This window comes from Haliotis rubra, unplaced genomic scaffold (genome assembly GCF_003918875.1).
Source record: "Haliotis rubra isolate DU_JTF1 unplaced genomic scaffold, ASM391887v1 Scf462, whole genome shotgun sequence".
Taxonomy (NCBI): Eukaryota; Metazoa; Mollusca; class Gastropoda; order Lepetellida; family Haliotidae; genus Haliotis; species Haliotis rubra.
Genome location: NW_025767149.1, coordinates 714094 through 773487, shown reverse-complemented (window position 1 = coordinate 773487; position 59394 = coordinate 714094). Strand labels below are relative to the sequence as shown.

The window sequence follows — 59394 nt, the reverse complement described above, 5'->3', positions numbered from 1 at the left end:
ACGATATTGCCTCTCCCTTGATGACAACAATAAATTCATTGCTTTGTGTGAGTGTGTATTCAGTTTCTAACACTTATGTAGAAACGTCGCTTCTGTTCATTTTAGCCCTCAGGACGTCTTCAAACCTTTCGTTTTGAGCCACCGTGAACCACTCCTTCCAGTTGTTGGTTTGTCCTGTAAAACCGACGAATGTCTATGTAGAGGATTAAACCTATCGTTTGAAATATGTATATGATTAAATGCGGTATTTATTAGGAGTGTATAGTGGAGACATCATTTTGGACGTGACTAACCACATCACTCACTCAACTTTCCTGAACATATTTCCCCCTCCCTTCCTTCCAACCGACGCCATCATCCTTGGTCCCTGAGTTGTCTTTCTGGATGTTGGAAAAGCTGCAGGCATCCGCGATCGCCTGTGCTCTCTCCACATTACCTGGTTTATCTAAATATGTACTTTGTTTTTGTATCCACGAAACAGGGTCCTGCAAAAACAATTGACCAAATGAAACCCGTTTAATACGAAGAGATTTTAAAACGTGAGATTTTGATATAAATTATTATTTTGTATGATCGAGTGATTTATCTGCTCAGAAAAACGTAACGTTTTACTAATCATCTTCTCGAATCCAAATCAAACAGTATGATGAAAACTGTATGATGTTGTATATTAGTGAAATTACAATTGCACCAGACAGTTTGAGTGTTCTTCTGTAGCAAATTCCAGTGACTTATTAAGGATCCATGACATTTTAGCTCGCTTTGACGACATATTCTGAACATGTTATTCAGAGGGGCGGTTGGGTAGCCTAGTGGTTAAAGCGTTCAAATAATTCCCCACATGGGTACAATGTGTGAAGTCCATTTCTGGTGTCCCCAGTCGTGATATTACTGAATTGCTAAACGCGGTGTAAAACTAAACTTACTCACTCACTCTGTATGCATACACACTTCTGTATCCATTACGTAACTTTTATGGCGCTTCATGTCATATGTTAAACTTTCTGATATGTAAGTACATGTATATTATGGGCCCGTGGCCCCCTTACTGAATGAACTCTCTCAGTACTCATGGGTGTGTATGGAATATGTTGTTTGATTGTTTTCAGTGAAAATGTTAAACATATTCACATGGAAATAATTATCGCAATACCTATGATTAATAACCGTTTATATACATTTATATGCATAATCATATTCATTTAGGAAATAAAGTTTGCTGTACCCCAATGTGAAAACACATTGGGGTAGAGCGAACTTTACATATTTTCTAAGATGCTAAATTTAATACTTTCTAAGGATAATTACGATTAATTTAAGGCAGAAAACAAACGACGGTGTCGCTGACCTAAATTAAGAATCCTCGCACAGGGCTAACTGGCGCGCTGTTCTATTGATGTGTCTGCCCCCCTACGTTAAGACGAACGTTACCAGAAAAAAACAAATGATAACAGTTTGATGACGGTTTACGTTCGGATTAAATATCTTCTCTGAATTATCTTAATTACATCTGTCATTAACGTAAACCATATGGGGCAATATGAACGTCGCATTTCTACTACCAACGTACGTTTAGATCAGTACATCCCGATGAAGCTGAGTAGTCAAGCGACATTCCACGATTGCATTGTGGGAATGTAAACATTGCGAACGTTACCGTGTCGCTGAAAACTTGTGAGTCGAATTGAGACATTTTAACCGTCGTAAAACATAAACGTAATGTTTCCACCAGTGATGTTAGCTGCGTGAAGCAACTGCAAACCAAGAAACGGGATGCAACGGAGTAGTTTACTGTTTAGTTTAGAGGCCGTACGAGGCGATGACAACTGACATGCATCGTGACGTCGCTTACATTGTGACGTAATGTAAAATGGTTCGATTACGAGGGGGCACACCAGAATGGCGTAGTGACGGGATAACGTCATTCAATTGTTACGTCATCAAAAAACTATACCTTTATTGTCTGATAATGTATTTCTTTTTCGATTGTTCTAACCGCTAGGCATCTTAGAAACCATAATCATGTTTGTATCATTATTTTGACCGCTTCGGGCGTACAATACATTAATTTGAAATATGCACATGCTACGATCAACGACGAGAACTACGTGCAATACCTATGTGAGGATTGTATGCCAGGAAACTGAAACTGACCACATTTGTTAACGTCACACGATCAAAATGAGTAATATATTAACATGTTTGTCATTTAATCATTCCTTGAGGATCAGTTTATCCTGATAGTAAGTGAAATTGAGGTTTGGATAAGTTCACTTGCTACGGTTAATGTTAGCATATCGATGCTATGAAAAATATGAAGCGTTATGACACTTTGTTTTCCACCTGTATATTGTGCACCTCTTTCATGGTACTAGGATTGGGTGCATAATTTGACTTCTAGACTCTGCGTTTGTGTGTGTTAACCCACTGACACTCAGAGCCGCCCAGTACTTGTTGTACTCCCTTAATGCCGAGCGCCAGTGTCACGAACGACCATCACCGAAAGGGATGCGTTAAGAAACGCAGTCATACAGTTACATGCTCCGTCAAACATAACCAATACCTCCTACGAATAACAATAAGAAAGCCAAATCGTGATGACAACCTTTGTATACTTGACGTGGGATTTAACCATTTTCAATCATATACATACAAGCTTCATGGATGAACGACTTCCTTATTATGACAAACCCATGAAGGTCCGGGTTAGAGTTGATCTTCAGTAACCCGTGCTTATCGTAAGAGGCGACTAACGGGATCGGGTGGTCAGGCTTACTGACTGGGTTGACACATGTCATCGTATCCCAATTGCGTAGATCGATATGCATGATGTTTATCCCTGGATTGTCTGGTCCGGACTCGATTATTTACAGACCGCCGTCATACAGCTGGAATATTGCAGAGTGCGGCGTAAAACTAAATTCATTCACTCACTATTATGACAACAGACAAGCTCTATGGATGAACAACTTCTTTGTTATGACAACTGACAAGCTTTATGGATGAACAACTACATTATTCATAATGCGCTTTATCCGTATATTACTCTCCAACTTCTAAACAATGCCACTCAAAGAAGACATTTCCAATCCTGGGCTACGTTTCACAAAGCGATCGTAGCGCTAAGATTATCGTAACTCCCATACTGTAACATGGGCTTACGACTGTCGTAGCGCTACGATCGCTTTGTGGAACGGGCTCCTGGATGATACACATTCAATCAGTTGAAATGTGAAGCAGCTTCTAATTTTATGTCAAAGTTGTTGCTTGATCATCATTACACTGAAGGCCTCAGTAAGCCTAACTGAAAGTGTCTTTCACAAAGTGTATTCTCATATTATCAAAATATAAACAAATCAGCTATGGAAAGGGTTTTGTCGCTTCATTATTTGCAAATGGAAATGTATAAGAAAATCATCTTGGCGTAAGGCATTGGAGTTAGTGTCTAAGCGGACCAATACATATCTGACCCCTTCCGTTACAATGCTGGCGACACATGAGTCTCGGCGCTGAGGCCAGCCCCGGACTAACCCATGTACAAACTTCAGCGCACTAAATCCATGGGTATATGCTAAGGAAGTAATTAAAGTAAATGGCTATACAACAACTACGTGCAACCAAAGTCATGAAAGTAACTGATTGTTTGAGGCCATATAAGTAATCAAAGTGATTGGTTGTTTGAAGCCATACGGCAACTACCTGTATCCAGACGACAGATCGAATCATGGCCAGACAAACACCATGACGCCTCTGGTATTACTGGATAGTGCGTTAACTCCATTCCCTCAAATGCTGAGAGGTGGCCATTTTCCTTGCAAACACCTTGTCAAAGTGAACATTTTGAGCAGTAGTAAACCATTTCTTCCACTCTTGTGTCTCTCCTAAAACAGAAAGTGTCAGTATAAAACGTTACTAACTAAAGATATGAGCAATTATTATTTACATGCTTGTGTTTCAGAGAGTCCGTGTTATGCAACTAGAATGGCCATTTCTGTCACATGATATCTCCGTGGGGAAGTCCACTGCTACTTATACTTACGAGGTCACTTCAGCTTGATTGGAATTATTGCTGATAAGCTTCACTGTATTGTTAAAGAATTACTACCGAGTGAGGCATCAGACAGACAGTATTATTGCATAGTTAAATATTTACAGAAACACTTGAGACTGAAAATGCAACATTCATACTTCGAGATTGATTACAATCACTGAACTTTTAGTTATGGTGTAGCAGGATTACATAACTACCCTTAAATTTCACGACCCGTGAATATCCGGTTTAGAATTGGTCTTCAACAACATTGAACAGTTTATCTGAGAAACAGTATCTAACTCTCTATATAAGGCTTTTTACTTTTATTTTGACAGAACTGCTTTCATGAGCAGGGTTGTATCAATTTCTGTGTAAAGGACTTCATTCGTTTTGTTTTGACAGTACAGCTGCATAAGACAAGAAGCCAGTTGTAGCTTGATAAATGTGTGTATTTCGTCTTTTCTCAATCAATGTCGGATTAGACAGAGTCTACGGGCAGAGTCTACCCTATATGTTTTGGAATGGTTTCTGGACTGGTTTATTTGTCGTTATTGACTGACTGACTGACTGAGTTTAGTTTTACGCCGCTTTTAGCAATATTCCAGCAATATCACGGCGGGGGACACCAGAAATGGGCTTAACACATTGTGCCAATGTGGGGAATCGAGCCCGGGTCTTCGACGTGACGAGCCAACGCTTTAACCACTAGGCTACCCCACCGCCCCTTGTCGTTATTGGGTGAGGAAGGGTGTTATTATTTGTCAAAGTGCCTACACATGCAGAACCTACAGACTGTAATGTGTTGTTTTAAGACTGTTGGCAGAATGGAATGTAGGCACATTGTGAGGACACCGATGCTAATACTAATGCTAATTATTTACAGACCGCCGCCATATAGCGGAATATTGCTGGGTCAGGCGTTAAACAACAAACGAATAAGATTCAATTTCACCTCAGAGTGGTGGGATTGGACAGAATTGATAGAATTACTGTAGATTACAAGCGAGTAACATTTGCTATGTTAGCCCGCTGGGAATGCCGAACTCATTTGGTACTTCGTAGTAGTAATTCTTTATCTCGAATAACATTGAATCACGGCTGATGTAAGGAAATTACCGATGTTTTGCGAATGCAAATCGATGGAAGGGGAGATAACTCTAAATTAGTTTTTCTTGCCGTCTTGTCGTCTGGTACTCCATACTATGATCCGATACCCGTGCTTTAAGCAGTTCAAAATTACCTTTGAGGTGTTCGGTAAGATAAATATACGCTGTTCACTGGTCACTCGGGGCAGATGTCCCCCTCGAGACCAGTGAACAACTTATACTGTGACCGCAACTTCAAAAATTCATATGTGCATACAGTGCATTACATCACGTGCGTGCGTGCGTGTGTATGTGTGTGCGTGCGTGTGTATGTATGTGTGTGCGTGCGCGTGTATGGTATGTATGAATGATTGGTAGGTGGGCTGATAGATGGGATCTGATCCTACTACTCCGGGCCAATTTTCACCAATACCTTTTCTGTACGTTCCATATCCTTCTTTCCATGTCATGTCCATACATCTAGTTTCATCATCAGCGTCACGAGTCTTTAGATGTTGGAAGTTACAGGCGTCTGAAATCGACATGGCCTGCTGTCGTGTCATTTCTTTTCCAAGAAATTTTGCAACTTTCAGTACAGTAGGGACTGGGTTCTGAAATACCAAATGGAATTGTCGAATAATTTGACAACTATACACTATAAAATTCTGTGCAGAAAACACACCATAATATTCTATGCAGAAAACATTTCTTAATAATCTGCAGAAAACACACTACAATATTCCGTGAAAAAACCTTGCTACAATACTTTGTGCAGAAAAAACACAACACTTTTCTGTGCAGAAAACACTCCACACTATTCTGTGCGGAAAATACTGGTAATCGTATCATTGTTCATTTAAATGTTGGACGCTTTGTATCGTAACAACATTCAGCTCATTTCATTAGTGTTTAGTGATTGCCTTCAAACATAACCTGTTTCATCTCTTCAAACGTTAGGTCTAAGACTTGCAACTCCGGGTGCTTTGTCCTCTCAGTCTCCCAGTCCAGCAGGTAGTCAAAGTAGGAGCCATACGGGACTGCAGATGTAATGCATATGTCATCTTGAAAGAGTTGTTCAAGTTACAACGAATCTACATTATGTGGAAAGAACACTCTTAACAACAGCCATTGGATCTGTCAAACAAAGAATCACTATCAGTAAGTAAGTGAGTGGATGAGTGGTGGGCTAGTGAGCGAGTTATTCGGCAGTGTTATACGTTGTACAATGTGTGTTTCACCTGTATGCATTGTACCTGTGGAGTCAGTGAGCAACATTGGTGTGTTATATTTAGACTTGTTCTATCTTTAGACAGTGTGCTGTAATGTACCCGCCTACCCTTGTCTGATGCAGAGAACATAATGGAAATTTCAAAAGTTTTCCTTGTTTATATACGGGGAACTCGGTCCGTTTCTGGGATTGTAAAAATGTCAGCACATCCATAAGCTTTTGAGTATCCATATGGTCTACTTCCGCTTGTTTCAAATACTTTCTGTGAATATCAAGAAAGTCCCCCCTTGATAGTATTAAGTAATTATGGTTAATCTTTGAGACAGTGATTTGGGGGTACATTTACTGGACCCAACAACATATCTCTATTTGTACGGATTTTTATGTAGCTTTGGAATCCAGTACAAAAGAGGAACGGACATGTCTTCAGGTTTGAAAGTCAAGCCAAACATTGATAGCAACGTTGAATGGCTCAGGCAGATCTCTTCCTCAGTTAACATACTGGCCTTATATGTGGCATTGACCGCCTCCGTGGTGTAGTGGTTAGAGCGTCCGCCCGGAGAGCGGAAGGTCGCGGGTTCGATCCCCGGCCGCGTCATACCAAAAGACGTTAAAATAAAGTACTTGTTGGTCCCTGCCAGGCGCTCGGCATTAATGGGTACAACAAGGACTGGTCTGCTCGGAGTCAGTATAATGTGTCTGAGTGGGGTATTCATGCTTCACTGCACGTCGTCATATGAGCGAAATATTCTCCAGCACGACGTTAAACACAATTTCACCTCACCGATATGTGGCATTATGTCACGTATATCAAACTCTAAAATCAAACGATTTATGTAGTGATGTTTACATATAATGGTTATGTTATTTGAAGCCTTAACAGTGGGAATAACTAGAAACTTTTCATGCAGGGCAGACAGACCTTGTGATTGTGTGCCATTGTTGGTATTTGACTTTGTACTTTATGCCTGTGGCCTCTTCAGAACATGCCATTGAGTGAGTGAGTGAGTTAAGATTTTAAGTCCCATCGGCAATATTTCAGCCATATCGTGACTAAAGCAAGTTATAAAGATATCAACAATTTAAGGTAAATTATAAAATTCTGCCCACGAAGGACAGTAAAACAACTAGATCTAAAACATTTGAACTATACAAGACGATACAATATAAAAACAGGCTATTGATCGCCAGAACATGCCATTGAATAAAAGAGATATGAATTAGATGCATGATTCCAGATTCATACCGTCCCCGTCCAGAAACAGTTGAAGATAGTCTTCCCATCTCCCATCATAGTCCTGGACCGTCACTAACCCCCCTTCACAGCCTTCTACGGATCTCATGCCCTTTGTCATGTAGTAGTAGGACACGGCCACTGACTTGGGGTTTCTTCTGAGCAGAATGATTTTGGTTCTGTTTGTACAGACTTGGCGTGGAAGATATCGGAGATGTAGGTGGGAGCTCATCACCCTGGGAGAGGTCAGACTGTCAAGGTAACGGGTGGATCTGAACTCGGGTTGGTTAAGTCTTTCCAGGTGATTCCGGTACACCAAATCTTCATGGGCCACCATGCTGACAACCTCCCACATCCAGTGCGTACCTGCAGGTGTATCAGTCAGTGTTGAGCTAACACAGTGTATAGGTTTACAGCTTTCGTGCATCATAAACTATAACAGTCTCGAAATGACACATTTGACGATTATGGCCCTTTCTCAAGCATTGTTGATTCGAGTATTCCTGTATTCATGCATGCATTAAAATACAATGAGTAGGGTATTTAGGGGTTGAAAATTGAATTGTTACGATCGTATCACTTAAGAAGTCAAAATCCATAAAGCCTCGCCTTCATAACATTGTGTTTTAACAAAGATTGTTAGGCATGTATTACCATATGTTGGACATGGTGATACATGTAGTTGTTATATGTTTGGCACTCAGACTGGCAATTCTTATGACTATTTTAGTCATTTTAGTCAGAGGCAAAAGGTATTATCTTGCCTCACACATAAATGTCGTTTTCTGATTGGCTGAGCGCTCTTCTGTTTGTTTCTATGTACACCGCTTACAAACGAGTAACATTTTCTATTCCCCCACTGGGAATGCCGAACTCATTAGGTACCTCGTAGAAGTAATTTTTTATCTCGAATTACATCGAATAACGTATGATGTACGGAAATTACCGATGTTTTGCGAATGCAAATCGATGGAAAGGAGATAACTCTACATTTGTTTTTCTTGCCGTCTTGTCGTCTGGTACTTCATGCTATGATCCGATACCCGTGCTTCAAACAGTTCAAAATTACCATTGAGGTGTTCGGTAAGATAAATATACGTTGTTCACTGGTCACTCGGGGCCCATGTCCCCCTCGAGACCAGTGAACAACTTATACTGTGACCGCAACTTCAAAATTCATATGTGCATACAGTCACATAGGGACCGTTCATAGTTTATGGCTAGGGGTGGTTGGGGTTTGGTTAGTTGATGCTGATGCTGATGTTAAGGGTGGGTGGGTGGGTGGTGGTGGTTGGTTGTGAGCAAGTGATACATCAATAGCTGCTTCATCCTACCTGACTTAGGGTAGGCACAAACGAAGACGTCATCAGGGCGCACCTGCATGTCTCTGATGCCCTCCAAATGCTGATGGAAAGGTCGTGCTGTCTCACCTCGGTGGAAGTAAAATCCATCTGCACAGTTGACAGACATGCTATGTCCACTTTGGTCTTTTAATTGCACTTTGTAAGACATTGGCAGGTCTGAAAATAGCCGTGAACATGAGTGAAATATGCTTTACACACATCCCATATGAATAAAATTAAAAACAAAATATAGGGTTCAACAACCCCCAATGCGTGAATCATGTTGCGGTCCGATCACAATGCAAATGGTGTCAGGTTATGTATAGGATAAACCACTCCTCGGTTTGGTCGGGATTGTAGAACCGCGATCGAGTAAGTAAAGCGAAAGTTTACAATTATCTCAGTCTGGCTTATAAACCGTCACACATCGTACAGATAATGCAATTTCCATCACGGACAAAAACATTCACCAAACAATGACTGTGTGGTGTGACATCTATACGGCTCTACATAGTATAACGGGCATAACGTGAGCAATCACGCCTCTCGTTTTTCATGTTTAGAAGAGGGACGAAAACATCATCTATGACAACTTGATAGGACCTGTAAATCTCGCTCTACTCCAGGTGCTGAGCTGGTTCCCGGCTCCCTTTGCGCGCGCCGATATGCGAGACGATGCTAAGCTTACTTCCGGGTACCAGATTTCCGGTGACAAGCTATATTCAAGAACCAGTTCTGGTTCCAAATTGCGCGACCGCCTAATAGGACTTTACTAGACCGGACCAAGTGTACGTTGTGTGTCACCTTGAGTACTAAGGTCTCACGAAATGCCTTGAGCAACGTACGGGCCACATTCAAACGTTTCGTCGTTAGAAGTAGTTAAAACTGTAACGCTTTTGTTCCCCATGGTAATTGAATTCAACCCATATCTGTAATAATTTTACAAGGTTAACTTGCCTCAACTAGAAAGAATTAAATGTTTTCTGGTCTCTTTTTGCATCCTCTTTTGTCCTCAGACTGTTAAATCTTAGCAGAGAATATTGGACTTAATTTATCCAAGAAATGAATAAACATATTTACGTGATTACCAGCGTTCGGGCGATGTAAAGAACGATGTACTGTCTGACACGATTCAGCTGAAGGTACCTAAAATGGAAGAAAATGCTAAACTGTTTGAGAATGACATATAGTGACCGAAACTAGTACAACACTTCGTCCCATTGAGACAATTCGTAGGGTAGCGCGAAAGGTCTCCTCGACTATTAATTTCATGTGAGTGAGTGAGTTTAGTTTTACGCCCCACTCAGCAATATTCCAGCCACATGGTGGCGGTATGTAAATAATCGAGTCTGGAACAGACATCCAGTGATCAACAGCATGAGCATCGATCTGCGCAATTGGGAACCGATGACCACCCGATCCCGTTAGTCGCCTCTTACGACAAGCACGGGTTACTGAAGGTACATTCTAACCCGGACCTTCACGGGTATTAATTTCATGTAAAACAATGATAGTGCAATTATGTCTTGTTTTTGGCAAGGCTTAAACAACACTAAGATGGTTTGGTGCAAATGTTTTTCAAATCTTGGTGGCGAGGTTTCATACTTTTCACAACCCATTGTTGTTTGACGTGGCACTAGCAATATTGTAACTATAATTGATACCTGCGGTTGAAGTTCAGTAATCAGTAATCAGTAGTCCCGTTAATGACGGACTGCCTTGTTGGTTGTGCGCATCCGCCAATGTCGAAGCATTAAGAAGGAACATTAGTTGTGACGTGTAATTTATACTGACTGCAGGACGTGAACAATATATTTTGAGCCTTGTATTTCCTACAACATATATATGCCCTTTTTATTGTTTTCAACAAATCATGCTTGAATCATTCATTCCAGTTTTCATCATGGCATTGTACATGATTACATAGTTGTTCTATTAAGAATGCAATATAAATCTGCGTTTATACATATTCCGGGGGCCATCCTTAATATCCTTAATAATCTGCCACCGTTTTGAACACAATAATATTTGTATTTGTGTGTGCATAGATTTCCATTCGTAATATGACGCCGTATTGTATTAAAATTGCAATAATCTTTGTAACATGTATAGTAGTGTCTGGTACCGATATCTGCAAATTGAAAAATTATGCTGTTAATTTCTTGATAATATATCACACATGCATGGAAACTATTCATTGCTTACCATTTAGTTGTGCGCGGCACCTGCTTCCACTCGACAAAACTTGACAATGTGGAAGATACTGCAGTGTAATATTTTTACGGCAATAGACCGATCCAGTCCCGGCCGATAAGCCCCGCCCACTTCGTTTTTGACGTTAGGGGGGACAACTACTGACAACTCACAATGGCGTCACCGCCGGCGAAACGTTACGTGATTGCGAACGTTGTTGATGAATTCTGCTTGTGATACTTTGGTATCCGTCGTTTGTGAATGTTATTTGAAGAGGCAAGTCATACGTATGTGATTTTTAATATATCTTAGCTGGCAGATTGCAACTGGCGAGTGAAAATGAGTTACATGCCCTATGAAAAATCGTCTCTACTAGCTGCTGAGACTGTAGGAAGCGTAATTTCTTTCGAATCAATTAATCTATCTGGCAATTTCAACTCCGTCACAGATATTAGCAGGGGAAGGGTAACTGAAATTTTGTTGTTTGAGTTTATAATTTTATACTCGTGAACACCACCACATGTTCATGTTGCAGATCGTTTCGGTATCTATAAATGGATTATCAACACTGCGCGTGGCGCCTTTACCTATCCGTTGGCGTTGTTCAAATTTAGTTCAATAATCTGAAAACATGGGTTTCTATCTTTTAATGAATTAAGAGAATGGTAAATAAAAAGCAGAAAATATTTCCCGTGTACTACTTCTTGTACCTTATTTGTCAGTATATAATTAATGTAAACAAATCAATCACAGCACAACGTATTTGATCTTATTTGGAAATCTGGAAAAGGTAATGTGGGCTCGCGAACAGTATGTTTCGATGGACGTATCTGGACATACCCAGAAGCAAATATTCAACAGCTGATCTGCAGCAATTCTCAGTAAAGTTTCTCTCTTCAAAATCTGTACACCATGATAAAATGACACTGAATATAAGGAAATCATTTTTTTTATAGGAAACATGTGATGCAGAATCTTGGAACAGAGGATCCACAGTTATCTGAACAATTAACTAGCATTGAAATAGAATGTTACACAAAATACAAATGTAGATCTATTGTTTTTTCATCAGAGATGTTTAACTGCCAACTACTAGTGTAAATAAGGTGCAAAGAATATATCCTATGTTCAAAGCTTATTGTCAATACAATTACATATTGACATTATTGCTTCTTAATTAAACAGTGATAATCTTTTATTTATTTGATCTGAGACCATATCCCTAGAGGACATAACACTGAATTTGATCTATGTCCTTTTCTGAGATACTTACTGGTGTCATAAAAATTATAGTAAAGTTGATTCAAAATTTGGTTAAAGTCATAACAAAGGTTTAGGAAAAACAGACATGAAAACGTCCTGAAGCTTTCACCTCCTACAAACCAGTGTGCAATTTAATATGAAGCTCATTTTCCAAATAACCATCAACAAACCTTGAACAGTTTGTCCAAATCCATCATCTTAATAAACACTAGCTTTAGCTCAGTCTTCAAATATTGATAACCTCCTAACAACTGATGATTTATCAGAAGAATTACATCAAATATGGGTTAAATATATGTTTCAATATTTATTCCGTTACATGAAAAGTCAACTGAGATTTTTGTAAGTTATTCTGTTCCAGGACTGGATAATGCCTGACCAGGGTTTGACCAAAACGTAGCCTTTGCTTTTTCAAATTCTCTGGATGTTGAAATAACTTTAATGAGTTATGATACTAGCAATCACTTTCAGAATTATCTTATTAGTAAATGTAGTATTTAAAAAAACATCTAAAAGCAGGAGCGAAGAAACTAAGTTAATACCAAGTGATTGTCCTGCCATGATATGTATGGTGTTTGTTTGCCAAGTTCTGCCTTAAAATCATAAGAATCTGATATGTCAATCAATTAAATAATTATTTATTATTGATTAGATTATTATTAATTTTATTAGCCCTTCCACGTTTTCTAAAAAAAGCAAGATTCTTAAAACATACCTTGCTATCATTTCCAGTGAATTAATCAAAATTACAGTTGTAATATTACTCCTAAAATGTACCAATATATGTGAATAATTTATGTGGTAACAAAACTTCAAATAATGTTCTCATAATTGAGATATACACTTTATTTCACTCCGTCCAATACTCCAGAAAGTCGATCACTATTCTTCTCACATAGTTTTCGTATTCGATCAACATGGAGGAAGGTAATTCAATTCAAAGTCCCATGCAACTCTATATAAAAAATCTGAAATATTTAAAGCATGGTTTTATAGGCACTCATATGAATTAATTTTGATACTTGGACATTGCATGATTTGCAACTGCTGACACTGACAATATTTCCGTTTGAATAAAAAATATAACTCCTCGAATATTTTGCTCTGTTAACAAGATACTGTAGGCCTTCAGATTGTGCTTATGAAGCTTAAAACATCCTAAAATGTGTGACAAATTGAAGAATATCTAAGAGCGAAGGGGACAATATCCGCCACATTGTTCTTTCATGTAACAAGTTTTGCTATTTCGGTTGATCGTAACCGAAATGGAGATTTGTTTACATTGTGTCACGGCTTTCTCGCCTGTCTCATTTGAGCTTTATGGCGTACCAACTCAATGCCTAGTAGTGAATAAAAACGTTAAGCAAAAACAATTTTGTAGTCGCAAGAATTGTCCGTGTTTATAACACTTGCAAAGTCTTAAACTGCTATTTGTTGTCATCAGTTGGTAATGATTTTGCACTTGTGCAAAAGTGTGCAAATTCGTGCAAATTCTCATCAGCAGGCAAACGTAGGTTTCCTGAACGATGGTGCAGACATTTAACTGATCGTTAGGCCTATCGCGTTTCTTGGTCCGCCTCCATTTTTGTTGTCTTGACCGTAATGGTTTTGTTAAAGGTACACATCAAATTGCAGCAATATGTAATAAATATAGCGAGTGTATATGGCATAATTCGAAGCACATCGCTTCGGAGGCATCGTTTGACCCCGGAAATAAGTCCGACAAATCCACACAGCGAGCCCGGCCTGCTGATTGGCCAAATTTGACGCATGCGCCAGTTTTGATTGACAGACTGGATCGGTCTATATTACACTAGTGTAGTACCGCTAGACGTATGACGTCATAATGGTTACAGTTATGACGTCACAATGCTAATAACCCTTGCTTGACTCGTGGGAATCTGAGAGTCATCACACTTCGTAGGCAGTTTCTGTCAGTTTATGTTGGAGAGTAATAAACAGAATACTAAACTCGCTTCCGTGAAATACCATTTTATTAAACTCGTGAAAGATTTAGCATCAAATCATTAACTCGTTTAATAAAAATGGTATTAAACGGAAGGTCGTTTAGTATCCTCTATATAGTATACGTACTTGGATCGTTCATATACCTGGGATACAAACCCTTGGTTAAGAGGATTCGGGCAGGTTGTGTGCCCGTTCAGGCAAAAAGGCAACCTTCTCATTCATGTAATTGGGGCAGTGTGGTAGCCTAGTCGTTACAGCGTTCGTGAGTAGAATGTGTGAAGCCCATGAGTACATCTGGTGTATCTCGTCGTGATATTGATGAAATATTGCTGAAAGCTGCGTAAAACTAAGCTCACTCACTCATCCATGTAATTGAGAGCGTTATTTCCTCGTTTATTTGAATAGAATTGGCATCTGTAGCCAGCAGTTGTTGTCCAAGTAATAAAGACTGCATAGTATGATGTTTTAATCGTATGGTTGTCAGGACGTTGTTATAATTCTGGTACCAGCTGTTATTTCATACGGACTGAGTGAGTCTGCTCGCACTTCTCAGCATTAATACTGAGTGTGTAGTGCTAACAACCCTAAATAATATGCCGCAGTTTGACATGTATATTCCTCTCAGACACATTGTCCTTGGTTTATTCTCTTAGTGCCAGACGCATTATATCAATAACAGGTTTAGGAGTGAGAAATGATTGAGATTTTATTGTGTGCCTGTTCGGTTCGGTTGACAGCGGGAGACGCCAATAGGACCAATAGTTCTGGAAGACCTTAGTTAGCAGGTGACAAGAGAGAAAGAACTAAATTTACAACACCTTGATTAAACGATGGATCGTTTGAGCGGAAACTTGTCAAGAAAAGAAGAGCGTTAACATGTATAATGACATTGTAAGAATTATATCACCCACATTCAATTTTCGTTTAACGAGTGAGTTTAGTTTTACGCGCTTTTAGCAATATTCCAGCAATATCACAGAGGGGTACACCAGAAATCGGCTTCACACATTGTACCCATGTGAGAAATCGAACCCGGGTCTTCGGCATGACAAGCAAATGCTTTAACCACTAGGCTACCCCACCGCCCCATCTCCCAGGTTGAAACTAAAAGGTTACCTGGGAATCTGTCCGTGTAGGAACTAGTTGTGAAACCAACAAACCGCAAAGAAAGGTGATCTAATTAACAATTGTATAATTAAAATTGACTAAGTTTACAAATCGATACAAAACGTATCAATATGGCAGTACAAAATAGAGAGGCAGTGCAAGTTCAAAGGTAATGTAATATACTACCCATCAAAAGTTTAGACTCACTTAAAACACTCACTTTATGTTATGTACATATATATGGTTACATCGAAGATGAATTTCTCCACTAACTTGGGGGAACCAACTGCAAACTTTATGCAGATGAATTACACGATGATCATACATCAAATTGCTGAAAAGCATGTGCAAATATCGCGCATGTGAACAGCTGCGTTTTGTTGTAAAGTTTTGTTGAGAATTCGCCAATTTTCATCATTTATTGAACTCATGACAACAATCTTTTCAACGTTACGAATGTGTTTTACAATACATTAGTTCATATGTAAACAATACCTTTAAACAGTATGGAATATTTTGGCAAAATCTAGTTTAGAACAGTTGACTGAAGTAAGTCCCTCATTTATACGTAAGTACTGTCAGAAATAGAAAAACACCGTATTTTCACATTTATCTCTACAATTTATGTAGTTGATATGTGAAAGTGAGAAATATCTGTTAAAGAAAGTTCGGCCTAACTACAGCCTCAGTGCTAGGGAGATAGGAAACGCGAAAAAAGGACTTTACTGAGAAGAGATTAGTGCAGAAATGAGCTTTTTTTAAAAGTCCAAAGCGACTTATTTTTATAATAACCTTGACCTTATAGTAACCATTTTAGGGTTATATTTGGTCTAGGATATTTATAATACCTAGAATTTGTTGTCGGGGAATTAGCTTGGGACCGCAACACCTTCAAGTAACCAAGAGAAGCATCGATTAGAGGCCAGTCTTTATTCAGTGCATTTCATGAGTCATATTATATAATTAAACATTAGCAATATTTCAAACTTGGACAAGTAATACATATGAAAATCATGTGAATTGATAATTACATAACCCTTACTGACAATATACCTTACAATAAACAATTGCCAAGATTACACGGAAGTGAGGACGCTTCATATTATATTGGAAAACATAAAACACGTGATGTAGCGCAGCTGAGAAATATGCGTAGAGAATGATCAGGTAACTCGTCAGTAAGACACGTAGTACATGTGCTATCAATTGCTAAAATAATCTTCTATGTTTATGGAGGTCGTAAATGATAGGCGTTACTTTGCTACATCCCAACAGAATGCAACTTAAACAGAATAATAAGAATACACAAATAATATAAATATTCAGTCTGCTAGTTGAATATTATGACCACTTCTTTTATATCTAAATTATCGTAAATTACTCGAGATTGTATGCCGAACGGCATGTTATTGAATGTGTACACACATACATAATTAAAGCTTCACAGTACTGAGAACGTAGCAATATGTGAGCAACAGAATGAAACAACAAGGTTTATGTGCGCTCACGAGTTTTGCACCTACCGTATAGTTATCTCACGTAATATGTACATTGTTTAAACATTGGTTGATGAAAGGTAGCATGGAACATTTGAATTAAACACACATAATAATGATTTAGAAATGGCATACGCTTTGATTGCAAACACGCAATAATATACAACACGTGCACAAGAATTACTTTGCTTCCAATTATATATGTAATTGTGATTTACTGAACCTATATTATGTCTTAACGTTACTATATCATACTGTAAACAATTGTGATGTAAATGAAATTGTTAGATTGGTGCTACATGGTCTGACCCACCTATGATAAAAATATTCCCTGTTGTACTTAATAAATACTGCATAGTTTAAATGATAATATTGGTATAAACTAACAGTGTGGAACGCAATAGAAAACAGAGAACATATGAACATAACTTAAGAACATACAATGAATGAAATGAACATGGCTTACCTTCAAGTAACCAGGAGAAATGAAGCATCGATTAGTGGCCAGTCTTTATTCAGTGCATTTCATGAGTGAAATACCCCGAATAAAGGCCGTTATATATACAACCGATGCTCTCAGAGTTCGTGATATGGTCTCGCGTTCAACGGTCACTTCTTTAAACAATACTTACAAATGCTGCTAATCTACACTGCTGACTATCTATATCTTGAGATTACCTCGAAGCTTTGAAAGACTTGAGAATGCAGAAATGACTAAAATTATCTAACAGTTTTCTCGGATAATGTGTTATCATAGAGTAATGTTTACTTCTCCCTCCGAACATATAGTATTAACGATTAGAGCATAAAGCTTATCAAGTAAACTTCGCAATCAAGACGAGCGTATATCGACACTGACAGATTATAGACTTGGGACGGACGATGCATGTAGTGTTAAAGTTTAACACATAATGCTAATTATCTTACAACTTGGAAAATGAAGATCAACACTAACTGAGACAGCGTTTAAACCTTTAAACGAGTATTCTCGTTATTGAGTAAAGTATACAAAATGTGCTGTTTAGTCCTATTTTATAAAGTCACAATTATTTATATAAGATTGGGGAAAATATGACGTATTTTATAACTATGATATTTGGAACATACCATGGCTTTATGCAAATTAGTGTGCGATGATATTGTATTTCAAAGGACACTTTTTAAATGCCCAATTTGAAATTAGACGTAGCTTCATTATAAACGATAGCTGTCGATCTTCGGGTGGTCATGTCACCTTTATATTTTGAGACATTTAATACGATGCGTTTCTATGGTTATCAGGTATCATACTCTTTTACATATCTCAACATAAACTTTATGAAAGAAAGACACGTAAGATGTTAATAGATGAGACATAGTCAACACACATGAAAAAGCACAAAATATCTTTGAGATGACCCTTTGTGCCTGTAGGCAGCACATGCATTTCGTGCCAGGTGAGTCGTTGGTCCGTCGTCATACCTGGCTGAGCGACCTAATTGCCATATATAGTATGATTTATTGTTTTCAGCAGCAGTTCGTATATTTTCTAAGTTTTCCCCGATTTTACGAGTGAACAGGCTTTTCTGGATATCCCATTACGCATCCCACTGAAGGCTCAGTTAGGCCGATGTGGGTTTTATCGACATATGCTATTTGCATCCGACTAACGGGATCGGGTGGTCAGGCTCGCTGACTTGGTTGACATATGTCATCGGTTCCCAATTGCTCAGATCGGTGCTCATGCTGTTGATCACTGGATTTGCCTGGTCCAGACTCGATTATTTACAGACCGCCGCCATATAGCTGGAATGTTGCTGAGTGCGGCGTAAAACTAAACTCACTCACTCACTAAATATAGCACACCACTGACCCTCACTGAATACCACCTGTACAATGCATTACACTTGGAACATTGTTACACAATGGATAACCCTGCTACATAACAATTGTAAGTAAAATTCCATTATAATGACTCAAATACAGGTAAAATTAAATATGCACTCATGTTCGATGGTGGTTTAAAATGGAAAGAAACTAAAAATGGTCATCTGATCAATAATTACAATAATAATAATAATAAGGTTGCTTGTATAGCGCTTAATTCCATACACATGTATGCTCGGAGCGCTTGTCAGAGTAGCACAGGTGGTACACAAAGTGCTAGTTGAATAAGAACGTCTTGAGCTGACGTTTGAATTGGGTCACTGATGGTGAAGTTTTTAATTCTATTGGAAGAGCGTTCCAGAGGTGTGCCGATACGTTGGAGAATGACCGACATCCAAAGGTTTTCAATTTTGTCCGTGGAATGACAAGATTGTGTCGCGAACATGATCTGAGTATTCTGGCTGGATGGTACTCGCTGATCAATTCACAAAGATAGCTTGGCGCTGTTCCATTGACACATTGGTAGGTATGTGTCAGGACTTTGAACTGGATTCTCTTCTGGATTGGGAGCCAGTGCAGGGACTTAAGAACCGGTTTGTACTTAAGGGACTTAAGATAACGTTTGTACAGTTTTAATGTATGTTTTAAGTGTATACTTTCTTTTAATGGACAGGTATTGCCAACAGAGCTCCATGAATACACAAAGCCATTTAGAAAGTGGTCAAATGTACACATATGTTACATTTAACATATTTAAATGGCTTTGTGCATACATAGTCGTGCCAATTTACACTTGTCAGATTGGTCCCAGATCTAGTCTACCAGTTGTCCAACCTCTATTTCTGTGCAAGCCGCGGTGGCTTGGATGGCTGAATTTGTGTGCTGACGATTAGATGTCTGGCTGTGGGTTTTAATCCCGCATGGGACTCGACCTACCAAATCTGTACTTTACTGAGCAAGTGTAAAGGCAAATATGACATGTCACAGTTGAAGTCCATACTTGAATTCTTCCTTTGCTATTGCGATTACAAGTCCTTGAATGGCGCGTACTATGTGAAATTACAATACTCAGCTGATATACATAGAAACTATTGCGTACCTTTGAATGATTGTTTCTCACAAGGATATCTAATCCAAATCCTCCTAGTACAGTGAGTACCATTTACAACTGTGAGATAAGTACTCTTGGTTGAATATACATACCGTTTCTATATAATGTCACGTAATTGTATCCTGACAAACGTGTACGGCAAGCATATATGTACAGATGTTCAGATGTCAGTGTTTATGATTATTCATATTCATTTACTCAGGCAATTGTGCCGTGGATTTTGTTACATGTGTATTTTTAAACCTTCGTGACAGGTATCAGGGATAGAGTGTGTGCCTTTCAACTAAAAATTCCGGTGTCCCTTGCCGTGATATTATGTAATTATGTAACATAACTAACAAAAGTAGCCAAAAGATATACAGAACAATGCTCTCTCTCTCTCAACGATATTTGAGTTTTTATCACTTGAACTAAAGCATTCCTCAATACAAAACCGAATATGATTTAATATGTCAATACTGAGGGCTCGACCAATGAGTACAATTCAGTGACAGTCCTGCCTCCTTTTTTCTGCGTAAACGTTGTCAAACTGTTCACTCTGTGCTACTGTAAACCAATTCTTCCAGTCTGTTGTTATACCTGAAATGATAAACGCAATATCAGAGGCTAGAACAGCAGTATCAGAGGATGATAGGGTATGACTGTTAAAGAAAAATGCAATGTCAGCTATAGTCCAGCTGTATGACGGCGTTCTGTAAAAGTCGAGTCTGGACCAGACAATCCAGTGATCAACAATATGACCATCAGTCTACGAAACTGACATGTGTCAAAGAAGTCAGCGAGTCTGACCATCCGATCCCATTATTTGCCTCTTATGACAAGCATGGATTGCTGAAGAACAATTCTAGCCCGGTCTTCACAGGTACATGGTACACTGGAGAGTAGTCAGTGCTATTTGCATGGCGTCAATATGGCGTCAGATACTATGAAACAGTAAGACAAGTGTTCATCTGAACAGACACAGAAACACATGGCTCAAGGTAAACATGAACTTGGATCGGACAAGTCACAGAGGCGTCACATATGGACATGAAAACCGAAACATGAGTCTCATTAACCTGTTCAGACAATGACCTACTTTTCAGCCGATCCGAATTTTCTCGTTTGAAAGTGAAAATAGACATCATAAACAACTATGGTTACACTGAATTCAAATTCCTTGTTTCATAAAAAAATGATATTTACAAATGAATTTTAATTTTAAACTTTAATAACATCGTTTTTCTATATTTTATGGCGAGGTGTAGGCAGCATGACCTTAACTAAGACGTCACTGACCGCTCCTGTTTGATGAGGTCGTAAAATGGTTCTAAATGCATCTGGAACACTGGTTACATCTGTTATGTATTTTTGCGCTTATACAGTGTAGTTCTGTAACGCACAACGTGATGGATATGATATCAAGTCCGTACCAGACCGCCAAACATGTCTAGCGGGAGAGCCTCGTTTGGGTATTTCCACGATTTCCAGGTTTCCGTTTGTCAGAGCTCGCTTTACGACAGAGCACGCTGCACGACGTGTTTGCAATGATTAGAAGGAGCGTAGTGTTGCAATATACAAGTGCTTAGATGTATCAAATACTACCGATTAATAATTATGTATCCAGTTAAATGAATTGATCCCATAATTCTGGACTAGTTATTGTACTAAGTTGCGCAATAGGACGAGACCCAGTCAACAGGAAACGAGACTGTTGTGTAATCAATGTTTGGACTTGCCCGTGCATGTCTATCATGAAAGTTTTGGGCATCCTGAGAGAAGTCTTGAATGTTGTAAGTTTGACAGCCTGGGCCATACTCCAACCTGCCAGCTGCTGCACGTGTTTTAATCCGTGGTATTCTATTTACGTACAGTTATGTACAGTCATCGCACTGATGTATGTAATCAATGCACGGAACGGTTTGGTAGTAACAAGTGTACTCAGTAACTGTATATCATATAATGCAAGGTGATATCATGCATATACAGTGTACGAATATAGGATAAATATAATTTTATCTATCAATTGGGAATTATGGTAATATTGGGCTAATTGAAATATTTAAAACATGTGAATCGAGAAATTTGTTTTGCACAACAAAACCACAACGGTTAATGACCATGACAAACACGGACGACAGCTTTGTCATTGTGTTGTGTTGTGTTATCTGTGGACACAGATTGCTCAATAGAAGCATTGCTCTCAACAATGAACACACCCCGTCAGTACACAGAGTGGTCCACTCTACTTAGTTTTGTTGTTTTTTTTCCAGTTGGTCTGCTTGTTGTTTAAAGCCGCACACAGCAATATTCCAGTTACAGGACGGCGATCTGTAAATAACTGAGTCTGGACCAGACAGTCCAAGGACCAACAGCATGACCACCGATCCACGAGATTTGGATACAATGACAAGTATCAACCAAGTCAGAGCGCCTGACCATGCTCTTACGGCAATCATGAGTTGCTGAAGATCAATTCTAACCCGGATCTTCACGGGTATCCACTATGCTTGCATACTACCTCCAGCAGCAGTGATGTAAAATCTATGAATGCCATTTAGAAGGGATTGATTGATGTCAACATCTGTATTATGAGGGGAACTGCGTTTCAACTGATGGAGTAAGAATTTACGTCATTTCCCTCATAATACAGATGTTTGCATGTAGAAAATGTCCACCACATGCGTAATATTGTAATTTCACTGTAACACCAGATGGCACAGCACACCACGGCAATTTTTCAAAATGTGTGAAACTAAATATTACCAGACAGTAATAAAAGCACACAATGTGAACATCCACATTAGGTTGACGACCCCGACAAGGATATCTTGTGTCTACAGCGAAATGCATGAATCGAGTTCTAGTTAGATTTCAGCCAATGACATCCGAGGTTCGAGCAGAGACTACATCAAAATGTCGGATCCTGGACTGGACTCAGCCCAGAGAAGTACTAGAAGCGGTACTTTACTGAGATAGTGTAATTCAACATATAACATGTTAGGAATGACAAGTCTTTATGGGTGATCAGCTTCTTTATTGTACAATAGAAAACAGTATAAGTATCTATACCGAAACGTCGCTATTGTTCAATAAAGAGGTTGATCATCCATAAAACTTGTCATTCTTATTACTTACAACTTCTAGAATGCCGCTGAGTTCATAACATATGTTACTTGTTTTCGAATTGGCATCATGTATTCACTATGTTCAGCATGCAAGTTTACACTTGTCAGATGGGTACACGAAGTATGTGATCAGTTGTCAGATTTCCATATTTGAGTCTTTTGGATCACTGGCTTTATGTTCTGGCCACTAGTTGACTCACTCTGAAGGTGTGTGTTAGAGTGAGTGAGTGACTTTGGTTTAATGCCGCTTTTAGCAATATTTTAGCAATATCACGGCAGGGAACACCGCAAATGGGATGCACACATTGTACCTATGTGGGGAATCGAACCCGGATCTTCGGCGTGACAGGCTAAAGCTTTAACCACAAGGCTAGTCTTAGGCTACCCTACTGCCCCCCTGTGTATGGCGTGGGGCGTGTGGCGTGGGGCGTGTGGCATGGGGCGTGGGACTCAACCCCAAAACAGTACCATAATCTGCACTTGACTGTGAAATCGTATCTCTAATATACACAGAGAACTTAGTTAAGCACCCCCTGACATAACTCACGATTGAATGAGCCCCGATCTTAACCCTTTGGAACATATCTGGACGTCATGAGCAACAAAGGGATCCTCCGTTACAGAACCTGGCCCAATCGGAGCTGCATTACACGAGGAATGCCGTAGACTGCCCCCTTCAGGGGATCAGGAGGCTGAGAGTGGGTATGAAGAGGAGGGTGCTGGCTGTCATACAGTCACATGGAGGTTGACCTTGAATCGTGTAAGACACGCAAAATGACATATTGAATGTTCACATTCACCAATAATTCAACATTAAACATTCCAGGGCCATACTTATACAGACATGGTTTTGTATGAAAATCAATGTTTTTTAACATGAACAATTATCATTTCTGTCATTTCTGTGACCGATGCCTGTTGACAGTCGTGTTGGGTCATACAATCCAGTGATTCATATCATGAACAATGATCCACGGGATACGATAATACTGTATCAACCATGAGACAGAGCCTCATCATTTAGTTGCTTCTTATTACCAGCAAATACCCGTGAAAAAAAGAACCATGTTAGAATTGGTCTTTGTAAGAGTCGACTAACGGGATCGGGTGGTCAGGCTCGCTGGCTTGTTTGACATGTGTCCCAGTTGTGTAGTTCGATGCTCATCGAAGAACAAACAAACACGTTCTTGAGGACTACGTCCATCCCGGAATCTGGCAAGCGGTTACAGCCTGATGTTTTCATACGTGTTTCCTAGTGGCAAAGGCGGGAGAAACTGGGACTGAGGCTCATTCCATGTTCAGGATTATCTGTGTAGAAACGGTGTGACAATGTGAGCGATCAAATGACAGTAACAAACAATCACAATAACGAATCTCACCCTTCCTGAAGACCCCTGTCCCTTCTCTCCATGCAATGTCTTTGGTTTTAGTGTCTTCGTTATGATCACGTTTTTTCAGATTGTGAAATGTACAAGCTTCTGCAATGGATTTTGCCCTTTCAGGAGTCATCTGTTTACCAAGAAACTTTGCAACTCGCCCAATACATGCGACCAGATCCTGGAATATAGAGTATCACAGAGGCCAAAAAGCTCATCACATTAAATATGGAAATTTGCATGATTTTTAACAAGTCTCCATTATTGGATTAGAACAAGATGAATTACATGGTTGTGAAGACATTGTATATGAAGTCTTACCTGTTTCATATCGTGAGTGAGTTAAGATTTTAACGTCACATCGGCAATATTTCAGCCATATCGTGACGAAAACATTTTATAAATCTAATGACAATTTATGTGAAATGATAAAACCTGCCGACGAAGGACAGTAAAATAACTAGATTATCACAGATATACATGTAAAACTAGTAATTGAATCTAAAACATTTTAACTATAGGGGACAACACAATATAAAATGGGCTATAGATCGCTAACAACTGAAGGTAGATCACCATACTAGAGACCATGGGGACTTACAGTACATTTGCTTCCTGCATGGGCCCTAGCTGGATTTACACATCATCCCTTCAGCTGTTAGCAATTGAGATAAATCTAGCCATACGTTAAAATTACACATATTCTACGATTAAAAAATGGAAAGTTGAAATTTACTTTGAATGTTTTGGGACTTACGTACCCTCTCAGGAGGACAATAATTTTACAGTACTTTAACCCCCCTCGAGGATACAGCCACTAACAATCTGTGTTACTAATTCGAACTTCCAATCATAAAATATTTAGCTATTTACAAATCTGTTAACAAATCTAATTCTTTTAAAAAGTCAACAACTAAATGAGAACTAACATTATTAAAAAGATCCTTCAATGTTTTGACATTAAAATACTTATCCCTTGTGATGGAATATTCAATGCAGTCAAGCAAGACATGCTTGACTGTGATCCTTTCATCACAAGGGATAAAAACGGAGGATCTTCGCCTTTCAATAAATATTCATGAGTATATCTGGTATGGCCAATGCGACATCGTCGCATAATGACCTCTTCAAATCTGGACTGACAACCCAAGTAGGTGTAACCAATATAGGGTTTTATTGCATGTAACTTATTAATACCTACTTGGGCGTCCCACTTCTTCTGCATCAGATCACGGATGTAAGTTCTAATGCCAGCTTTATAATCAGAGTATGGAATAAGAAGTGGTGTCACAGATTTGTTGAGTGCTGCCTTGGCAGCAAGATCAGCCATGGTATTCCCAGAAATGCCAACGTGGCTGGGTAACCAACAAAAGACGATGTCGCACTGGCCAGTAGCAAGCTCATTATACAATTCAATAATGTCTAATAAAAGTGGATGTTTACAAGAAATATTTTTAATAGCCTGAAGACATGAAAGGGAATCGGAAAAGATTATGTACTGTTTATGTTTAGGATGTCGTTGAATATATTTAAGAGCCGTTAATATGGCGTTTGCTTCTGCTGTAAATATAGAGCTGTCATTGGGTATTCTAGAAGATATTGTTCTGGATCCAATGACAGTGGCACATGCCACTGCGCCACCATCCTTGGACCCATCTGTAAATAAGGATTTGTATGTATTATATTTATTTCTTAATTGACTAAATTCTTGTTTATACTGTAATTCATTTGTTTCTGATTTTTTAAATGTAGTTAATGTTAGGTCAACTTGTGGCCTAACCAATTGCCAAGGCGGAGAAGAAAGAAGACGGGAAGGAGCTATATTTTCCAGCTCAATGCCGGCAGCAGAAAGAAATGGTTTAATTCTTAAACCAAGAGGCGGAACAAGAGAAGGCTTTTTGTTGTACAACTCCTCATAAGAAGGATTGAAAACACAGTTAAATGCAGGATTAGACTCGTTAGAATAGAGTTTTGTTATATACTGTAAAGAGAGTTTGATACGACGTTGGGTAAGGGATGGCTCATCAGCCTCAACATAGAGACTATCAATAGGAGAAGTTCTAAAAAGACCCAAGACAAAGTCTCAGACCTTGATGGTGGACTGAATCTAAGAGTTTTAAGTTGCTTTTACAGGCTCCACCATATACGATGGAGCCATAATCAAGCTTCGAGCGGACAAGTGATCTGTAAAGGTGTAGGAGCGTAGTTTGATCCCCTCCCCACCTTGAATTAGACACGACTTTCAATAAATCGAGTGCCTTCAGGCATTTAGTTTTTAGGGATTTAATATGCGGAAGAAAGGTTAAATGGGAGTCGAAAATCAGACCCAAGAATTTGGCCTCTTTGACAACCTTGATGGGAGTACCATTTAAAAACAGTTCTGGGTCTTTATGTGGTTTATATTTACGGCAGAAATGTATGCAATTAGTTTTTTTGATTTAGAAAATTTAAAGCCGTTTTCAAGACACCATTTATGTATTTTATTTAAACACAACTGCAGTTGCCGTTCAATAGTATGCATATTCTTACCGCGACAAGAAATATTAAAATCATCCACAAAAAGTGATCCATCAATGGAATCGTTTAAAACCTTGGATAAACTGTTGATCTTAATGCTAAATAAAGTGACAGACAAAATACTCCCTTGTGGGACACCCTGATCCTGATTGTAATGGTCAGACAGGGTTGAACCCACTCGGACTTGAAATTGCCTGTCTTTTAAAAACTGTGATATAAAAAGAGGTAAACGACCCCTCAAACCAAAATCATGTAAATCCTTTAAAATGCCATGCTTCCAGGTGGTATCGTATGCTTTCTCAAGATCAAAGAAAATTGATACAGCATGTTGTTTATTAACTATTGCATTTTTTACAAAGGATTCTAAACGTACCAAATGATCAATGGTACTACGATTTTTCCTGAAACAACATTGAATATTTGTTATGAGATTATTGGTTTCAAGATACCATGTTAAGCGATTATTTACTATTCGTTCCATGGTTTTACAGACGCAACTCGTTAAAGAGATTGGTCTGTAATTAGACGGATCAGTATGATCCCGGCCAGGCTTTGGTATAGGGACTACAATGGCATTACGCCACGAAGGTGGGAAATTCCCTGAAGTCCATATTGTGTCAAAAAAATATTTAGAAGAGTTTCCAAACATGATTCCGGTAAATGCTTCAAGAGCTGATAGTGTATATTATCAGCTCCTGTTGCTGTGTTATGAGCTTGCTCAAGGGCAGTGTGGAGCTCATGTAATGAAAATAATTCATTATAGTCTTCGCCATTGTCTGAGTTAAAATTAAGTCTCTTCTTCTCCTGTTGTTTCTGATATTGTTGAAATTTAGGGACGTAATTTGACGAAGAAGAATGTTTGGCGAGCGTTTCACCAAGCTTATTGGCAATATCAGCCTTATCCGTCAATAAAGTGTCTCCATCCTTCAGATGGTGAACAGTGGATTTAGAACTTTTGCCTTTAATCCTTTGTATCATATTCCACACCTTTGAAATAGGTGTGCGTGAATTTTATCTTGGAAACATAGGTTCTCCAAGACTGACGCTTATTATGTTTAAAGGTGCGTCGAGCCTTGGCATTTAGAATTTTTTACTTTATCTAAATTATGGACAGTAGGGTGTCGGCGAAAATACTTTTCTGCTTTCTTCCTACTCTTTCTAGCCTGTTTACAGTCATTAGTAAACCATGGTTTACGAATATGTGGAATTGCAGAGGACTTGGGTATAGTTTGTTCAGCAATGTCATTGAGTATTTCTGAAAACAACTGTATAGGATCTTCGCTGTTCGTAAAAACATCATGTTTTATATGCTCAGTACATAGAGTTTTATACAATGGCCAATCAGCCTTGGCGAAGTTCCTTCTAGATAAAGGTGGATCATCACCAGGGTTGATTTTTTTAAGAATGGTGGGGAAGTGATCACTCCCACATAGGTCGTCATGGACCTCCCATTCAAATTCATTGTAAAGGTTTGAGTCTGCAAGAGACAGATCAATGGCAGAATAAGTCCCAGTTGCTGGATGTAGATATGTGCTTGAATCATCATTAAAAAACACACAAATTATTATTAGAAATAAAATCTTCAAGTATTTTCCCCTTATTGTTTGTGCTGGCGCTTCCCCCATAGCGGGTTATGCCCATTTAAATCGCCCATGATGATGCAAGGCTTAGGTAGCTGGTCATAGAGATTCTGAAGTTCTGATTGACGAAGGGCATAAGAAGGTGGGATATACAAAGAACACAAAGTTATGGCTATATGAAAGGTAAGACGAATAGCAACGGCTTGAAGATTGGTATTCAGATGTATACGACTATGAATTATGTCCTGTCTAACTAACATAGTAGATCCTCCTGTTGCTTTATCTCCCGGAGGGGAAAAGAAATGATGACAATTATATTGTCTCAATTCAAATATATCTGTATTTTTAAGATAGGTCTCTTGGAGACACATTGCTGATGGTTTGAAATCTTGAATTAGTAATTGCACTTCATTAAAATTCTTCCTTAATCCTCTGCAATTCCACTGGATTAAATTCAAAGATTGAGTCATGGTGGCTCAATCGGGGACCTGGTTCGTGTATGCGAGTATGATCCACTTCTTCCTCTCTCCTGTGATGATGGAGTCACCTCCATATCCAGAGGAGTAAAAGTATTATGGATGGCTATGTCTGAAGAAGAGGAGTTACCAGCTTTTAATTGCTTGTTGTGTTGTTTTCTTTCTTTTCTTGTCTTTGGAGCGTCTTGTTTGACACCTTGGTTAGGTTGATCTGCAGACTGGCTCGTCTGAGTTTCTGAAGTTATTTTAGTTTGATTTACATTAGTGGTGATTCTCAGAGGCTGATCTGAGTTAATCCAAGTTAACTCAGTTTGACACATGATAGATGCAGTAGCGGCAGACGTAGTGACTGCAGCAGAATAAGTTATTGCTGAGGGAGCTTTTGTCTGGTTTGCATACAGTTGCTTTGCTTCTGAAAATGAAATGTTATTTTGGCATTTTAACTTAACTATTTCAAATTCCTGTTGCCACTTGGGACAAGACTTTGAGGAAGCTACATGACCGCCACCACAGTTGATACATTTGATATCATTTTGACAGTCTAAAGCCACATGGTGGTCACCACATCGATGACACACAGCAGTACTGCGACAAGATTTAGAGCCGTGTCCAAATTTCTGACAGTTGTAGCATCGGAGTGGATTTGGGATATAAACCTCCACTCCGATATTGAAATATCCAGCCTTAATAGATCTTGGAAGTGACGAACTGGCAAATGTCACCAGATACGTGTTTGTGCTCTTTATCGTACCGTCAATCTTTTTAGTGAAACGTTTCACGGATTTTACTCCTTGGTCTTCTAGTTCGTCTGTAATCTCCTGTTCGGACATTTCAGACAGGCAACGAGCTCTATCTCGAATAATGCCCCGACATGAGTTTAGTGTTCTATGAGGGGACACAACCACCTCAACATTTGCAAAGCTAGTGACGGATAAAAGATTGACAGATTGCTGTTTTCTGTCACATTCTACTAAGAGTGAGCCAGACCGAAGACGAGAAACATTCTTAACAGTGCCGCAAATTCCAGAAATAGCTTTTGACACAGCAAAAGGGTTTAATTTGAGTGGTTCATGATCAGATGCTTCGATCACAAGGAATCGAGACCAGGAGTCTACACTTTGTAAAATGTTTTCGTTTGAACTATCAAGTTCAAGACGTCTCTTTTTTTCATTTCGAGTGGAACCAGAGTTGTGTTGTGACATGGTGAAAGGTAATTTATTCGCCACCCCTGCTCCTCACCCGCCACCGAGTATCAACGAGGACAGTGTTAAATTGCACCGGACATCCAAGATGCAAACACTAAGGATACAGGGGTGGTATACTCCAGTGAGTATGACGCGAAAAGCTATATTAGTTTACCGAATTTAATGTCAGGCTGGTTCGGCCCACAACAAAAAATCGGAAGCCTACAGATTTCGGAGGTCAATAACACCAGATTGGCCCATGAGCCACCGCCTTCTGGCATAGGACTCTAGGCAAACATATAATATAGAATAGAATTTGAAACTCAAACATTCCATGACAAAAATGCACAATGATGTACAAAACGTGCATAAGAATGTAGTCCATGCACAGGGCATGGCGTGACCAGCCGATTGATAGAACCGGGCCAGTTCTACCACCCGTCTAGGTGAAGTAAGGGGCGAAGTGGTGTGTTGGGCAAAAGGAACACGGTTCCAGGCTCCTAGTGCCCTCAACCACCAGCCTCCCGTCCTCCACCGACACACAGGGCGCAACCCACGGCAAACGGGTTGGTGGACCAAATATCCCCCCACAACGGGTCCACAACAGGGGGTTGAAGGGTGCGCTTAGCGTTACCCAGCACCCACCACGAGGAGGTGGCCCTTCATTTGTGCCTCCTGGAGAATGGAGACAACAAGCAAATATGCATGATGTTGCATAAGTAGTTGGTCCAAACCGAGACACACGGGCAGGAATACAGTTGCGAGAGTATCTGAAGTTATACTTCAACAATGCAGCTGGATCAGTTCCATGGCAGGACCGTATGATTTGAAGTGTTGTGTATAGAACTGAATTGCTATGCGGATGGAATTGTTTGATGATGTTCATATTGCTATCATTACTCTACATTAGTCTTATGAGTTCATTATGGATATCTGGATTTCCAAATAAAGTATCAATGTGTGCATATTGTTTGTCTTCAATTTTGTTCATATCTTACAAAAACATTGCCAGCAGTAACATTTTCCTGTTGACCAATGTTTTCGGTAAGTTTTAGGCACTCTTTTGGGTTGTGGCCTTTCGTCTAGTAGCATACCTTCTTGGAGGCATGGTGAGACGTCTGATCCAAACTCGGCAGTTCTCAAATACCGTGGAAATCGGCAGTGCAAGACCTATTTATATGTAATCTGGAAAGGCAGAGGGGAGGCAGAAAAAGGCAGAGCGAACGCCGTGGTTGTTCAAAGGGATGCGCAAGTCGCTGAAAGAAGGCAGAGTGAATGCTCAACGAACGTCAATGGATGCTCGACGGACGCACAATGAAGGCAGAGAGAAGGCAGGGGCAACGCCGCAGTTTACAAAGTTTTTATGTGGCGTCCTTTCGCCGACTGATGTGCCTTCACTCTGCGACCTCGGTAATGGCCGTTCCCTCTGCGACCTGTTATCAATCCACCATGACGGCGACCGCTCTGCGTTTGTTTTGAGCATGTTCAATACAGTCGCCACTACAGTGGCGTTCTGAGACGGTCCTGGCGTTGGCACTGCCTTCTTTCTGCCTTCATGGCGATGGTTCTGCCTTCTCTCTGCGTTCGTCGTGCATCCTTTGAGCGTTCAGTGGCGTTCTGAAAATGTTTAGAACGCAGAGAGATGGCAGAGCGGTCGCCGTCCTGTGCAAAGGGGGCTTAAGACCGTTCTTGAGGTTGTGAGAAGTATCGATTCACGAACAATTGCTAAATCACCTAATTCTATCTTGCTTTCTTTTGCTTGCTGCTTAACTTTGCACTCAGCATTATCCAGTATATTGCAGCAGTCTGTAAATAATCGAGTCTGGACCAGACAATCCAGTGACCAACAGCATGAACATCATTCTATGCAAATGGGATACGATGGCATATATCATCCAAGTCAGCGAGCCTGACCACCCAATCTCGCTAGTTGCCTCTTACGACCAGCACGTGTTGCTGTAGACCAATTCTAGCCCCAAATCTTCAAAGGTCACATAACCTATAGCTAACTGCAGGGAAAGCATAAACATATCTCAAACAAAACATCTGTACTTTTTACATAAGTTGTATTCGTAAACATAAGCCAATTTCAATACTATGAATTAAAGAAATGCACCGCAGTACCTTTTCCTTCCAGGAACATCTGAAGATAGTCCTCCCAGCTTCCGTCATACTCCTTCACACTCACAAGACCACTATAGCCTTCAACCCCCTTCATCCCAACTGTCATGTTGTAGAACGACACTGCCACAGACTTGGGTTCTCGCTCAAGCAGGATAATCTTTGTTTTGGTAGTACTGAGCTGACAAGGGAGGAACCGGAAGCGAAGGTGGCTGCTGAGGACCCTGGGAGATGGAACCTGATCAAGCTCGCTGGCGGCTCTGAAATCTGGCTGATTCATGTTTTCTATGTGACTGCGGTGATTCAGATCTTCATGTGCTATCATGTTGACAACTTCCCACAGCCAGTGTAAACCTGAATTAGAATACATGCTGCGTTATGTTTAAAAGAGGGAGTGAGTAACTGATTGTAATGTGTATAGACATGATGTGCAAAATCCACACCCTAAGAAACTCAAAGAGCTACATTATTATCCCAGTCCTTGGATTAGTGTGCACTCACTTTTCATTCTCAGCTCCCTGGGAATCATAAAATCTAAATTGCCTGTGAAGTGCTGGAATGTTAATAGTCACATGTTACTTGCTACCATAACGTACCTTGGGCAAGTGAGCTTGTTCAAAACTTGGCTGTTCGCCAAGTAGAAAATGGGTACCAGGTGGGATCAGATGGTCATATGACCGGGTTAAGGGCTACGGTTTGAGCATGAGTTATCCTCAGCGCCACAGAACATGTTTGAGGTAGATATTTGGCGCTCTACAAATGTATTATATATTATAACACTCGCTGGATTTTCTAGTCAAGAGTTGATTATTTACATACTCCCTTCACACAGCTTGAATATTTCTAGCTGGGACATTAAACAACAAACACTTGCAGGAGTGGTGAAGTTTTTTCGATACTCACCCGACTTGGGGTATGAGCAGATCATGACATCATCCTGGCGCATTGTCATATCTTTAATGCTATCCAGATGTTGGCAGAACGGAATAGGCGTTGAGCCCCGATGAAAGTAATATCCATCAACGCTATTGACTATGAAACTCTGACCACTTCGGTCTACCAACTCCACTGTGGACGACATGGTCACGACTGTACAACATACAAAACACATTAGTTAGTATACATATGCCATGTACAATCAGGTCCGTCAAGGTATGTAGCTTAATGGCTGCCAGCAATTAATGTGCACGTTTGCATGTGACACTATTTATATCCACGAACAGTTATGCCTCGGTTCGCTGTAGACAGGTATGTCTATTGAGTCATAAATCCCATATTCACCGAAATATTGATTATGGTTTGTTTACCACCATACCTAGGCTAACATCTAGTCTCTGAAATGAGCATATTTTACAGAAAATAATCATAACATATAATGAAATGTAGCCCTGAAACTGTGGAAATCTATTCTAGACTTGCATGGGCTTTCTTGGATATATTTGTTTCATGGTCTGTGTGACAGACTACACCATACCAGTATGTACTCGCTGGTTCCACTAAAGGCCTAACCTGATATCAATGGGCTTTTTTCCCTCATTACTGAAATACTCAAAGGACATAATAACTCACTCACTCAATGAACCATAGTTGATTTGACATGTGTTAAATATCAAAGCAAAACGGTCACAAGCATAACACTAATAAATCAAAACATAGAACATAACATAGAGTGAGTGAGTGAGTTTTGCTTTTAGGCCGCTTTTAGCAATATTCCAGCAATATCACGGCGGGGGACACCAGAAATGGGCTCCACATATTGTACTCATGTGGGGAATCGAACCCGGGTTTCCGGCGTGACGAGCGAACGCTTTAACCACTAGGCTAACTTACCGCCCCACATAACACAGGAGGTCATTGCAAACGTTTATCCAGTCTTGACAATCATCAGAAATAAATTCCATTTGGTGTAAAGGAATCAATAGCTGTGAAAAATATATGATCTGATCACTGAAAAACAGTGATGACACCAGATGTTCGGAAAAAGATTGTCACACGTAATAGATGGTCGCAAGGCAGGTTGTAATACACCAACATTCAACAAAACACCAGCTCCCTAACCACCAGTGCTCCAACAGACTACACACGCTATAGATGGTCGCAAGGCAGGTTGTAATACACCAACATTCAACAAAACACCAGCTCCCTAACCGCCAGTGCTCCAACAGACTACACACGTAATAGATGGTCGCAAGGCAGGTTGTAAGACACCAACATTAAAAAACGACCAGCTCCCTAACCGCCAGTGCTCCAACAGACTACACACGTAAGAGATGGTCGCAAGGCAGGTTGTAATACACCAACATTCAACAAAGACCAGCTCCCTAACCGCCAGTGCTCCAAAAGATGGTCACACGTAAGAGATGGTCGCAAGGCAGGTTGTAATACACCAACATTCAACAAGAGACCAGCTCCCTCACCGCCAGTGCTCCAACAGACTACACATGTAAGAGATGGTCGCAAGGCAGGTTGTAATACACCAACATTCAACAAAGACCAGCTCCCTAACCACCAGTTCTCCAACAGACTACACATGTAAGAGATGGTCGCAAGGCAGGTTGTAATACACCAATATTCAACAAGAGACCAGCTCCCTAACCGCCAGTGCTCCAACAGATGGTTACACGTAAGAGATGGTCGCAAGGCAGGTTGTAATACACCAACATTCAACAAGAGACCAGCTCCCTAACCGCCAGTGCTCCAACAGACTACACATGTAAGAGATGGTCGCAAGGCAGGTTGTAATACACCAACATTCAACAAAGACCAGCTCCCTAACCACCAGTGCTCCAACAGACTACACATGTAAGAGATGGTCGCAAGGCAGGTTGTAACACACCAACATTCAACAAGAGACCAGCTCCCTAACCGCCAGTGCTCCAACAGATGGTCACACGTAAGAGATGGTCGCAAGGCAGGTTGTAATGCACCAACATTCAACAAAGACCCTAACCGCCAGTGCTCCAAAAGATGGTCACACGTAAGAGATGGTCGCAAGGCAGGTTGTAATACACCAACATTCAACAAGAGACCAGCTCCCTCACCGCCAGTTCTCCAACAGACTACACACGTAAGAGATGGTCGCAAGGCAGGTTGTAACACACCAACATTCAACAAGAGACCAGCTCCCTAACCACCAGTTCTCCAACAGATGGTCACAAGTAAGAGATGGTCGCAAGGCAGGTTGAAATACACCAATATTCAACAAGAGACCAGCTCCCTAACCACCAGTTCTCCAACAGATGGTCACACGTAAGAGATGGTCGCAAGGCAGGTTGTAATACACCAACATTCAACAAAGACCAGCTCCCTAACCACCAGTTCTCCAACAGACTACACATGTAAGAGATGGTCGCAAGGCAGGTTGTAATACACCAATATTCAACAAGAGACCAGCTCCCTAACCGCCAGTGCTCCAACAGATGGTTACACGTAAGAGATGGTCGCAAGGCAGGTTGTAATACACCAACATTCAGCAAAGACCAGCTCCCTAACCACCAGTTCTCCAACAGACTACACATGTAAGAGATGGTCGCAAGGCAATACACCAACATTCAACAAAGGTTGTAATACACCAACATTCAACAAAGACCAGCTCCCTAACCACCAGTGCTCCAACAGACTACACATGTAAGAGATGGTCGCAAGGCAGGTTGTAATACACCAACATTCAACAAGAGACCAGCTCCCTAACCGCCAGTGCTCCAACAGATGGTCACAAGTAAGAGATGGTCGCAAGGCAGGTTGTAATGCACCAACATTCAACAAAGACCCTAACCGCCAGTGCTCCAAAAGATGGTCACACGTAAGAGATGGTCGCAAGGCAGGTTGTAATACACCAACATTCATCAAGAGACCAGCTCCCTCACCGCCAGTTCTCCAACAGACTACACACGTAAGAGATGGTCGCAAGGCAGGTTGTAACACACCAACATTCAACAAGAGACCAGCTCCCTAACCACCAGTTCTCCAACAGATGGTCACAAGTAAGAGATGGTGGCAGGGCAGGTTGTAATACACCAACATTCAACAAAGACCAGCTCCCTAACCACCAGTTCTCCAACAGACTACACATGTAAGTACTGTACAATGTCTGTTTACCACAGGCAAGAAAACCCAGTCTGACAATGAATATACATAAGCAACATAATCTCTATCTGTCCTTGACTTTAAGGCTGGCACATAAGAGTAACACTACGCATAGCATGTTCGGTCAAGAGGGCATGGACGATATGGTTTAGAATATCATTGTATCACGCTAGTTTGATTGCAGTGCAGCGCTCTGTAAATATTCAAGTCGGCACCAGACAAAATACATGGATCAATAATAATGTTATAATAGTCCATTTATATTGCGCATTTATCCATGCACATTGCATACTCAAAGCGCTGACATATTAGCCCTGGTCAACGAGTACAGAACACTCCCTGTGGAGAATACAACCGGTCGCCTGTCAGACGCTCATGGTTCAAATTCAGACTACCATCGTATCATACCAGTACCCAATTTTACTGCTGGGTGGACAGAGGCAATTTTGAACAAACTCTCTTGCCTAAGGTGAGACCACATGCGTCACATGTGCTTCGTTGTGGGGCAGGATTGAAGTCCTAGAAAGTTTCAGGAGTCAAGCTGCCAAACACGGTCACCCATCCGTGGACTGTCCGCAACCAACGTTGCTTAACTTCAACTGATTGTGACCTGAGCTCTATCCTTAACTACATTTACATTTGCCCTTTATAAAACTCGTACAAATTATGCTTCTAGGCGTAGCTAGTGTGGCAAAACGTGATGGTATTATTGCCTCTTGGTGGGGTAACCTAGTGGTTAAAGGGTTCGCTCGTTAAGCCAAAGATCCAGTTTGAATCCTGTCCGCCGCCGTGACGTTGCTGGATAGTGCTCAAAGCGGCATAAAACAATACTCACTCACTCGTAGCCTCTTGGCTATGGTCCAAATGTTCCAACATTGAATTTTCTTAAGAAGAAATCAAAATGTATGACCAATGTGATTTGGACACATGACCGGTTGGTCAGGCTATAATAAATGACACATGACCCCTTATCGCCGTGTAGAACCAAAGTTCGCTCACACAAAAAAGTCGTCTGAACTTCTGTCTCTTGTACTCATGTTTTAACTGGTATAGTAATGTTAATTAATTAAATATTTCATCTCAAAATCATTAGCATAATTACCCCCACCCCCACTCCCCTCTTTCTCTCTCTCTCTCTCTCTCTCTCAGATAGATAGATACAGTGTGACAGTGTGATACGGTTACTATCAATTAACAGCAATCTGCTTGTTTTTACTATTTAACCTCTCCTATTTATTGGTTTCATGGCGCGTACTCCCCACCTGACCTCAGTTATGTATCTGCTGCTTGTCAGGATGAGCGGACCGATATATAGACAGACAGACAGACAGACAGATAGTTCAGTACTAGTATTCAGTATCTTGTGACCACTGGCCCATAATACTTATAATGTAATTGTTGTTTTGCATGTTTTGTACAGAAGCAGCCTTTAATAGAAGGCTCCCTTGATACAATAGTTAGAATATTCTTATTTGAAATTGATTTTGTTCTTGCGTTTTGTACCTGACACCAAAAAGAAGTTCAAAGGACAGCAACATATCAATACGTTTACTGGACTTTATCTAACTGAAACTACCTCGTGTACTATTTTAAATACATGCGGAAGGAAACATTCAAGTCGCACTGCTTCATACCGCTTACATACCAATATTACATGGAGTTTGTCTTCAACAAAGGACGTATTATCATGAATACAAACATTTCAGATCCTATCAACAAAGGTAATATAATTATGTCTTCTTAGTCCTACAGCCAGTCTACAGTTATTAAATTTAAACTGAGACAAGACATGTACTGGAAGATCTGATGCAAGATATCTTTCCACATTTAACATTGAATCAGGCAGGCACCTATTCGCCAACACACATTCATCCAGTCTGACGAACTGGGCTTCCACTCAGAGTATTTGTTCGAATACTGGACGGGACTCACCCCAACAAAAGTACTAGAATCTGTACTTTACTGAGAAAGTGTAATCCCCAGTATAACATGTCACTATTTAACATTGTTTTAAACACATCATACAACTTACACTTTGAAGGAATTTTCACTGCATGATGCCAATCTTGAGTAAGACAGACAGACAGCCTTTGCTTAAACAAAGACATGAAGGTATTTAGATATATCTTGGGAAAGCCATGCAACACCAAATCCATACTGATATAAAATATTTGTAATACGTGTAGCCCGAGTAGTCCTTCCAACATTATCCAGAGATTTTAACATCATTTAACATTAATGAGGCAATATATATCTATCAAACTGGAGCCGTCTACACCAGTACTCGACTCACTTTGACATATACTGACATTGCAATGGGACCCTTCCACACTCCCAAAGTGGCATAACTTTAATAGTATATTTACTTAACTTCTGAAACTTTTTACAAAAATATGTTTGAACATTTTCCAATTAATTTAGAATAGATAATACCGGAAACCTCTGAACCAAAGCAGAGTATTGGTACAATAGAAGATTTTCACCATATCTGTGCATGAGTTGACTAAAAATTTCTTTTGATAGTCATGTAATGATATATAAGCCTTCTGTGCTTCTGCCGTAAGACAAGACTGTGACTTGGTCCAAGAACGTGTAGGTGTAAAGAAAACACCCAGGTTCTTGTAGAACTTGACAACATCTATTCTTTCCCCCTTGTAGTACTATTTTTCATACTGATGAAGATGTCCACCTATACAGAATACCTTCATTTTTTATTTACTTTGGAAAATATTCATACCGGTACTTTCACAAAAGTGTTGAAGTAAGTGAGCAGCGGTTAGTGATACATCATCTGCAAAGAACAGTAGATTCAACCCTCGGAAGTTCAAATACCTTTCCTACCATATTTATTGAACATTTTAGACAATTGTTAAAATGAGTTGTAATATTTCTGCATATTATTGTATTTGATGATGCACCACAGAGGTTTCAACAGGTTGTCATCAAAACCATAAACATGGTGTATTCTTGACACAAACATATTATTCAGTAAATGAATAAGGATTGATGAACAAGCTGTTACAGTTTATGTTTTGCCAGCATACACCATATTCTATATGATACAAACTGAAGATTTTCACATGTTCACTGTTCAACACATACCTATTCCTGGGTTGAGATACATGTGCAGGTAGTTTAGGCGTTTTCAAGGGTGTATCATTCACTGGTTGCATATTTGTGATCATTAATTTTTCTACAGGCACAGGCAAGAAGAACATGACAGGAATCATCCCTTTCAAGAATCTAGTCGACAACACTTGTCCCATTGTGTGCAATTGAAGCTTGTTTGTTCGACTAATAATCCTGTAAGTTCATAACCTTCACGGAAACGTTTGAAATCGTCAGAAGTCGTACTCACGTGTTTATAAAGTCCTCCCACATTCCAGCTTAATTTGTCCCATTCCTACAGGCTTCGGCCCCATCCTCGCAATGTTAGGTAGGACCATTTACACCTTGCCCACAAGGTTTGCTAGTTTATGAACATTTATAACGTAGTAAAGCTGCCACACGCTTTAATATACTAGTAGTAGTAATCAAGAATCACATTCTGAACTTCATGGCGAACGATATTCCTTGAGAACAATAGTCCAATCAATGAGATGTCAATATTGAGAGCTGTAAGATATTCCAACATAGCTTTACATATTTTTGGCAATGCAGTATATAATAAGACACATTATCTAGCTGATTACACACTTTGCAGACATATACTTATTAATAATATTAAGACCACAATGTCCAAGACGAAGTCTGGTTAAAAGAACCTCTTCTCTATGATTGTTAATTTTGATTTAGACAGAAAAGGCTCGATGCCATAGAGATGGCGACCTTTTAAAGATGAGGTCCATCTCTGTTGCCATTGATCTTACTGACATAGCATATTTCTGCAGGAGAGGGCAATATTGTCTCGTCTTCTTCTGACCCATCAAAGTCAAACCAGCTTTTGCTAATTTGACAGCTTTCTCATTTCCAAGTAGGCCAAAATGAGCAGGTATCCATGAAAATTCAACGTCTGAAAGATCTTTACTTAAAAGGTCGAACAATAATGATTCCAGGTCCTGGTTCGGAGTCTGGTATTAGAGTGCTCTCCCTTGCTGTCTTGTATCCAGTATTGCGTGACTATCATGTAAACCAAGTCGCTGGGCCAGCTTACTCCTCGCCAGAACTCATTTTGCCAGCTTTGTGACGATCAGTTGGACGAACCACTTTACCGATGATGTTGATGATAATTTTGTTTTGTTTGTTTTCTTTCTTTTTTTCAGGTTATGTACGTGTTTTTGTTTTTGTTTGTTTGGGGGAAAATAAATAAATATAATTGGTACTCCAGTTTGTTATGCCTACATCTACATGTAAAATATATGGTATCTGACAAACACTCGTGTAGTAATCTGTATATCTACATTCCTTTGTAATAATGGTAAGGCCACGCACATGCTCTAAGCGCATATGACAGAATGGACATTACTACCACAGTGAGGCCTTGGAAGGTTCATTCGAATAACCATTTTCTGCTGGGTGAACACAATTTGGAACAAATTCACTTGCATAAGTTGAGACCACATGTGTCACGTATACTTCGCTGTGGGACAGGACAACAATTCTAGAAATCAAGCTGATAAACAAAGTGACAAATCCAAGAACTTTCCGTACCTTTTGTGCATCGAATCGAACAACGCTGCTGAATTCAAAGGAACCAGACAATTCAGTGAGTAACATCATGAGCATCGATCTACGCAGTTGGGATACGATCCCGTTAGTCGCCTCTTACGACAAGCATGGGTTGCTGAAGACCTCAGAGCGAAACTAAGAACCAACATGAAAAAAGCCCAAGAAAACTAAAAAGAGTCCTCAAGACGCATCCTTCTATTTATTGGCAGTGTTCATTATACATGAAACTAATTGCAATTTGAGCCCCACTGAGGAAGAAATTGACACCCCGTTAACATAAGCACCAGCACTTCAGCATGTAGCGATCATGTAGATACAGAAATGAGGAAGACAGTTCAATTGTAGTGATTCAGAAAGCTACTCTTGGCCATCTTTATCTTGTACACCTTATCAAAATGGTCATTCTGCGCCACAGTCAGCCAATGCCTCCAGTCCCCTGCACGACCTACAACAAACATCGTTTTATATATAAGACTGCTGTGAAACAAAGTTGGGTAATAAACGTTATGATTTATTTTTCCTCACACATAAATGTCGTTTTCTGATTGGTGGAGCGCTCTTCTATTATTTTCAACGTACCCTGCTTACAAGCTTACATTTTCTATGTTACCCCATGGGAATGCCGAACTGTGGGAATTCATTTGGTACTTCCTGTTTATTTCAAAATTGTGCCAGATGTCCTTATATTCCTCAGTCATGCATGGAAACCATTCATGGATTTGCGTTGTTAGGTTAATTTTCAGGTTCGGTAGAAATAATTTGCAAATATTACACGTTCCTGATATTAAAGGTCGGCTGATACAGAGACAAGATCACACGTTTGTATCGCGATTGTTGTGTAAATTAATAATAAGCAGGCATATGTTCGAACCAGTTGTTACTTATCTTTCTAAGTTAATTTAGTTTTAAAGGTCACATGCAACCAAAAAATCAAACATAATTAAAACACAATTATCACTTATTCATGACATATAATATACATTGCTGGTTATGAAAAAACATATAAACAAAATTGTAAGCGTACAATCGCAAATCAAAAGTGCAATATTGTGTACTTGGGTTTACTTCCCAAGAAACGAAGCAGCCGGGATACCGAACCCAGTCAGAGCGGGTGGGTGTGCACTCAAGTGTAACGGCTGGTTCATTTGCAGATGCCCTCACGGCTCATTGTGTGTGCATATGTAGAGATGTTGGGTTTTGTAAATACATGCTCATTTTTTGTGTATAATATTTTGCAATCAACAGACATCATAACATGTAATATGTTCAAGTATCACACCTGCCTGTCTGTGTAATTACATAATGTGACAGAGACCGAACTCGGGCCATAAATCAATGCATTTTGTTTATGGTGTATAGCCTGATTGGTGTTAAGTTCAAATTGCATGTGGTCAGTGATAGCAGCTGTGTATTGAATATTGTCATTAGCAGACAGGCAGGCAGACACACAGGTGTCAATAAAACAAGACATTGAGTTTAGTCTGTGACAACGACATATCTATATCACAGTTGGAAATTCTGTCAACGCTAAATAATGGCATTGCTTTTAAGTATCGAACTGAGAAAGTGACTCGGCAAGAAGAACGTGTGGTGAAATAGACAAATGAAATTATATAAACAGTTAATTTACTGTCATAACATATAAAAAAGCTCGCGCCTGTGAGATATCAACAAAACATTAGAAAAATAGCTCACACCAAAGCCTTCACAGAGTATTCACCCGACAACCGCTTCCAAGCTGCGCGAACCTACTTTACCGCGCACGTGCTATAAGCGCAGCCCAGCTGTTGAAACCCGTATTCCCCAGAAAAGTCTGGGGAAAATTAGTGAAACGTTTGAACTCCGATTTCGCGCGTTTTTTTTCATCGCGTTATTTTTCAACTTTATAAGTTGAATTTGCATTTTTTGACGATTTGTTTCGGTAAGTCCATACCGAAAGGTATCAGAATCTGCAAAGTTGTGTTTTACGTTGCATGTGACCTTTAAACATAGTAATCAAATGTGCCAATTTGTCACCTTTTCTTGTGGTCTTGCCGTCAGCTGCAAGAACTATTGTCGATTGCGGTCTTCTTGGTTTCTGGGTGCTGAAATTGCATATCTGTGCAATGCTGGTGGCGGTGTCAACGTCACAAGCCTTTCCTAAATATTCCGACATCTTTTGAATCCACGAGACTGGATCCTGCAAGTGGACAAGGGAGCTATCTGACGCACGTTGTAATTTCTGACCATGCAAATGTATGGGAATAAACATATATGGACTCCTTAACCTGCCCCTAACATCTTCAGTAGCTCGTCACTGAAGTACTCTTAATAAAACATTACAATATTCGTTATAAATTGCTGTGCACAAGGAAGCGTACACTTGAAAATTGGGTTTGACAAAAATGGTACAAACATTATCAACTCGTTACTAGGCTGAGAACACTCTCCGAAACACTGGAAACTCGGAGTCCAAAACATAGCAACCCCATATCATCATATATTATCATTCATATATTATCATATATATCATCATATATTATCATATATTATCATATATTATCATATTATTTCTTGTTTGCTTCATCATCAACCACAACCAAAGAAGTATTGACCTTCTTTGTCTGTTTTTCTTGCTTTGTATCTTCTCGTTAGTAACAGGAGGGAAACTTTCTGTAGTCTCATTCACAGGATGAGCCAAACATAGTAAGTAATGGAGTAATATGGACTTTGGACTATACTACAATATCATTTCAGAAAAAATCTATTCAAACAAAGGTATGCAATTATCGCAGAGAAATAGGCTACCCACTGTAAATTAATGATTACTTTCCTTGAAACAATTTTAAAAATTGAATTGAAAACATTTTTAACATATCAGCAACTTTCAGATAAATGATTAGCTCAGTATGAGGTGTTTGTAGAGATTGTTCCTGAAGTGAGCTGGATACACCCTGCCTCAAGACTGACCGCACGCTATATACCGTACTTAGAATCAGTAATTCATGGTAAAGTGGGACTAGGTTAGAACGAATTGGCAGCCCAAGAAAGTGTATTCAAGATGACGTGACTTAAAATCTTAACTCACTCACTCATTCACTCTAACTGAGCTCTTATCGATGCATCAGTCATCGAAATACACTGATATAATATCTCATGCTCCGAGGGGGCAAAGTACTTCTTACTTCAACTATATCTTGACTAGAAATGATCTCCACGCAGTGAAGAAGCCTGGCCCTCTTTACAGTAAGAAATACGTACTCTTGGATTAGCATACCTTTTTCATATCTTCATACTGTAGCAGAAATATAGACAACTCGGGATTATCTAACCTTGCTTGTTCCCAGTCCAGTACATGGTCGAACCAGGATCCGTATTCCACTGCAAACGAAGCCATGGTATTGTTACCTGGACAAATGAATCAATTTGCACACAAATTAAGTATCAAGTGTACTGGACAGTACAGAACCCATGCTGCCGTATGAGGCGTGAGAAGGTTAACAGTCACATCCTCATCCTACTGGGTACCCACTCAATGCTATGTGAAGGAGGCATGTTGCCTAAGGAGACTCCAAATTTATGCTTGTCTTGGTGTGGAACAAGGCCTATACCTTAGACTATTTAAGTATAAATTGTTTTAGTTATGTCACATGTAAAGCTAATGTAGGAAGTCTACAGTGAGGCCTGTGATTGATCAATGATGAGATCTACAAACAGGAGTGATGAAAGACCAGCAGTCACACCGGGGTGTGGTCAGGGGTTGGACGATTTGAATTTACGAATAACTATATTGAGGCGGCTGATGCATGGGACTGACGGGGGAGAATATCTTACATCATAGTTACATGACAGTATATCTGCAAATGGACATTTTATTAAAAATATATAAAGTGCGTTTACATTAATTGTATTTTTTTCGGAGAGAAACATGAGGAAAATGTAGATGAGCGTCCTGCCAAACTATGACAAAACTTAGCTGAGGGAAATTATTTTCAGTGCGCTCGTGCATCTCAAACCTCTGGCGTCCTGTAACAATGTCCAGTGGCAAAAGCGTTCGCTGGTTACGCCAAGGGCTTGGGTTTGATTCCCCACATGGGTTCAGTGTGTGAAGCCATTTTCTGGTGTCCCGAGCCGTGATATTTTTGGAATATTGCTAAAAGAGGCGTAAGACGAAACTCACTCACTCAATCAAAATTGGCTTTCTTGGTCGCATATAATCACACATATTTTTTCTCACAATCAATTTTTATATTATCACTGTTACATGTGCAGTGCCAATAATATTTCTAACACCACCCCCACCACTTCCAAAACAAACAAACCAAACTCACTCACTCACTCGCTCATGTTTTACTGTTACCTTCACCCTCCAGGAAGGACTCCAAGTAATCGTCCCAGGTACCATCGTACTGCTTGACGGGCACGTGACCCTCATAACTGCGGACCGTCGTCATGCCGTACGTCATCGTGTAGTAGGATACGGCGACAGACTTGGGGTTACGTTGGAGGTAGATCACCTTGGGCTTCTTGGTCAGAACCTCGTTCGGAAGAAACCGGAAGCGGAAGTGACAGCCCAGAATTCTTGGTGTTGGTGTTCTGTCTAGTAGTTTCATAGATGTGAAGTCTAGCATGTCGACATCCGAAACACTTTCCTTGGACTTCAGGTCACCATGCACGATGGATGATACCACCTCCCACAAACTATGGGTACCTGGGAAAGACGCATGTATTGCTTAATAACTGCCATGTATCAGCTGTCAATGTCAATGAAATATATGGAAGCATTTTAGTTCCACAGTGTAAATATATCATCTATGTAGATGTTTTGTTTGTTCTTTTACGCCACACTCATCAATATTTCAGCTTTATGGCGGCGGTCTGTAAATAATCCAGTCTGGGCCAGACAATATAGTAATCAACACCATAACCATTGATCTATGCAGATGGGAGACGATGGCAATTTAAAGCAATGCTGTTCCTCGAGTCTTACGACAAGCATGGATTGCTGAAGATCATTTCTAACCATATGTAGAAGATACGTAAATGAAGATGATGCCAAAATCTGCGTAGATGATGCTTTACCTCTATGTTGATGACATGTTATGCCGACGTGCATGATAGCATGTTCTTCTTAAGAGAAGATATTCACTATCGAATAATCGACATTGGTGACCATATTTCCTCGAGTAAACGATAATGGTTCTACGTCTGTTCTTTGTTACCAGTGGCTTAATAATGACCGATCTATGTTCTCTTTCAACCTTGATATGTGTTGATTGAGGAACTATCAGAACATTCAATAAGGTAACGCTTCATATAGCTGTGTGTAAGTGTCGTTATATGAATGTATGTGATGAAAGTCTCATCTACGTTGATTATAGAAACCTTTTGGAATGTGTCATCAATACGTTTCCATAGAAATACACTGATACATGTAAACTGATGCTTTAAATTTAGATTTATTATTAAATGGCAGCAAGAACTTATCATATACTCCAAATCATGCAATATTTAAAGCAGTTTAGCATTACATATGAAATACCAAGCGTTTTTCTTGAATGTTGTATATATTTTCATATGTATAAAAAACTATCTCTGTACATATTTCTTTCTATATTACATGTATGTTGTTGTATATCAATCATGTTGTAAATACTCGGGAGATGGTTACCTAAGCTGGATAACATGTTCCGAATCACATTCTTTACTGAATAAATATGTTTAAATAAAAACCTAAAAAACATCTAAGAATAGTCAAATGCTTCTACAATGTGACATATACTAACATGTACCTCTAACATGTAACATTCTGGGACTAATAGAAACAGACTGAAGGTATATTGGGGCGATGTCAAATACATATGCTGATAAACCGCAACGACCATTGCGACATATGAGTCCCTTCAAACTTTCTTGCAATTGTTTGCAAAAGACATCGAATGTTTGGATGGTTACGTGTAGTTTACCGCAGCTAAAGCTGAAATAACCAACATATAATCATGGCATGCATATATTCATATGAACAAACTTTATCTTCTATAGATACAACGCAGCATACAAAGAGTTAAGAGGAAGTCAAGAAAAATGTTACACAAATTGAAAATCAACGAAAAACCGTTGCCAGTGATTACCTGACTTGGGATAGCTACACAATAGCACATCATCTGATGTGAGTTTCATCTCTTTCACTCTTCTCATATGTTCATCAAAAGGGATGGGCAGACTTCCTCGGTAGAAGAAGCAGTCTTCATACTGATTCACAGACATAGTGGCACCACCACGGTCCTTCAACTCCACCAAGCGTGACATCTTGCCTGCAGATATACATTTAGGTTTTGTTTGTTTATTGTTTAACGCCTCACTCAGCAATAATACAGATTTATTGTGGCAGTCTGTATGTAATCGAATCTGGACCAGACAATCCAGTATTCACTATCATGAGCATCGATCTACACAATTGGGGAACCGATAATATATGTCCATTAGGTATTCCCAATAAATGTGCTTTTCAATCTTGGGAAGAAAGTGTTAGTTGAAAATAAGATTTCTTCAGAGCCGTGAAAACTTCATATTGGTTCATTCATTTCTAACCTAGGTTTTGAAGTGAAATTGTGACGTTTGTTTGTTGTTTAACGCCGACAAGCGTAAGTTGCTGAAAGCCAGTTCTAACCCGGATCTTCACGGGTTACATTTAGGTATATCAATGTAATTTACGACCCGTAAGAAACAGTTTGTGATAAGTGACTGAGGAAAACTTCAGTTACATGAAGTTTGGTAATCGAATTTGACAAGAATACAAAATTGATTGAAAACATAAAATTTTCCATTCACGTTAAGTGTAGCGTGCTCGCACATCAGTGATAATAACTAGTCATTCATAGGGGGTGGGGGTGGGGGGTTGAGTATGGTTTTTGTACAATGCCCTGGCGGCGGTCCCTTTGATCTTACCCGTGGTCTATCTAATAGGTACACCACGGCTTGAAGTAACCTTTGACCGCGGCTATCTGATTGGCTCACTACATGATAGCAAGCCACGCCTACTGTTCTCACGCACATGAAACAGTCTCAATCGAATGTAAACCTTGCAGTAGCTACTTCATCTAATACGAGAGCTAGTGTCTACATCATAATGTTTCATGATCTGAGTAAAGTGTATAGTGTTAAAGTTCAGGAAACGTTGCACCTTCGTCTGTGTTCGATACTGACAATTGAGTCAACCCATCTGACATGGCCGATTGAGTTTTCATAGCCTCAGAAGCTTGCCAAAAAATGTGTCTTTGATTGCATCATCCCATTCCAGTCTATTATTGTCAACTTCGTCAATTATTTGTGACCATGTAAGGTCTATACCACTCGTGACTTGACATCACGGCGGTGTGACACAGAATGATTTCAAATTCAAACATCCCGCTCAGATTTTGAAAACACGCAATGTGGGCACGGTACAAAGCAGTTACGCTATCCAGTCACTCGAGGTTTGTCCAGACAGACGATGGGCGAGCCGGTGTTGATTGACAGCTGAATATGTCAAGGGCTTAGCCCGAGACACAATATTCAGCGGTTAATCAACACAGCTCGCCCATCGTCTATCTGGACAAACCTCTCGTTTTTAGATAACGTAACTACTATGTGTAGTGTTCACCAGCAAATATCACGATGAGGGACACCAGAAATGGGCTTCACACACTTTACCCATGTGGGGAGCCCAGGTCTTCGGCGTGACGAGTGAACGCTTTAACCACTGTGCTACCCCACCGCCTTGTTTATGTGAATGAATCAGTGAGTCTGGTTTTACGTCGCCCTATTCTAGCAATATCACTCCGGTGAACACAAGAAATCAGTTTATGTATTATGGAATCGGATCCGCATATGCTTGAACAACAAGACCACCCGACTGTCAACCGAAGGATATACACCAGTGAAACGAAACGGAACTTCGTATCATTTATTTATATAATTTTATTGATTTTGTTGAAATTGTATCCGGCATCTGATGACATATAGATGAGTACAAATATTTGAAATTAACATACAAATCGTAAGATTTAAAAGACCCGAGAGCCAAACATATATCTGCGATATATATGTACGATCATATATCGAAACAGTGAAATTATTGTAAAACTCGCATGACCCGAAGCCAAATATATATCTGCGATATGTTACACGATCATATATTGAAACAGTGAACTTATTGTAAAACTGGCATGACCCGAAGCCAAAAAATATATCTGCGATATGTTGTACGATCGATCATATATTGAAACAGTAAACTTATTGTAAAACTCGCATGACCCGAAGCCAAAAAATATATCTGCGATATGTTGTACGATCGATCATACATATAGATAGTGAACATATTGTAAACTGGCATGCTATACAGAGGGTATGTACATGCTTAGGTTTAAAGTTGTGTGTAACGCAACTTTTAGCATTTTTCAATTATACATCACAGTGAGTCAGCTGACAAAATAATAAAAGCCTGAAACGATGCAGGTCTCAGACATCCAACACTTCGGTGAAACCCATGAGTTGGGGTATGGTCTTGACACGCCTAGCAATGAAATGGGGCGAAGAGCGATTCGAAGCAACAATCGTAACTGTCCGTCTTGTCCAAGGGACACAACTCTACACAGCACATTAGACGACTGAGCCACCCGTGGCTCCGGGAGTGTGAGTGAGTTTAGCAATATTTCAGCAATATCACGGCGGGGGACACCGGGAATGGGCTTCACTCATTGTATTCATGTGGAGAATCGAACTTGGGTCTTCGGCGTGACGAGCGAACGCTTTAACCACTAGGCTACCCCCCCCCCCCATGGCTCCGTGCACGCTTATGAAAGTGTGAGGGATATGTTTTTACACCGGAATCTGTTTACTAAAAAATATAGAATGCGACAACACTATACCTACCGTGACAGAAAAGTCCTTGGTTGTCAGGCTGTATGAAACAGTTTCCTGCACATCGTTTCATTTTTTCACAAGCCATTTGGTCATTACAATGTGAAACTGAGAACACTGAATGCTTCTTCCGGTTGGAATAGACGATACAAAGGTCATGGTTGGCTCATGACTCCCTGACCTATACGTTGTGTTGTAATGGGCCTTTGCTAATTGTTTTTGGGCGGACGTTATCGTTATGACCCGGGGGTGAAGAGTGAGTCGATGCGATTCGTCGACAATGCGGACGTCATCGTTGTTGTCCACGGATGCAGAGTGAGTCAGTGTGATGCCCGACGTGTGCGAATATCATCGTTACAGTGACAGGGTGTAAAGTGAGTCGAACTGATTCTACAATATGTGCCTGCGTCGTCGTTTCGTTTGAATGGCGTAGAATAAGTTTATCTGATTCTACAACATGCACGTGCGTCATCGCTGTTGTCCACGTATGCTGACGTCGTTGTTACAATTTAAGGATGTAGAGTGAATCTCTTTATATCTATACATGTGTGTGTGTGTTAGTTAGTTGACATTCATGGTATCGATCACTGGTTTGCCAAGGCAACACTTGAGTAAGTGTACGCCGCCGCGATATAAAGCTACCATTTACTTAGTAACATAATAATATAGTTTCTATTTTGTTAAATATCTGCGCGGCCAGTATATCCGTTCAACGCACGGGTAAAAACTCACTGACAGGTAAATCTGAACACTGTTGGTCGAAGAGCTTTTAGCAGAATAACTCCAGACATTGGTTTGGTCCTGTCCCGTAGTACATGTGGTGGCTATGGAATACTGAAAAGGACATTCACATTTTCGCGATCTCGACCATTGAAACGAACGTACAAAGAATGCGAGATCTCGAGAATGTCCCTTACAATATTCCATACCTGTCTTCACGGACAAGTGCCTTGCCACTAAATGTGCCTCTGGTCACTCACTCGTTAGCATGATGTGGCCATGCTTACAGCTTACCTTCTAGCGCCTCACAGGTAACTGGGGCTACATACTCCTGAATGAGCTGAGAAGACAACCGAGTGGATACTGATCGTTTGACCGGGGAATGTAGTGCTTTAAGCATGCACTTTGTGTATGGAGTCTATGCAAAGTGCATACATTATAGTGATTATTATTTTACTCCAAAGAAAATTGTGAACCAAGATTTACTAAGATGCTTGTAAAGAAGTAAAATAGTGTTTAAAGATGTACAAATTGATATTTGTATGCGCTATTGTCATTGAAAGTTAACATTAGCCGTCTTTATTTGCCAGAATGTTGTCTGGGCATATATTTAAAAGTTTCAGTATCTTCCGTACAGTGACAATGTTCAAATTTTTAAAGAAGTTCAAAAATATATAACAAACTCCAAAGGTTCAGTAATTGGATATAATGTTTATGATATAAATAATTCATGTATTAATTGTATTGTATATATCCTTTTGTATATATCTTTCTATCCCTGTACATATAGTTTGTTTCAATTTTGCATGTAAGCAAGGGTTTCACTAAGAGAGAGTTTCACTAAGTTGGCATAATTTGTACCCAATCCATTCTCTTGAATAATTATATTTAAATCAAATCAAAAGTTTCAGTAGCAAATGGCTGTGAAACTATATGCATGGATAGCACCAGGTTTAAGGACAAGCATGTTGGGGCTTGGGTTCCTGTGATCTTATTCAAGAACCTACTCTGAATCCTTGTAAAGGCACTGTCAAAAACTAGTTTACAAATACCAAATACTTTTTATAACATTTTAAAAGTTCCCCAACCCTAATCATTTATAATCTTCAATTGATTTCTATTATCTATGTTTATAAAAATATAAATATCAGTTATTTTCCTGTTTAAAGGTACAACCAGAGTCGAACGGGAACAGCCTACTAATTAACAGCTTTAGGAAGAGTTTAGCTGGCATCACAGCACCACACACTGCCAGATTCTTTATGTGATTATTTTGTGATTGTTCAAAGCAAAGGCAACTAAGCAATATGGACATTGTGATCTCTGCAATCTACTCAAAAAGTGTTGCTGCCTTTTCCATTATATACTGAGAGAAACACATAAAGGAACACAGGAAAATTCCAGCGTTCCTTTAATATTTTCCAGTTTTCATCAGCAGCTTTGAATAGCGCCGTGGGAGGAAATCTGAGAAATAATAAGGGAACACTGCCATTAAGTGGTGTTACCTTATTTGTTTCTCTCAGTATATCATCATCACTGATGACAAGAACATGGTAAAACTACCATTTTGTTTGTAAGTCCCTGGCTGAATATATAATGAGTGGCAGAGACTGAGTGGAAATGAACAATTATTTTACACTTTACACACTTTATTGACTCCGAAAGTTCCCAACTGAAATCTACAACCCCCTTCCGTGAATGGGGACAGTTTCGAAGGGTTAAGAAATATTTTAAGTCACTGAAATCCTCTCGAGTTCATTTTAGAGTACTCATAGTTGTTACGACTAGTTTACGAATATGACCTCAGAAAATGATGAGATTTAGTGGCATTTTGAATATTTCTCAGAATTTTCTCAGAATTACGGCTATGCATTTTCATTGGTAGGAACAAACGGAACTAACTAGCCAATCAGTAGGGTGAGAAAATTATACTGATAGATGCAAAGTATTTTAAAAAGTCACCTATATCCATGTATCTAAGAAACATCGTCTTGATATAGTCACATTTTATGTGAGGAACAAGCTCTACAAATGTGTTCAGATGTATGGTATGCACAATATCTTCATCACCTTATTCCTGGTCAGATCCTCAAGTGGTGGTACTAGTGAGTGAGTGAGTTTTTGCTTTACGTCGCTTTAAGCAATATCCCGCGCAATATCACGGCGGGGGACACAGCATGGGCTTCACTCATTGAATCCATGTGGGGAATCGAACTTTGGTCTTCGATGTGACAAGCGAACGCTTTAACCACTAGGCTACTCCGCCGCCCCTCGTTGGTAAGTAGATCAGGACTGTGACTGTAAGGCCATCAGTGTGTGTTTAATTCCCCTGTATCTGTCAATAGAGCACCAGATTATATCCCCTTTTGTAGAGTTCCTTACTCCTGTAAAGTCCGTTTAAGTTGCACAGCTGACAAGAAGTGTACCACCATCCACAGAAGTAAAGCGAGGCACAGTTCTGTTCCGACATATCATTGTCCCTGTCAACCGTAGAAAATCTGCTTCCGTTATGGGAAATGAGACAGTCGAACGTTAGGGCAAGGTGACCTGGCTTGAAATTGGCCAAAGTAGCTGGTAATGCTCTGCTTCTGATCGCACCCGGAAGTCACCGTATTCAATGTTGTATGTGATGTTGTCAAATGTTGTTAGCTCGATGTGAAGCCGGGTGTAGCCTACAATGACAAAACGTCACAGCTTCAGCACATGCATGATTACAGTTGGTGTAAATAGAGCCGTGATGTAACTGGCAAATCCAGAGGTATGGGATGAAAACGTGACACCTATCAATACTAGGACATGCATCAGCTTAGTTATGGAAATATTGGCGTAAATAGAGCCGTGAATGCACTGAGGTGACTGAGTGGGTTAGACTTTGAGTGCCTGAGTCGCCTGACACTGAGAGTGAGGGTTCGAATTCTGTTTGGAACTCATCCCCAAGTGTATTCGAATCTGTACTTTAGTGAAGAAGAAGTAATCCCAAATATAACATTTGCTATATTTGACCACTTTCTAAATGACATTGTGTAATCTTGGATATGAATATGTTAACAAAAAGACTTTTATGCCGATACGACAGATCCCCAACCTTACTGGGTGGGTCGTTGCTGACAGGATAAAATATCCCGGGGCGAATCATAGAATCCATGTATTGAAAGGCATCTGAATATATCGGATAATCATGCACCGTGACTTGGTTCGTTTCCTCATAATCACTACATTGTCCGGTCCAGACTCAATTATTTGCAGAGCGACAAACAACTTGATTAGTACAGGTACAAGAAAACAAAACCCCTTGAATAACATTAAGTCAACACTTTTTTGAACGTTTTACTAATATGGTAAATGTTTACATGAAGAACTGATCTTCAGAAACCCATACTTGTCGTAAGAGGTGACTGACGTGTTTGGGTGGTCAGGTTGGTTGATCTGGTTGATCCGTGTCATCGTAAGTCGATGCTCATGATAGTAACTGGATTGTCTGGTCGAGACCCGATTACTTATAGACCGCTGAGTGCGGCGTTAAACATCAAACAGACAAAAAACATTGCGACCTGTGCCAGTTTATGAAAGTAGTCCCCCATCATTAGTTTCAGATAAACACATGCTATTATGTTGGAAATGAGAACTGTTTTATTGAACGTTCGGTGTGTATATATTCTAAATGATGATGGATACTAGTAATAAAACAACCCAGACACATCACGTATTTTAATTTTGGATCATAAACAATTCAAATCAAGATATGTTTCAGGAAATGAAATGATTTTAATAGAAAGCTCCCACATTGCCAATTCATTCAAAACAAGGCACGCACATTTTCATGAGATGGAAACGTACTCAAGTACCTATACTCGGAGGATAGGTTTGAGGGAGGTTAAGCTCAACAATCGTACCTTTCTGTGTCAACTTGTGAATGTTGTCATTTCCAAACCAGAAGTCTCCATCTAAATCACCAAAACCGTCTCTGTACTCTTTCCATGTCCTGGTGAAGTCCACGTCCCCCGTCCTCCTCCTCTGTATGATGATCCGAGATGGCGCTGTACAAGGAAACAGTGAGTGAGTGAGTGAGTGAGTGAGTTTTAACACCGCTTTGAACATCATAACAAGTCATGGCACGTCAAACTCACGAATCTCTGTGTGTATATATGTGAGTGTGCGTGTGTGTGAGATAAACAGTGTGTGTGTGTGTGTGTGTGTGTGTGTGTGTGTGTGTGTGTGTGTGTGTGTGTGTGTGTGTGTGTGTGTGTGAAGAAATATACTCTTTTTATAAAGGGTTTGCTACATCACAGGGCAAACCAACTGAATACGTCGACATCACACCAAGGTATATCCAATGTATTATTATTATTTTAGTGCAATGGATGTTATATGCCCGACCCCATGCATGTATCACAGGGTGGTGTGATGACTGCAACGTGTCAGAAATGCACGACTTTACACTTGTACTGTACGTAGAAAGATTCACTTCAGTGCCCCATGCTTTCAGAAAATGTATATGTACTGCATTGGCACATATTGACTACTGAGGGTGTAGCACGACTGGGATAAATGTTTACCGTAATATATCAGTATGCACACCCATATGCATTCACATGGACACATTACGATTTAGGAACATCATTTGGGTCAGAACTGACGATATATACATATATATATATATATATATATATACTTTAGACTCACTTTAAACACTCACTGCTATACATAGCTATATGTTATGGCTATATGGGTTGATTTCTTGACTAACTTGTGGGAACCAACTGCAAACCTTATACAGATGAACTGCACGAGGATCATGCATCAAATTGCTGAAAAGCATGTGCAAAGATCGTGTATGTGAACAGCTGCGTTTTGGTGTAAAGTTTTGTTAAGAATTCGCCAATTTTCACAGATTTTTGTCATTTATTGAACTCAGGACAATAATCTTTTCAACGTTACGAATTTGTTTTACAACATTTCAGTTCATGTGTAAACAGTCCCTTTAAACAGTATGGGACATTTAGCAGAATAGAGTTTAGAAAAGTTCCCTGAAGTGGCTATATACTAGTGAGTCTAATCTTTTGGAAGGAAGTATGTACATGAATTATACACGTCGCGTCTGTCACAATAACAACACACGCACCATTCAAAAGGGACTTCATAAAGCTGCTGTACAGTCGCTGCAAGAAAGAAATAATACGAAATGTTTTATGGCAAGACTACAAAAGGCTACTTTCTTCCCGCGTTACCTGCTTTGAATTTTATTCAGTTGCTTAAAATAGTAACCAGAGAGATTGTGAAATGTCGCCTACGCGAGTCGGTAAAACGTTGTAACACAATACGATACATTTTAAATTCATATGATCCAAATAACAGCATGGCTAACTTAAACATGTATGGCGTGGGTCACATACAGGGTTGGGTCATGGGAATGCATTTCCGTTTGTGAGAGTACAAAGTTCTCGGTCTGCAATAGAATAATGTGAATTCCGATCGTTCCTGTCACTTCGTTTTGGTGGCCAGGATTAGGGTTAGAGTTAGGGTTCGGGTTCGGGTTCGGGGTTTAAGATTTTTTATCTATTTTTTAAAATATATTTTGATTAATTGGATTAAAACATAGTTTTATTAGATTTAGAGGCTAGAACAACTTACGTCTTTCTGAATAATGATACCTGCCAATTGATGTTTTATTAGTTACACGTTGTGATGCAAGTTGAGTGTGTCTTATCCATCTGAATAACGCAGCTGACTGACATGTGTTATAAGGGTGCAATATTTCCGCGATCCTTTGTCAGATAACTATGTGTTACTGACTCATAAACACACGCTCAAGATAGGGATAAGTTTTCCTCCTGAATATTCATATGTTTCATTCGTCACTGATTGATTGATTGATTCAATCATAAGAAGAATTCGTTGTCAGATGTCTGGATGAAATATGGTGTTCATTTCCAGTCAATAAATTATATATAGGATGAATATTGTTGATAGTGGCAGTAAACACCAATACATCATGCTCTGTTTGACTGGAAGACAAACGCACGTATGTGTCAGACAATGTCAACGGTGCAAAGGCCGGGCTGAAGACCTGCATGAAAAAGGAGGCAGTTGCCATGGGAAACATCGTGTTCACTTTCGATGTACCTTTCTCTTCATTCATATCACTGAATCGATGCAGCAAACTGCCGAACTAATTCATACGTAGAAGAGGAAAGAAGCGCATAAGAGTTAGTCATAAAGTATTTTCAGATGTGTCGATTCGTTTTCTCGGAAATTTCAGATGAACGATGCGTAATTCTGTCATGTAGGTTTAGGATGTAAATCAAGGCGAATGATATACTTTTCAATTTTATTTCATTCACAATTCCAGTCTGCTCATGGGGTTAGACATCCTCATTATGTTGCCTTTGATTAGATATACACATTCCTATAAGAAAGGAGTCGGTGTTGCGTTCTCGACTCGATGGCGGCACCTACAGTTTTCGTTAACAGATAGACATGTACACGAAACGAGTTGTTTGTCAGGTAAATGTAAACTGGGATTAATCTATTTGATTAACTTCTTTCAATAATGGCAGTTGAGCGATTCTTGAAATAATCGGACCTGGCTTACGAAATGTCACGCTTTCAGCCTCAGGTCCAAGTTGTCCGACTTCCCATTGTTCTTGGTGTCCTTCGTTTGGTACCTCCTGATCTCTTGAGTGGCATTGGTAAAGTACCCGGAGGTACCTCCAGGAACACAACCCTTCCGGCACCGAAGGCTGCAGTGTTAGAGAGTCGTCACATTCGCCGAAACGTTCTTGGTGGGTTCGACTTCACAGTGCTTCCTGGGAAAGTCCCATTCGTGGTCTTGAGCTGATAATGAGCCTAAACTGCTTGACTGTGTAAGGATCAACCGAACTCTCTTTTCGCATTCATATATTTTAATCTATAATATATCTACACATAATAACACATGAATATTTTTTCCGCACGTGAAAGCAAAGTTACATCTACGGGCTGGTTAATGGCCCAATCAGGACCAGGAAGGTAAGGGTTATTTATACAAACCCGATCAATGGGAACGCTTAAATAAAACAATGTATTCAAAATGCCCAGCGACCTGAATCATGTTGCATTTACTTTCCTTAATCGTTGTAACGATTACACATGATAAGAATAATATATTTACCTGAACCGTCATCTCCGATTCCCTTCTTATCATAAACAGCGTGTTTTATCTGAAAATGAAACGTAAATGATCTAACATCGTTTTGAGATATTTCAAATAACACAAGGTGATATTTGTTTTACCCTACTGTCGCACGTCTTAAAAAAACTCTTACTATAATGTTGACAATTATTATTTCACGACTTGCCCGTGAGGATCCGGGTTAGAATTGGTCTTAAGCAACCCATGCTTGTCGTAAGAGGAGACTGACGGGATCAGGTAGTCATGTCATCGTACCCCAATTAAGCAGATCGATGCTCATGCTGTTGATCACTGGATTGTCTGGTCCAGACTCGATTATTTACAGACCTGGCCCCGAATTCTCGAAACAAACTTAAGTCTGATTTCTCAAATTTGAGAAAATGCGGGAAAATACATTTTCCAGAATATACTGAAATCAATATTTAACTCATAGTAGAGAATTTAAGTTTGGTACATAGGTTTCTCGAGTTATTTTTGCTTTTTAACTTTTAGAAATACACGCGAGTTAGACATTCAGCTGTTTCACATTGCGATTGAGTAAAAATGTTTGTTTCGAGAAATCGGGGCCAGGTCCTGGTCATATAGTTGTAATATTGCTGAGTGCAGTGTTACACAACAAAGAGAACATGAGTGAAATTCAATTGCTCTTTAATTCAAAATCACGGAAACACAGGGTTCAATACAAAATGGGGAAATTACACATGGTATCACTAATTCATAAAATGTGGAAAACTCATCCACGTGTGTGTAATAAGATATTTTGAAAGCTTTATTGAGCCGAATGCTGTAACATTGGTCAAGACGCTGTACGCACTAGTCGTATAACGCTCGTAAAAAACTTTAAATAAATTTTATGAAAACTACAAATACTCATGCGACAAATAACACTCACGGAAAATGGAAGCTTGTGGTGGGTTCTCCTTAGTGTACCGACGACGACACACAGAGAACCGCCACACAGCCAATGATGAACACAACCACCAATGCTGTTAAAACTGTTAAACCACGGATCTGATTTTTGCCAAAGGCTTTCTATGTGAAACCCACGTCGTCGCATACATCGAATCTGTCCCCGTCCATGCTGATGTCTGTATGTTGTATGCTTCAGTGTTACTAACAGGCCTCGATGAGCAAACAATGAAATATGACAGGAAATGGTGTAAATTTCGAAATCCTTCCTGGTTTAATATTAGAAACGAAACCACGTTAAGCTGACCCTGAAAATCATTACAATGTTAACTTACCAGGACGTTCTGAAATGCATTCATGATGGATGACATTTTCCTCATAAAAACTAATTTCTATTGTACATAGTCAATTATAATCAATAGTGTGTGAATGGTGTTAGGGATAATATTCATGGTATATCGATCCGGGTTTTGTTTTATTTCCCGCCGCTAAAATTTTCCGGATTTTAAGTTGTCCCTGTCGGTAAAGTCATCCGGGTGACGCAAGTGGACAAGGCATATGACACGTGTTCTCCGCGATGTGTTAAACTTGTCAGGGTGCAAACGGCCAAGAACATGCATGAGAAGTTTATAATTGGTATATGCAATGAATTATAAATTTTTGTTAACCATT

At 39.8% G+C, this 59394-nt stretch overlaps 4 protein-coding genes across 5 annotated transcripts; all 4 read right to left on the bottom strand.

Moving 5' to 3' along the window:
- Window positions 1–3521: 3521 nt before the first annotated feature.
- On the bottom strand, window positions 3522–7925 carry LOC124290362 (sulfotransferase 1E1-like). The gene is made up of 4 exons (XM_046727068.1): window positions 7593–7925; window positions 6052–6155; window positions 5552–5729; window positions 3522–3881 (listed from the first exon to the last, which is right to left on the bottom strand). Exons 1-4 carry the CDS (start codon window positions 7915–7917, stop codon window positions 3772–3774), a joined length of 717 nt encoding a protein of 238 aa, XP_046583024.1. The 5' UTR covers window positions 7918–7925; the 3' UTR covers window positions 3522–3771.
- Window positions 7926–19433: 11508 nt separating this feature from the next.
- On the bottom strand, window positions 19434–50508 carry LOC124290347 (sulfotransferase 1B1-like). 2 transcript variants are annotated; one of them, XM_046727056.1, is made up of 6 exons: window positions 49935–50140; window positions 47153–47335; window positions 45382–45732; window positions 44299–44402; window positions 24414–24591; window positions 19434–20506 (listed from the first exon to the last, which is right to left on the bottom strand). In XM_046727056.1, exons 1-6 carry the CDS (start codon window positions 50008–50010, stop codon window positions 20412–20414), a joined length of 987 nt encoding a protein of 328 aa, XP_046583012.1. In that variant the 5' UTR covers window positions 50011–50140; the 3' UTR covers window positions 19434–20411. The 2 variants fall into 2 exon arrangements, with proteins under 2 accessions (XP_046583012.1, XP_046583013.1); XM_046727057.1 differs by lacking the exons at window positions 19434–20506; window positions 24414–24591 and adding exons at window positions 41217–41487; window positions 43059–43221 and having other exon boundaries at window positions 49935–50508.
- LOC124290349 (sulfotransferase 1B1-like) lies at window positions 31632–33649 on the bottom strand. The gene is made up of 3 exons (XM_046727058.1): window positions 33192–33649; window positions 32292–32642; window positions 31632–31784 (listed from the first exon to the last, which is right to left on the bottom strand). The coding sequence occupies exons 1-3, from the start codon at window positions 33397–33399 to the stop codon at window positions 31774–31776; spliced, it is 570 nt and encodes a 189-aa protein (XP_046583014.1). The 5' UTR covers window positions 33400–33649; the 3' UTR covers window positions 31632–31773.
- Window positions 50509–52446: 1938 nt separating the features above from the next.
- On the bottom strand, window positions 52447–58939 carry LOC124290350 (angiopoietin-4-like). Its single transcript, XM_046727059.1, has 4 exons — window positions 58706–58939; window positions 57793–57841; window positions 54536–54679; window positions 52447–53314 (listed from the first exon to the last, which is right to left on the bottom strand). The coding sequence occupies exons 1-4, from the start codon at window positions 58868–58870 to the stop codon at window positions 53175–53177; spliced, it is 498 nt and encodes a 165-aa protein (XP_046583015.1). The 5' UTR covers window positions 58871–58939; the 3' UTR covers window positions 52447–53174.
- Between the last annotated feature and the right edge of the window lie 455 nt (window positions 58940–59394).

Bases quoted from the DNA above. Each gene is read 5' to 3' on its own strand.
- LOC124290362 (XM_046727068.1), bottom strand. From the start codon at position 7,917: ATGGTGGCCCATGAAGATTTGGTGTACCGGAATCACCTGGAAAGACTT. The intron at 5,730-6,051 runs GTTATGTTTGAA...TTGGTATTTCAG, and splicing joins CGTTTGAAGAGATGAAACAG to AACCCAGTCCCTACTGTACT. The intron at 3,882-5,551 runs GTATTGGTGAAA...TTTCTGTTTTAG, and splicing joins ATATGGAACGTACAGAAAAG to GAGAGACACAAGAGTGGAAG.
- LOC124290349 (XM_046727058.1), bottom strand. From the start codon at position 33,399: ATGTGTTTTGTATGTTGTACAGTCGTGACCATGTCGTCCACAGTGGAG. The intron at 32,643-33,191 runs GTGAGTATCGAA...ATTCTAATTCAG, and splicing joins CTGCTCATACCCCAAGTCGG to GTTTACACTGGCTGTGGGAA.
- LOC124290347 (XM_046727057.1), bottom strand. From the start codon at position 50,010: ATGGCTTGTGAAAAAATGAAACGATGTGCAGGAAACTGTTTCATACAG. The intron at 45,733-47,152 runs GTAATCACTGGC...CGTCTTTCCCAG, and splicing joins GTGTAGCTATCCCAAGTCAG to GTACCCATAGTTTGTGGGAG. The intron at 41,488-43,058 runs GTGACAAATTGG...TGTTTGTTGTAG, and splicing joins CGGCAAGACCACAAGAAAAG to GTCGTGCAGGGGACTGGAGG.
- LOC124290350 (XM_046727059.1), bottom strand. From the start codon at position 58,870: ATGCGACGACGTGGGTTTCACATAGAAAGCCTTTGGCAAAAATCAGAT. The intron at 57,842-58,705 runs GTGAGTGTTATT...TTTCATTTTCAG, and splicing joins ACCACAAGCTTCCATTTTCC to ATAAAACACGCTGTTTATGA. The intron at 54,680-57,792 runs GTAAATATATTA...TTCCTTGTACAG, and splicing joins AATCGGAGATGACGGTTCAG to CGCCATCTCGGATCATCATA.